The 57,184-nt window shown below is 45.6% G+C and overlaps 1 protein-coding gene across 3 annotated transcripts; it reads left to right on the top strand.

Moving 5' to 3' along the window:
- Window positions 1-5,556: 5,556 nt before the first annotated feature.
- CLIC1 (chloride intracellular channel 1) lies at window positions 5,557-45,452 on the top strand. 3 transcript variants are annotated; one of them, XM_073548980.1, is made up of 6 exons: window positions 5,557-5,661; window positions 28,264-28,373; window positions 31,960-32,085; window positions 39,096-39,202; window positions 42,343-42,524; window positions 43,367-45,452. In XM_073548980.1, exons 2-6 carry the CDS (start codon window positions 28,318-28,320, stop codon window positions 43,526-43,528), a joined length of 633 nt encoding a protein of 210 aa, XP_073405081.1. In that variant the 5' UTR covers window positions 5,557-5,661; window positions 28,264-28,317; the 3' UTR covers window positions 43,529-45,452. The 3 variants fall into 3 exon arrangements, with proteins under 3 accessions (XP_073405081.1, XP_073405079.1, XP_073405080.1); XM_073548978.1 differs by lacking the exon at window positions 5,557-5,661 and adding an exon at window positions 7,927-8,237; XM_073548979.1 differs by lacking the exon at window positions 5,557-5,661 and adding an exon at window positions 8,427-8,447.
- The last annotated feature ends 11,732 nt before the right edge of the window (window positions 45,453-57,184 follow it).

Raw genomic sequence — 57,184 nt, 5'->3', positions numbered from 1 at the left:
AAAATTTCGTAAGACACCGGCCTTCTCCCATCTGATACTTTCTAGCCTTTTTTCCAACCTTTGACCGCTTGTAATACCAAAAATGTTTTTGTTAAATCTCGTAAACCCCTAAATTTAAAGCCAAAAGCCAGCCCGGACATAAAATTATTAACTTTTGGAACCGACCAACCTGATTCCCAACTGTGACCCACCAGCATCAATAACTTACTTTCCTCATCCAACTCGTCGTTCAAGGAAGCCTTCCATTCTTCCCAGACGCTCCAAGATTTTCTATAGTGAGACCAGGTACCCACTGACAAAGATCTGGATAATAATTCCCTTACCGCATCAACGGGAGGTTCCATAATTCCGATGCACAACTCAGCCCTCCTACCGCGGCCTGCGGTGCCAATTCCCGAAAACGGACCCACTGCGAAGTAAAGAGAGCTTCCAGAATAGGGCACGAAACACCAGGATTAACGTCCGCCACAACCCAAAGATTATTGCTCAAACCTAACCACACCAGATGCTGTAACAACTTTACCACATCGCCATCAGCAGAAGATAATGAGTTAAGGACCCTAACCGACCTCGTCGACTCGCACCAAAAACAAATTTTTTTGTTTGGAATTCTGAACCCCCACAACGACAGTTCAACAACTATGGGGAATATCTCCCGAACCACCAAATTCGCAGACAAACCTTTTTCTTTCCAGGTTTGAGGCCAAAGCTCCACAAGCCATTCTCCACGGAAAAACAAGCAAAAACCGTTACTATCCGCTAGGCCCACCAAAAGGCCTAATTCTTCAGCCGACAAAACTGGCGCAGTCCACATGGATCTACCATTATAAGAATCCAAAAAGAGACACCAAACTTTCAAATCATCACGAAGTTCTTTTTTTAGTCTGATAAAGTGTCCCAGGGAACTAATCCCGACCGTCGCCAAAGATAACCTACGGCAAAAAGCCCGTCCCATAGGCATAATACAGCAGGCGACGTTCAATTTTCCTAATAGGGATTGAACTTCCCGCAATGTCACTTTCTTCAAACAGCTGACCCGATGGACTTCTGACCGCAAATCCGACACTTTATCCTCAGGTAAGCTACACTCCATCTTCAGGGAATCAATCTCAATACCAAGGAAACTCAAGGAGGTAACTGGGCCCACTGTCTTGTCTGGTGCGAACGGAACCCCGAAACGTCTAGCTATACTCTCCATAGTACGCAACAACAGCGAGCAGTCCGTACTGTGAGCTGAGTCGATGAATAAGAAATCATCTAAGTAATGCACACACGATTTCAAACCCGAGACCTCCTGAACAGTCCATTCCAAATAAGTTCTAAATTCCTCGAAATAAGCACAGGACAACGAACACCCCATGGGCAAACAACGATCTACGTAAAAACCTCCATCCCAAAAACAAACAAGCAAATGCATGCTATCCGGATGAACTGGCAACAATCGAAAAGCCGACTCAATGTCAGTTTTAGCCAATAGCGCACCCTTTCCGCACAAACGAACCCAATCCAAGGCCGAATCAAAAGATGTATATATCACCGAGCATAACTGAGGGTCAATCCCGTCATTCACAGAAGAACCTTTCGGGAAGGAAAGGTGGTGAATGAGCCTGAACTTGTTAGGTTCCTTTTTTGGAACCACCCCTAACGGGGAAACTCTCAAGTTATACAACGGAACTGAATCAAATGGGCCTGCCATTCTACCCAAAGAAACTTCCTTGGCTAACTTTTCTGACACAACCTCCGGAAACTGCAATGCCGATTTCAAATTTTTTGTAGAAAATCTCGTCTTAACATCAACAAAAGGGATTTTAAAACCGTCTCTAAAACCATCCCGTATTAATGAAGCTGCCGCTTTGTCGGTGTATTTATTTAGAAAGCGCTCCATCTCTTCCAACCGTACCGGAGTCACTCCTTTTTTCAACGTTATCTGACCCCCTGTTCCTCCCAAGCTTAAAACACTTTGATGATCCGTGACCGCCTCCACAAGAGGAACACTCGTGCCTGAATTTACATTTTGCTCGGAATCTACAAGTGCTGTCATTAAAGGAAAAACACAGTCCCTTTTGCATTGACACCGAGTGTCCCGACTGTCCTGAACCCCCGATGCCCCCCTGAAACCACTGAGAACTTTGACCCACTCTAGGTGGGGCCATCACCCTCATCCATAAAGCTATGTCCTTGTGCTCCCAGCGAATGCTGGGCCGCACTGCCTTCCTTTGACAAAACTGTTCGTCGTACCTCAACCAACCCTGCCCTCCATAAACCCTATATGCTTCACCAATTGCATCCATGTAACAAAAAAGGCCCGAACAATTATCCAGAGCTTTTTCCCCAATTATGCTAGCTAATATAGCAAAAGCTTGCAGCCAATTGGAAAAGGTTCTTGGGATTAAACGGAACCTCCTCCTCTCCTCATCCTCTTTCTTGCTGTCATCCCTCCTTACCCTATCTAGGTTAAAACGTTCTAAGGGAAGCAAGGAAAATATCTCCACATATTCCCCTTTCCATATTTTTTCCCCTCACTTCATGCTTCAGGTGCGATCCTAGGGGGCCCTCAAAACAGACATACACTTCCCCCTTGGCTGCGTCATCGATCTTACTTGTCTCCTCCTTATCCTTCTCCCCACCCTCCGCCGGAAGGGCTCCTGTATTCTGGGTCCCTCTTTCCTCTATAGCCGCCCCCACATTATTCGTCAAACCGACTGAACTCACTGAAACCGAGCCCGGCAGAGGAACTACTTGCCCTTGCCCCGTATCCCCACTACTCCCAAGCCATGCTACCGTAGGTGAAACCCCACCCCGCGAATCCCACTGGCGAACTAAATCGCACAGACCACGCAGAAAGGATCCTACGCCCCTACTAAAAATCGCCCGAAGACCCAACATTACTTTCAAGAGAAGACATATAAGGAAAAACAATAGGATCGTGAACAGTCTCACCTGGCTGCCTGGGTGCTGTGTGCCCAGCAGCCGAAGGTCCGGGGGCCAGATGCGGTGCCACTCCATGTTCCGCGGTGTTCGCTGCTAGGCCAGCCGACTGCTGCCCGACATCCCGGTGTCTTTCCGCAGAGTTCTGTCCGCTGAGGCCCCCTCCCATATTCCCCACAAACACACCCGGCTGAATTTCACTGCCCTGGGATACCCCCAAACTGCCTGAACCTACAGATCCCACCCCTAGGCCAGCTGGATGCTGCCCACATGAAAAAACTCCTCTTGGGCCCCCCCTGCCTGTCATAATCCTGCAGCCCCATCCCCCTTGAGCACACCGGGTGCTGCCTGCTATTCTGTGCTCCTACATAACCCCCGTACATACAACCCTCCCCCCCGGGGCCATACCCGTGCTGCCCGCAGCTCCCCTGAAGCGCCGCTGACAGGGGCGGGTGGGCGGAGCCAGCACTCTCCCGACTGCCGCACTGAAGCGCCGGTGTACCCGGCCTCTGTTCCCCCCTGGTCTTCTGCTCTCCCACGCTGAGCAGGTGCTGCTCCGGGCTGCAGCCCTGCCGCCTCCATGCCGCGCGATCCGGCTGTCTGCACTCCCCGCTGATGGGCGGGGCTATTGCTCCCATCCTCCCTGCCGTTTCCCCGCTGAGAGGCCTGAGAAGCAGGCCTCCGCTGAGTCGCCTCCCCCTGCCGACGCCGAACGGGGCCCTTTCCCGGGCGGGCTCCCACCGTACCTCTGCCCGGATCCTGAGTCCCTGCTGCTGAAGATGCAGAGGGGGAGGCCGATACCCCCCCTGATGCAGGCCCCGCCGCGTAGCAGGATTCCTCCCAGCTCTCTGTGGGCGAGCTTCTGGCCTGCAGCTCGCCGTCTGCGCCGGAGGGTCCCTGGAGGGGCTCCTAATGCGGCGCCGGGCCTGAGGGGTGTGCTCCAGACAGAGGCGCTCCGGAGGTCTTGCTCTCCGAGGCCGGCGTCCCTCGGGTTGGGGTTGAGGGGACCCCGCCACCCCCTGAAGCAGGCCCTGAACGGAAACCTGCGGCGTCCCTCAGTCTCTGAAGAACGGACTCTATCTCCATGAAGCAGGTACCTTACAGATTCCTACTGTTCCTGAGGGGTACCTAAAATGGTTTCCCCTATAAGATGGCTCCCCCTATTTATACCCATGTCCCCTGACCCCTCCCCCCCTTTACTAACCCTCCACTCTAATAAACCCGTCCCCACTCAGCACTATTCACTAATTAACCCCTTACACCACGCTACCCACTATCCACAACTATAGCTTCTTCACTCCCTCTCAACTTTGTCATGATGGCCTCCCTTTCATGGCCTTTGGTCTAGTACGGCCTCTCTGGACATGAAACACCTGTAAACCTGCACAGGAATAGTTAGTGACCCGTCGGAGAGACTTCAGACTTTGTCTGGTCATTGTAGCCCACAGAACATTGATTTTTACTGATAAATGTACCACGCTGTGCGTGTAGATGAGGACAATATGGAAAATATCCATGCATTTCATGGGGAATAACACGGTTACCGCTAAATGCAGCATTATTAAGAAGAACAAATATTGCTGTTTTAGTTTTTTTGCGTCATTTTTCCTGGGATAAACGCTGCAGACAATCAATTGGGAGTTGTATGACATGCTACAAACCAGTGGCGGTCCAGCAGCCTGCATCAGTGATATTCAGGTCTGTGGCTACCTCGGTGATATATGGTCTGTGCCTGCCATTAGTGATAGGTATGGGCACTGCCTGACAGGAACTACCGCGTAACCACCATGTAGGCCTCACACTCCATGGCTTCACTAGGCCCCACATTGTGACAACCATTACACGCAGCTGGTACACTGTGTATTGTTACTAACATTTAGACGGCCTCCTTCATGAGGTAAAAGAATCCTTTCTGCTGAATCAGGTCTGTGCATTCCCTCAGAAACTTAACCTTCTGGGGCTTGTAGTTCCACAAGAGCCCTGGAGCTGTCTCTGTATGAGGTAAATAGTCTCCAGGCCTAAATTCCAGCAGGGAGGAAGCGTATGGTGCCCCCTCCCAGCACCCACACATGTCAGGGCTATTTTTTTCTAATATCCGTCCTAATACTTCACCCCTCCCCGTCTTCCTTCCTCCCGCTTCTTGTACGGACTTGAACACACTCTGAAGCGAACGATGGCTGATTATTTTCTTTAAAAAAAGTCACTAGTGCTCAGTAGTAGTAGAGAATCCCTGAATGTAAGTGTCAACGGGATCCATGTAGTCCAGTAAATGTATGTGTTATGAGGTTCTGCAGTAGCAGAGGTGTGTATTATGAGGTTCTGCAGCAGCTGAGGTGTGTATTATGAGGTTCTGCAGCAGCTGAGGTGTGTATTATGAGGCCCTGCAGCAGCTGATATATATATTATAAGGTTATGCAGCAGCTGAGGTGTGTATTATGAGGCCCTGCAGCAGCTGAGGTGTGTATTATGAGGTTCTGCAGTAGCAGAGGTGTGTATTATGAGGTTATGCAGCAGCTGAGGTGTGTATTATGAGGTTATGCAGCAGCTGAGGTGTGTATTATGAGGTTCTGCAGCAGCTGAGGTGTGTATTATGAGGCCCTGCAGCAGCTGATATATATATTATAAGGTTCTGCAGTAGCAGAGGTGTGTATTATGAGGTTCTGCAGCGGCTGAGGTGTATTATGAGGTTCTGCAGCAGCCTACATGCGTACTTGAGGTTCTCCAGCAGCTGAGGTGTGTATTTTGAGTTTCTGCAGCAGCTAAGGTGTATGTTATGAGGTTCTGCAGCAGCTCAGGTGTGTATTTTGAGGTTCCGAAGCAGCTGCTGAGGTGTATATTGTATTATGACATTCTGCAGCAGCTGAAGGGTGTATTTTGAGGCTCTGCAGCAGCTGAGAGGTGTATCATGAGGTTCTGCAGGAACCTACATGTGTATTTTGAGGTTATGCAGCAGGTAGGTGCGTATTTTGAAGGTCTGCTGCAGTTTAGCTGTGTATTATCAGGTTCTACAGCAGCTGAGATATGTATTATAAGGTTCTGCAGCAGCTGAAATGTGTATTATGAGGTTCTGCTGCAGCTGAGGTGAGTATTATGAGGTTCTACACCAGCTGAGGAGTGTATTATGAGGTTCTGCAGCAGTTGAAGAGTGTATTATGAGACTTTGCAACCGCTGAGGTGTGTTATGCGGTTCTGCAACTGACTACATGCAAATTATGAGGTTCTTTAGCAGCTGAGATGTGTTTGATGAGGTTCTGCAGCAGCTGAGGTGTATATGGTGAGGTTCTGCAGCAGCTGAGGTGTAATATGATGTTCTGCAGCAGCTGAGGAGTGTTATGAGGTTCTGCAGCAGGCTACATGCAAATTTTGAGATTCTGCAGCAGCTGTGTGTTTTAGGATGTTCTGCTGCAGCTGAGGTTTGTATGATAAGGTTCTGCAGCAGTTGACGTGTGTATTATGAGGTTCTGTAGCACCTGAGGTGTATTTTGATGTTCTGCAGCTGAGGTGTCTATGATGAGGTTCTGCAGCAGCTGAGATGTGCATGGTGAGGTTCTGCAACAGCTGAGGTGTATTATGATGAGCTATATAACAACTATAGAGGACCTGTAGCATACATATCCTAAAAGACAACCCCTGTATGTGCTGCTGCTCCCATCCTGGAGTCATGCCTGCACCCTAATTACTATGCGACTCGGCTCCTAATTCCTTGGCATGTGATCTGACAGATGGGATTCTCCCCCTCCATTATTTCAGTAGTAAATTCTGCCAGTTTCCTCCTCACACAAGAAGCCACCATTCCTAAGCTTCGCCAATATTCACAAAACTGCAGCCTGCTGTAATGGGACGGATTTCCATGACTGTGGGAATGAGGTCAGAACACTGGAGGATGATGCAGAGTGAATCGTGTGACCTAATGTTTCACTCTCCATTGACTTCTATGGGAGAGAACGGTACTGCAGGACGCGGCATCTAGGTGAAACCAGAAGCCTCCTGAGATGCATTAGGATCCCATAGAAGTCTATGGGAGAGCTGAAAGGCATGAAAAGAAAATTGCAGGACCGCGGTAATTTGTGGTAGAGCGGTTTGTTGTACGGTTTTGATACAAAAATTCTTTACTATGGCTTGAAAAAATGCATTAAAAAACACACCTTGTGTACCTAGGGGAATGTTCAGTCAATGTAACTGTGCTAATTTTTATTTATTTTTTTTTTACACAACTTTCCAAAATTGTACAAAAAAATGATTTTTTTTTGCCTTGATTTAAAATAAAAAATGCAAAAAAGCATTTTTTTTTCATATAAATACATTTTTGTTTCCTTACGGCTAGGGTTTTTCTCTCATCCGAGAAATTCGAGCAGATTATACTGATCTAACTCCGATCAGAGTGTGATCCGATTTTCTCAGATATGAAGAATAAAAAAAAAAATCTCCATCTCCTCCGTTCTGTTAGTGACTACACTCGGATGTCATCTGAGTGCAGTCCAATGTTTTCCACGCGCCCATAGACTTAAAATGGCTGTGTGTGATCTGATTATCGGAGGCAAATCGTGTACGCTGCAATCTTTTACCGTGGACCACTCGGTCCAAGGAAACAAAATCAGACATGCACGGCCCCACGGGTGTCTGACTGCTGCAACACGTACAGAGATTGACTAACAAACAGGCAATCCCTGCATGTGTTGCGATTGTTGAATACTCGCGAGACGTGGACGCGAACATATTTTTCGAGCACGCTGTAGACGCTCGGTTAGCACCCTCAGATAACACCTTATCCCAGCACGCTCGCTCATCACTAGTTAATATTTCGACAAAATGTTTAACAAAACACATAAAGAGCTTCTGACCGTGCAAAACATACAAACTCCTAATACTGTAAAACGCACACGACCGGATGCAACATGCGATTAATCTGCAGCGCAAAAAGTTGTAACTGTTGTACATAAAGTGAGTGCGAAGCCCCCAGCCCAAACCCTGCGCCTCCTCTCCTGGGTGAGTCCTGAGCTGCCTAAACTCCCAGCCACCACCCCATTTCTCTGCTCTCCTCCAATCCGCAGAGTCCACCACCACCCCCATCTCTGTGCTGTCTCTTCCTGCCTGAACCTCAGAGCCAGCCCTCCTGCAGCCACTTCCCACCCCACCCCTCTCTAAAGCACCAGCCAGCACCCATTCACATTGCACTCTCTGCCTCTCTCACTGCTGCTGCAAAAAAACATCCCAAAACTTTTCTTTATTTGTGGACAAATCCGAAAGCAGAAATCTAAGAAGATTTGGCCAAGATGTCAGAGCAGGCTGATGTGGAGCTCTTTGTGAAGGTGAGGACAGCAAAAATGTTCTGGTTTCATTGTATCTGATGAGACTTCAGGGCTCCTCATTGTTTTGCAACAGGTGGTAAGTCGAGGACAACTGGGCGACGATCACTGTGATTAGGGCTACAAATATGTCAAAACCCCAACTTTTCGAGGCAACTCTATCCCCCATCTCGTCGTTCCTGGGCGTCCAGTTTTCTCCAGGAAAGCTGAATGGTATCTTACTGTAATGGTGGCAACATTTACCGGGCTCTCAGGTTTTTAGAAGAAGGCGATTCTTCGACTTTATCCAAAAATTTTTCTTATAGGGCACAAATGTGATCTTTGAAAATTACAGATACATTGTAGATCCAGTGTGGGAGTGACGATCCCTACAAGATGCTATCATGGGGCCATTAACATCGGCAGCTTCTTAGTGTTGGGCGCCAGGTGGTCTTCCGTTTTTTGTTTGCTATTTTTGGTGGGGGGCTTATAAGCCGACATGCTGATTACTGCCGTATAGGGCCACCCCAAATCTGAGCTCGTGCCCCGGCCCTCCAAACCGTGTGCTAGGTGTCCCTTATTTCGCACCCCAAAAAATGCCGTAGAAAACGGGCACCTGCTGCGACGTTCTATCCTTGTGGCTCACACGTCGCTTCTTAATCTTTTGACCCAAACTTTGCGCCGAAAGTACTCTCTCACTCAAAAACTAAGGCTGGGTTCACATGATGCATATTTAGTGCACTTCAAATTGGTAGCATTTTCACAATGTCAGCAAAGTGGATGAGTATTGGCTCAATCTCTGCTATGCCCCCTTTTTTTTTTCGTCCGGGTGTCCATTTCTGTTGTGGAAACGCACCTTTTTGGTTCAGATTTTTAACCATGAGCATCCTAGATCTGCTGACCCGCCATTGTTTCATACGGGCGCCCAAGTTGTAAGGGGGCCACTACCACCCCCCAAATCAGCGACAGAACTATTGTCAGGCAAAGGGCCCCTAAACTGTTCTGGCACAGGGGTCCTCTTCTGTCTGTGTCCACCACTAGTTTCATTGAAGGGTTTTTTTGTTTTTTTTTCTGGTGCATTTTCTGCAAAAAAAAAAATTAATACCTGCAGATTTCTGTTTAGAAATCAGTGCATAAAATCTGCACCAAAGAGGCAACGTGTGAACCTAGCCTACATTTGCAGCCCTATCTCTGCATGCATGTACCTCCCTTCCCCTTGAGTTGGGGGGGGGGAATGCAGGTGTTGTGGCTGAAACTTTTTTTTTTTTTTCCCTTAATGTTTTCAGTATTCTAAAATAAAACCGTGTCTTTTTTATGGGGGGGATAGATATGGTTTCAGCCACTACAATGGAATATTACTTGGTGCTGAGGGGTACCAAAAATCCCTGTATATAACATATATAACTCTTGTGCGCATCTATAACTCCAGTAAAATGCAAACTGCCATGCAAATGTTTTTTTTTTTCTATGTATATATTTCCAAAAACGGGTAGTAAAGAAAGTCCGTATATGGCACATTTTGTCTGTGCGGATCCAGTGCGCAGTGATTATAAGAGCTCTGTGGAGGAACAGGTTCAGGTTGTTAGTAGAGGGGGATGGGAGATGGTGGTAAATAATGAAAAGGCTGAGTGCACCCTTTTTTTATTTTTTCTGTCCTGTACGGACCCAGCAGGTCAGGTCGAATGGTCTCGTACACTAAGCTCCTGGCATGGCTGGATTTCGGGGTGTATGGTCATGTTTCGTCTAACACTTTCATGAAATTTGCAGCAAAAGACAATATAGCTGTTCAGAAAGGGAATAAATATTGGACTTATCTGCTTATGTTTTGCTGAAAAAAAAAAAAACCCTTTTGCGCATAACAGCGCCACTCTTGTCCGTAGGCAGTGCTCAGTATTGCAGATCATTCCCATTTAACTATAAGCGGCTGAGCTACTGTTTTTGTTTTTGAACCCACTGATATGGTGAGGGGGAAAAATGGCTGACACTGGTAGACACAGTCCAAATGAATCCCGGTAGTTGTTGAAGACCTACTGTCTATTCTTTGGGGGTAGACTGACAGTGTCTTGAAGGGACCAGAGGAGCTCGCCATAATCGCTTGTTGATTCTCTAAAATTCTGACTTCTTTGGAGATAGAAGGTAGCCATGTGGATGGGGTCATGGTTGTCAAGGCCAATATGGCAGATGTTATGAGATCTCCACTGTGAAAGGAGCTTCTGTAATGGCAGGAGTGAGAGGAGTCTATGATCACGGCTGATGGTCATTAAGAGGGGCTATGTTCCAAGTGTTGCAATTTGGTCGTGTGGCTAGTATGCTCCTGGATAGGAGAATTTCCCTAAGGGTACGTGCACACGCTGCAGATTGGGGTGTGGATTTGGCCGCGCAGATCTTGTAAAATCCGCAGGTAAATCTGCAGGTCAAAAGACCTGCGGTTTTACCTGCGGATTAGCCAGCGGTTTTGCCCTGCAGTTTTTCATCTCCACAATGGAGGAGATGGCAAACTGCAGCGGAATCCGCAGAAAGAATTGACATGTCAACTCTTTCTGCGGTTTTGAAACCGCGAGGAAAAATCCGCACCGTCTGCACTGCGGTTTTTAATATCCATAGGATATTATGGTACTGTACACCACAGCAAAAACTGCTGCGGATCCGCAGTGGCCAAATCCACTGCAGAATCCGCAGCGTGTGCACACACCCTAAGGCCTTCCTCAACAGCACTTGAAGGCCAAATCTGCTACCTCTGCCACTTTCCTACCATCCCAGTAGTAATCTGGTGCGAATCTGTGGTTCATGCAAGGCCACATGTCATGAGAGTCCGACCCCTTATTACTCAGCCAAGAATCCGACCTTGTATGACCCACTTCCAATTGATCATCTTACTATAGAATGTTTTAGAAGAAAGTTTTTATGGTTTAGACGATCCAGGAATGGACAGATTTCTCCAAATGGAAGCAAGATGTTGCTTACCTACAGCATCTTCTGAATTTGTGTTCTCCAACTGGTCCCAAGCTACAATTCCTAATATACTGGGAGTTATAGTCTTGCAAAATTCAGCGGCCACAGTTTAAGACAACACGTTGGCTAAGCCTGTTTCACACTTCCATATTTTTTTTTTTTTGTTCAGTTGCAATCCGTGAAAGATGTGAAAAACGGATCCGTTTCCGTTGTGACACCAACGTATGCCACCGGATCCGTTTTTTCTAAAAGTGGCAGATTTTGACTGACGTCAAAAAACGGAAATGTGAAACAGGCCTTATCTGGCATTTTTATCTCATGCCTCCTGATAAGGTGCTGGGGCATTAAGGGCACCCATACATATTAGATAACGATCAGGCAAACCTGTAAGTTTCGACAGGATCAGCCGACTATCTGCTGTGTGTATGGTCTCCTTGTTGGCATATCAGTGGCTGATCCTTTTTGTCTTTTGGGGGATATAAGTTACAGAGGAGTCCGGCAGTGACTTTCTCCTTTCTCCCTGCTGGAAAACACAATGCCACGCACCCATGTACATGGTGGTGGCCGGTCTCATGTCTGACCAGCTTTACTCTTTATCCTGTCTGGATGTTGCTAGTCGCTCATCCGTAGAAGAAAATTTTCATGGTAAGCCGACTGCATGTATGGCCTGTATAGCCCAGGGATGATGGATGTCACTTTGACTATTGGGGTGGTGGAAGAGACAGGAACTTCTCCACTCTTGGTTGCATTAGCTTCTCGAGGCCCAGTGTTGGATGATTTCTTTTGGAAGCTATGGAAGAAATCTCATTTTCCAAAAATAGACAAGTAATGACCAAACAAGAGGACATGCTTGGAGTTGTAGTTTCCCAACACTCGTAGAGCCTCGTCTCTGTGGCTGAAGGGCAGAATTGCACATGCAATATCCGAGCGACACAGTGAGATGCAGAGTTTGCGGAGAGGGGGTGAAGGCCACTGCTTGATTCTGTGTTCCTCTCTGCCAACGGAGGTCCCGGCCATATAAGGCTCCTTTCAAACTTGTGTTTTGCTAAAAAAAAAATTAACTTTGCAACTTATTTAAGTACATTGGACAACCCGCGATGAAATGTGTGCAGCAATTCTCACTCATGAGGGTATTATTAAATAAAACATGTTTGTTACCTCCAAAGGGAGAGAAAGAGTAATCATTTTTATTTAAGACATAATTAGTGCACATAAAAAAGCAACTTTATCATATCTGATCAGAGAAATCTGCTTTTTTTTCCTCCTAGACTGATCCCTCCCTCATAATTAATGAGCAAAATCTGTATTCATTGAAGACATTTTCTCAATGATGACAGTTGGTGCTTTTAAAATTCTATGGAGATGGGAGGAGCTAGAGGCCGACATGACATTCTACCAAGGAACTGTGATCTGTAATCTCAGTAATGGGGAAATTTCTATTTAGTGAAGACAAATTTTACTCAGGAATTGAGAGTTTTGAGAATGAATGATCAAGTCTGGGAAGAGAAACAAGCACATTTCCCTAATCAGGTATTAGAAAGTTTATTTTCGCATGTACTATCGATTTCTGGAATAAAAAAAATAAATCAAAGGATGAATTGCTCTTTAACTTGCCCTGCAATGATTAAGAACAAAAGAAAGCTGAGAATATTGATTGAGCAGCGGTGAAGTGGTAAATCGCTGAGCCGCTTATCTCGTGTTCTTATGTTAAAGAACAGAAAGCTGCATCTGAGCAGATCGTCTTATACACGGGGGGCCTCGAAGATCGATCTTCTAGACATTAACTAAAGAAGTCATTATAAATGGCCGATTAAAGGGAAATTCCATTTCAAGGTACTTTTACATGTTGATGTAATTGGATTGACCTAAAAATATGAAAATGAGGACAATTTTCTTTAAAAAAAAAAAAAATTCTTCTAAATCTAATCATGCTCCTAAAACATTTCTTGATATTTTGCAGCAGAGAATCACTTTCAGACTTATCCTTATGGGAAACAGTCAGCAATGATGGTAGTGATTTAGTTTTTTGGTTTCCACTTCTCTTTTGAAAACTACAACTCCCAGCATGTCATGCCATCCTACGGACATGAGGCGGTTCTGCTTCGCTCACCGTGCATGGGTTTTGGGCTCTTGTCGTCTCCCCCCCCCCCCAACCCCCAACAGTACCGCGCTCCGTGCACATAGAACCTGCAGTATTGTATTGGGAAAACTCCCCTTCAGCAAATACTAACTTACAAGCCCTACAGCCGGGACAGACATCACAGGAGCCTGTCTGACCGCTCCAGGAGCCGGTTTGGTTGTGGGTTCTTTTTTTTTTTTTTTTTTTTAATTTTCTTTACCATCCAGTAAGCACTAAACATTCTAAAAAGTTTAACCTCTCCCTAGCCCTGCCTGGTTAACTGCATAAAAGAAAAATATATAATTCTTTTCTCTGGAAATGAAGGAGATTGTTCTTGAATGACACATAGTTTATAAGTGAGGGGAGTAATGGTGCAAGACCGTTCTGGAGGGGGATGAGATAATGGGGCCACTTCCTGTGAGAACAGCTGCCCGAATCCTACAGGAAGTGTGATCTATCTATAAACATCCTGTGCTCGCATACCAAGGCCATGGTCTGTACTCTGGCTTCGGCCCCCTGTGCCCCTCCTGCTATGGCTGCATACAGTGATTTTAGTCTCTGCTGATGGTCATAGACCTTATTTGTTATAGTTGCTATTTCTGTTTCATGAAAATAATCACAAACTTAAAATACCTGATTTGATTCTACATAGATCCACACTTCTTTGTTATATTCGTAGTTGTTGCTCCTGCAGCCTCCACTAGGAGCAGCATTCTGCAGTCAGACTGGAGTTGTTTCTTTTGTGAGCTCCCCCTAGTGGTGGCTGCAAGCGGACAGAAATGTAACATCTAGCTCTATGGAGAATGGAAGCAAGAGATTTGGAGATCTATAGCAGAAAAAGGGACCTTCAACATATGTCTTGAACGGAAGATTGGAGCTGCTATAATAATTATTTTCAGAAGCTCTGCTCCGTTGTTGCTTTCCTTGAAGCCTCACTTCTTTGTTTTCCCAACATCACCTCTAATGAAAACCACTGTACAAGCGCTATTCTCCCAGTTGTCTGGTACCTACTCACGGAAGAGGAAACTAGCGCATGCACAGTGGGTTTTTACAGAGGTCGCAGGCAGACGTCTCGTTACCTTTGCCCTATTTGTGGCCACGTAAGTGGTGTGCTTTTTGAGTAATCAAATAAGAAATGCCAACCAGGGGGCTTGCGCACCTATAGGTTTGCTTAATTGCGGGGTCGGTAGCCTTTCAATTTGGGAAGGAATAGCAGCCTGAGCCTCTGACATCCTAAGGCCTTGTTCAGACAAGCATATAACCAGTCTGTGTATGTCACGGGCCCACCTGGTTGACCATGCTGCTAAATTTATAGACCACGCCCTAGAACACACTGCTGATTTTTTTCCATGTAGAAGGATGGTCTGCCTGGAAAAAAAAAAAGCATCATCCCCTGCTTTGGTCCATTTTAAGAACCAAAATCATGCATGCAACAATTGGGTATCTCCAGCATCCTGTCCGAAATGCGGCGTTGCAAACGGAGACCTTCTCCAGCCCAATTTCCAATAAGGCCGTCTCTTTGGCAGCCATGTTCTCCAACAGACAATGCAAAGGAGCTGGAGACACTGATCATACACTTATGATGCCATTAGATGCCAGCCATACTGCACGTGGGTCCCATATAGTGTTGTGGACATCATATACATGGGGCTGGTTAGGTACGACTAACGTTTTGCACCAGTACCATACAGCAATAGCCCTGGTCCTAGGTGTTTGTTAAAATACTTTACTATTTACTAGTATCTTTGTGTGATACTAGCCTTGAAGAGGCCTTCCAATAGTACCATAGAGGAATGTTCATAATGAGTTTTTTGGGGGAGGTTTTAGGCACAGATTGCGTGCCAAAAAGGTTTCTGTGTGTTAATCACATTATTAAAATGCTCCTATTTGACACTTTTTTTGGATGCCTTGATTGTCCTCCTCAAGAGTTGTACTCCAAATTGGTGAAACCTCTAATCTGGGTTGTCTCATTAATGCAATATTGGGGAATAGCATGATACAAGGGGTTGTCCGTTGGGGATCACCTGCAAGAGCTACTGTCTTAACGTGGCTCTTTCACTGTTGTGATCAAGTCATCTACGTATGGACAAATTTTCCTCTGAATGACAGTCATGTAATCCTGCGTTTTCTGGCTAACTAGTGGCTTCCCATTCCAAAATCGTGTGATTGTCAGGGGCCCTAGCAACTGGGTGGTGGCAATCGGCTGATCATGTTGATGACTCCTACAAACTTGCTCCACAAAAACCGGTACTGATATAAGGTATGACTGACCCTGCGTACTTAGAGACTAGCTTAAAGGCGGAAACAAAAACTATCAAAAGTCCAAAATGTTATGGAATTAGAAAATGTTTAATAAATACTTCAAATATAAGGGAGGGAAAGTCACCCACCACGCATGTGTTGGAAAACAGACACTGAGGAAAAAATTGCACAAAAATAGCACATGGGTACAGACCATAATCAATACAAATATGAGAAACACATAAAATAACTGTAGTGAAAACTATCACAAGATTGCATGTCCTCAGTACATCATAACAGCCCACAAGGTGGGCTGCATATAGTCATATTACCCAACATATAGTATACTTGGAAGTGCACATAGGCCCCCCACAACCCGATTAATAAATAGTAGAGGTGTATACCTGAAATAGAGGTGAGAGCAGGGGCTAAGTCCTCAAGCGTCACCCCGACGCGCGTTTCGGCTGTAAAAGCCCCTTGAGAAAGGCCTTTACATCCGAAACACGCGTCGGGGTGACGCTTGAGGACTTGGCCCCTGCTCTCACCTCTATTTCAGGTATACACCTCTAATATTTATTAATCGGGTTGTGGGGGGCCTATGCGCACTTCCAAGTATACTATATGTTGGGTAATATGACTATATGCAGCCCACCTTGTGGGCTGTTATGATGTACTGAGGACATGCAATCTTGTGATAGTTTTCACTACAGTTATTTTATCACAAGATTGCATGTCCTCAGTACATCATAACAGCCCACAAGGTGGGCTGCATATAGTCATATTACCCAACATATAGTATACTTGGAAGTGCGCATAGGCCCCCCACAACCCGATTAATAAATATTAGAGGTGTATACCTGAAATAGAGGTGAGAGCAGGGGCCAAGTCCTCAAGCGTCACCCCGACGCGTGTTTCGGATGTAAAGGCCTTTCTCAAGGGGCTTTTACAGCCGAAACGCGCGTCGGGGTGACGCTTGAGGACTTAGCCCCTGCTCTCACCTCTATTTCAGGTATACACCTCTACTATTTATTAATCGGGTTGTGGGGGGCCTATGTGCACTTCCAAGTATACTATATGTTGGGTAATATGACTATATGCAGCCCACCTTGTGGGCTGTTATGATGTACTGAGGACATGCAATCTTGTGATAGTTTTCACTACAATTATTTTATGTGTTGCTCATATTTGTATTGATTATGGTCTGTACCCATGTGCTATTTTTGTGCAATTTTTTCCTCAGTGTCTGTTTTCCAACACATGCGTGGTAGGTGACTTTCCCTCCCTTATATTTGAAGTATTTATTAAACATTTTCTAATTCCATAACATTTTGGACTTTTGATCGTTTTTGTTTCTGCCTTTATGTTTATCTATTTGCGATTAGTCCCATAATGGTCCATGTTCATCAGTGCCATAGGCATAATTGAATAAGCATTTTGTGGGTATATATTTTGGATTTGATGTACTTCACGAGATATTTACAATTAGAGACTAGCTTGTGTAGTCGAAGCTGAATATTGAAATAGTCTGGAAATTCTATCTTGAATCATCATGAAGGATATGACACACTAGAAAAATAGAGCCAGGATTTAGCTGTAATCTTTAAGGGATATTTCACAATCTCAGATCGGTGGTAGTCTGTCCATTGGAATCTCAACCTGCCAGACTTGGTTCCACTGTCTTAGTGGCTTCCGCAACTCCGCTATGTCCGGACAGACTCCCGAGTCTTCAACCTGAACTCCACAGCCTCGTATGTGAACTTGAGGCTGTTTAGTTTTGGCTCGGAAGGCTCGCGGCTGGTCTGGATATTGTAGTCCATTCTCAGTCCGAGAATGTAAAATATGTGAATGAAAGTTAGGATATTTTAATTCTCAGGGTCAGGATATTGGAAGTACAGAATACAGGCTGCCAAATACAGTCTGCATTCTGCGATCTATGTAATACGTACAGTCACCTAATTGATGGATGTCTGGACCACTTTCTCCCCTCTAATCCTTTTATCTCAGAATGCCCTAAGTGACCCCAGGTTTACTGACATGGTACTGAGAAACTCCTGAATGTGTCATTATTACAATTCGGATTTTTTTTACCTTGAAAGATGTACCAGTCTGGCACAAAACACGTTGGTTAATCTTCATTTCATACCACCAAAGATTCTTCATTTCCGAAAGAGCAGCCCAGGTACCATAATCTCTCCACTAAAGTGAATTATGACAGTTCAGACTGACTCTTGACCTTTCTGTGACTTTATCTTGCACTTTCCTTTCTTGATAAAGAAGCGGCATCCCCTTGTCATAAATGCCTCAGTAATGACTGTACCTCCATTCATGGGTAGTTCCTTCCCTGTATTTAATCCCATGTTCAAAGTATTACTTGCTCAAACAAAAGGGGCTTACTCACTCTTCCATCATTTCTGCCTTGAGCTGCTGTAACCTCTTAGATGGGTCAAATATTTGTTTTCCAAAAGGGGATGTTCTCCAGCACCAAAGGAAAACGGTTAAAACTTAGCCTTTACTCATATAGGACAAAAAAGAGAATGTACTTACCCGCTTCAGGTAGAAATCATTAATCATAGCTGATTTTGAGGGTTTTTTTTACTAATAACTTTGTAATATGTTGTCGTAAGCAAACCCCATAAGGTGGAGTATAGAGTTCCACAGCTTAAGACCCTAAAATGTATGGGCACCTTTACCTCATGAACATCAGTTTATGCCGGTGGCAGCTATCACATTACTTTAACAGGAAACTCATGTGATTCATACTGCCCGGACCACAGGCAGCCTGAATCGGAGACTTTCAGATTTACAAAAATTCACGTCTTTCTCAACGTTTCAGAGAAAACCGTGGAAGGGTATGTGCACACGCTGCGGATTCTGCTGTGGATCCGCAGCGGATTTGGCCCTGCAGGTCCACAGCAGATTCTGCTGCGTTGTACAGTACCTTTATTTCCTATGGGGGAAAAAAAAAAAAAATCGCTGTGCATATGCTGTGGATTTTTCCGCGCAGGTTACAATCCGCAGCATGTCAATTCTTTGTACGGTTTCACACCTTATCGTTATGAGGTGTGAAACCGCAGGCTAATCCGCGGATAAACCGCAGGACTTTTGTCCTGCAGATTTTCCAACAAAATCCGCACAACCTAAAAACTACGTGTGCACTTACCCGAAGACAGGAGCCAGTTGCTTCCCCGTAGACTTCTCCCCACCTAACTAGATTGATAGACTTCTCCCTGTGTGTGTATATTAGGGTGACCGCAAAAAATCGATGTCGGAATTTTGTCCGTCTGGACCCCACAAAACGATTCCCCTTTCCAGATATTGAAATAGCCAAAATTTGAGCTCGATCAAACGACGTTAACCCATGCCGCTCGTCGCTCAAAGTTTGAAAAAATCCAAATTGAGGTATTTTAAGATTTAGGTATTTTGCATAGTCTGTTAGACTATAAAGAATGTGACAACAACATTGCAGAAATAGCCCTGACCAAATTTTCGAACCATATGTGGTATTTGAATGCAGAGTTGGTGGGATTATCGTTTTTTGATCCCACCATTACAGACAATGAAAAGTTGTTAATGGCTAATAAATTGCTCAGTAGCACAGATGAACCATCAGAGCACGCTAGGGTTGTAAAGCCAAAAGTTAGGAAAGAAAAATTAAAAGAGGTAGGAAGTAACCGACTTTAACGACCTTCTGACAAAAGATGAAGAACAAAAGCAATATGTCCTGCAAGTAAGCAAATGCCGAGCATTATATTCTGACGTTTCAAAAACTACTTTAACAAAAGCTCTAGAATAGATTAGATAACTATGTAAAATTATCAACTCATGTAGGTTAGCGTGCTCTGATGGTTCATCTGTGCTACTGAGCAATTTATTAGCCATTAACAACTTTTCATTGTCTGTAATGGTGGGATCAAAAAACGATAATCCCACCAACTCTGCATTCAAATACCACAAATGGTTCGAAAATTTGGTCAGGGCTATTTCTGCAATGTTGTTGTCACATTCTTTATAGTCTAACAGACTATGCAAAATACCTAAATCTTAAAATACCTCAATTTGGATTTTTTCAAACTTTGAGCGACGAGCGGCACGGGTTAACGTCGTTTGATCGAGCTCAAATTTTGGCTATTTCAATATCTGGAAAGGGGAATCGTTTTGTGGGGTCCAGACGAACAAGATTCTGACATTTTTTTTCCCCCCCCCATATGAGATCCGGTCACCCTAGTGTATATATAGAAACCAGTCAATGATGCAGTGTACAACGAGGGACCATGTAACTGATTCATGCTGCCCAAAAATGTGACCAAGAAGACAAGTTCTCGAGACCAGTTCTTGCCTCCCAACCTCTGCAAGATTGACAATTCTCTCCCTTTTTGTGTATAGCGAAAGGCCTGTCAATCAAACCAGGTGGGGAGAAGTCTGCATTTACAGACCATTGTTCTTGACTGTTTTCTTTGAAACACAGCAGCTTTTCAGTGTAAATTTCAAGAGTGTGTCCTGTCTAGTTGTGAACCCTGGGGGATCTGGGTTCAGTAGGTCACAACGTTTAACTGAAGGTAAGGCCTCTTTGGAGCCAGTTTGACTCTTACTTTGATTTTGGAGTGTATTTACTGTCATTTGGTGCTGAATGAGTTAAGGACTCTTGTCACCAGTCCCTTGCACTATATAAACCAAATCCTAGCTTCATCCCTTGCCGGTTATAGATCTTCTATACTGACCACTTTGAAGGAGTCAGTGTGGATAAGCTGAGGTGTTCATTCCTGTTGCAGCAGCGAAGTTTCCCACTGGAGAAGTTGAAGAGTGTATTTGTTGTGCCTTTTCCCACCTGTTTGTCTTACCTTCCTCGTGTTGTCATATTGGATTAGTGTGACTAGTGTCTCACTGACCTAAACGTTAGTCAGGGTGAGTTGTTGGCCAGTGATCGCACACCGGGGGCACTGTCTAGGGACGATAGCAAAGTGCAGGGATCTGACTGAGGTGACCCCTCTTCCTATTGCCAGGGCCTTTCTAGTACATATGTCCTGGTGTTCCCTTTGTGTTGCGCCGCATGCTGGGCATCCTTTTGCCACCGTCATGACAGTAAAACATGGATGTTTGTAATGTCGGACCTTGTCTCTCATTCATGCTGCCCAGGTTTGTGGCAGCAGGAAATGTCTGACCAGTTCCTTTTTTATGTGGTTCTTCACCCTGGATAATTCCAACTTGTTAAAAGTGTTTCTTTATAATTTGATTACAAAGTGATCAGCAGTGATCTGTGGGAAAATCTGAAAGAAATTGGTTGCTGCATCACCAGACAGGTTCTCCAGGGCAGGAGACACTCTCTGTAGCCAATCTTCACTGACTGAGAGATGAGAATCTAGAGGTCCAACCTCTTTTTCAAAATTCACTTAGGTTATGGGGAAATGGTTTTCTAGACCAGACACCCCCCCCCCCCCCCATAATACCAGCATTTTCAGTAACCGCTACTATTTGGTGATCTCTAATAACGACTTTTTTTATTTTTTTTTCTTTTTTTTTTTTTTCAGTTGGTATGTGGAAACTCCATTTGACTCATGTTCGGTGGATTTGGCCACTGCTGGTGCCTTTTATTATAATGGGGGGGAATCTTTGCAGAAAATGAGGTTTTGGGAAGTGTGTGTAAAATTCATCCGGTGTCTTCGTTCACAGATGATATTTTTCCAATGTCTGATGTTTTTGCATCCAACCATGTGTAAACACCCGCATAAGTCGGTAAAATATCATAAGGGTTGATGGTTTCCCGAGTAGAGCTACCTGGAAAGTTACAGCTTGTCGCACAGCAATTTTGTCAAATTTGACATCCAAAGGTTGGACAAGATTGTCAGCTGTTTGGCTGAATCAACAAGCAAATCGTTGCAGTAAAGTGTTCTGTGTGACAAGATCGGGGTCCGTAATGTGACGCACGCAGTCTTCTGTGGACCCATAGTGTTCTTTGAGGAATGCCATTGTGGCGCCCCTGAGGCTCAGTCGCCACAGAGGTACTGCACCTTCTCCTAAGGTGTGGTGCCCCACCATCCAGGTAAGTTGGAGGCTCCTGACCACGCTCCAACACTCGCACTCCACACAATAGAGTAGTTCAGCAAAATCACATTGTGGCTCCTTGCTTAGAGAGAAGCAGAGCACCTTTGGTGGTTCCCTGCTCGGAACACTAACTGTGCTGGGAGGTGGGTGGAGTTGATGATACATAAAAGAGGGGGAAGGTTTAGGATTACGGGTCAGTCTGACAGGAGGTCAGTGAGAGGAAGCCACTCGGAGAGGAGTGGGGGATCCCTGGAAGAGGGATGGAGGAAGGAGTGCTGCAGCAGATCTGAGTGATCCGGGTCTGCTGGCACGGGAAAGGAAAGAAGGAGAAAGAGACTGAACTGAAGCCTGAACTTCCATCAGAGAGAGAGAGATTAGTATGGAACGAAGGAAAAAAGGGAACACAGAGGACGTGGGTTAGAAGAGAACCCTGCCTAGAAGTTCTAAGCGCAAGGCCGGGGCCCGGTCCCCGAGGTTGTATGGACACTAATGGTTGTGCAGCAGACACCGGTGGAGTAGTGGGCTGTAAATGCACTACTCCCTTCTAAGACTTGGGGGCACAACAGCAACACTGATAGAGAGCCGGGACTCAGGAGTAAGGAGTCCCCGAAGCAGGCTACAGCTGTCTGCCGTACAAGTAGCGTTCTTGGGAACATCTGATAGGAGGAACTCCAGTGTAACTCAGTACTAGGAGATCTTCACACTTAATGGCGCTATAGAGGAGACGTTCAGAAAAGGCACATAAGTTGGCGGAGTGTGGAAGGGAGCATTCCATTTTGCCTGGGGGTTGGCTGAGTCCCTGACCCGGAGGAAACGGTACAGAAGCGGGCACTACAGACTGTGAGTAAAGCTTTAGAACTACATGCCCTGGTGTCCTCCATTCCTTCCTGCGTCCGTCCGTCTGGCACTGCTACATCCCCTGCGCCAAACACTACACCATCTAAGTGTCTCCACATCTACACTGCCCTGGGACAACAGCCCTGCCTGTGGAGGGCTATAACATCATTGCTGCACCACACCATCAGTCCCGGAGGATCTGTCTGCAGCGTCGGCTTAACACCTCCCTTGCCGAACACAAGTGGCGTCGCGAAGTATTCCATTAACTACATTCTACCATACACATCTTCCTATTACTTGGGCGCCCAGGGCCACGATTCGGATCTCCGCCGCTGTGACACATCCCACTGATACCGGCCCGGTGCCGAGTACCCCACAGCCCTGGGAGGGCGACCCACCATATTTCGGATGTTGACTATTGGAAAAGCAGAACCGCTTCTTGTAGAGGCACCACATGGTGGCAATGGGGCCACTGTGATTTATCCGAATATCTACAGGGGCTTAAATGGATCAGATCTTGGAATGTGTAATCTGGAAAGCCTTTTGCAAACCATTTTTGCCGGTGCCCGTTTATCTGAAGAGTCCTGCTTGGTTCCCATTTATCCGGGGGAGTCCTGCATATAGACTAGGAAGGGGGGGGGGGGCGGCAATCATGGAGACTGGGTAATGGTGTCAGTCCGGGTGATCTCTTTTGAGGACACTTCAAGGAGGCCATGGTGTACATGTATATAAGATGGTTGTGGGAATTTTTTTTTTTTTTTTTTTTCTCTTCCTTTTGTCAGCTTTTGAGAACTGGAGCTCTCCACTTGTGACCTGCGGTGTGTCTGGTATAGGTAAAGGCCCCGGGGCAATATAACGCTCCCTGTGTTGACACAGTAACAGGCCGTCGCCTTCTGCCGTGCTCGAATGTTTACTGAACATCATCTTCGGTTACTCAGAATATTGTCACGTTAGGGCAGGGCCGTTCATCTGCTCCAACCTGAGCCGAGCTTATTTTTAATTTCCAATATTGTCCTTGTTTTTATTCCTGGATATGTGACTATGGCTGCAAATTTTATCCAATTTTTGGAATTTAAAACCTTTCAGTGTGGAGCCATTGTGGTCAGAGTAATGCTCTACAGCCTGTACCTACTTGGTGGATGTCTTCACTTGCTGACCCTCAACCCACCTCAATCGCCTCTTCTTGCATATCAGAAGATATTTAAGCCATGCTCGCACATAGCAGTCATGCTCCGATGATTGCACTTTTTTGGCTGCAACGTGCGAACAGAGCCTTAAGGAAAATCCACATCCAGTAGAACATGCACATGGTCATATTATGGGTCCGTAATATGGCTCCTCTCAAAATCTGAGCCCCTGTCGTGTACCCTTTTGTGCATCTTAACTTTCATGTGGTGGCGTAATGAGTTTCTAATGGATTAAATATAGAAATAATTGTCATGATCCTTGATATTTGGCGGTATTGTCCTCAGCGGTATTGGGGACGCATTGTACATTGACGGTTGCATACAGTGGTGTCAGTGGGTCTATAATGGAACTGTACAAATATTGGGTGGCTGGTAAGTTCTCATATTTGATGTGAAATTGAGGCCAGAATTTGCATATTTTAGCAAGTTGATTATGCAGTAGGCAAGTGGGATGGGGGCATCTACAGCATTTTCGTATGACCGAGCATCCTGAAGGGTTTTCCCAGAAATTGCATCTCATTTGCCTTTATCATTTGCTTGGTATTATTTATCCCATTAATTTGCCGCATTTTGGCACTAATAAAATAATGATCGGCTCATGTTCAGTCCCACTTGGATCCAGCCACGTTTCCAGGACATCCTTTTGACCTCCCAGAATCTTCCACAATTAGGTTTTATTATACTATGATGTGGCGCAGGTCTTCCTGTCTGCAGTCCATTTCCGTACCTGTTTGTCTATTTCTTGAGCATAACACAAGGATTTTGGATTTTACTATTCTTCTCCACCCCCTCCCCTTTGCGCCATTGGCCATCCATCGTTATGTACTGTTGGCCAGATGTAGAAGTCGTTGATCAGTTCCACATGTATTGAGAAAAAATAAATCTGTCTTGTTAGTCTGTAGAAATAATATTACTAGAAAACTTAGTATGTCCTCAAATTGGCAATGATGGATTATTAAGTTCTATCCCCATTACACAATAGAGTAGGCTGAGATTTGCCTCCATTCCCCTGTCCCTCAACAGATTATCTGGGGAGATAAAGATGGGTGGTTGGAATTGGATCTCCCAATCCTTTTCTCTTTTTTTTTTTAACTTAGAGATAAGGATTCAGGGAGCTGCTCTCTTGGAGAACATTGGAGTACTTTTCATGGCCTACGGTAAAGCGTCACTTCATGAAAGCATTGATGGTAGTTTGTTGGATTCCCATGTCTTACCACTCTGAGGTTTTGGCAGACATTAGCAAACATGCTGTTCTCAAGAACCATCAGACAGTTTACTGTTCCCTTTTAAAAGGGGTTATCCGGGAATAGAAGAAAAAATTTGAGAGAAAATGTCAGTATGATAGAAAAAAAAAAAATGGTCACCGTCTTGTTACACTGGCAAAGACCTGTTCCAGTATGCTAATGGAACAGATGCCTGTGAGCACGTGCAGTAGGAAGCTCCGCTGCCGTGACCTGGAGATGACAGCATGTGGTATAGGTTAAGATATTTCGAGGTCATGGCAGTGGAGCTTCCTACTGCACATGCTCAGAGGCATCTATGTCGCCCGCCGCCGCTCTTCGTCGTCGCCCGCCGCCGCTCTTCGTCGTCGCCCGCCGCCGCTCTTCGTCGTCGCCCGCCGCCGCTCTTCGTCGTCGCCCGCCGCCGCTCTTCGTCGTCGCCCGCCGCCGCTCTTCGTCGTCGCCCGCCGCCGCTCTTCGTCGTCGCCCGCCGCCGCTCTTCGTCGTCGCCCGCCGCCGCTCTTCGTCGTCGCCCGCCGCCGCTCTTCGTCGTCGCCCGCCGCCGCTCTTCGTCGTCGCCCGCCGCCGCTCTTCTTCGTCGCCCGCCGCCGCTCTTCTTCGTCGCCCGCCGCCGCTCTTCTTCGTCGCCCGCCGCCGCTCTTCTTCGTCGCCCGCCGCCGCTCTTCTTCGTCGCCCGCCGCCGCTCTTCTTCGTCGCCCGCCGCCGCTCTTCTTCGTCGCCCGCCGCCGCTCTTCTTCGTCGCCCGCCGCCGCTCTTCTTCGTCGCCCGCCGCCGCTCTTCTTCGTCGCCCGCCGCCGCTCTTCTTCGCCGCCCGCCGCCGCTCTTCTTCGCCGCCGCTCTTCTTCGTCGCCGCTCTTCTTCGTCGCCGCTCTTCTTCGTCGCCGCTCTTCTTCGTCGCCGCTCTTCTTCGCCGCCGCTCTTCTTCGCCGCCCGCCGCCGCCGCTCTTCTTCGTCGCCCGCCGCCGCCGCTCTTCTTCGTCGCCCGCCGCCGCCGCTCTTCTTCGTCGCCCGCCGCCGCCGCTCTTCTTCGTCGCCCGCCGCCGCCGCTCTTCTTCGTCGCCCGCCGCCGCTCTTCTCTCAGATGAAGACACCGTTGTTGACCTTGGCAGACAATGAGAAGTTTACTTTGATGCATCTAGCTTTGATTTGCTAAATTTTAAGATTCGCTCTCCACTGTGAGCCTTGTGACCCTACCCTAACTGAGGAGCATATCAGGGACATGAGATCCTTATCAGAAGTGAAGGTCTTATTTACTTTCCTCTCCATGCAAGGAGGTGCCTTTGGCCAGGAATCCAGCTTTTGACAGGAAGGGTGTAATCTTCTGGGAGGGGGAGCTCGCACTTATAAGTAATCCAGCCCCTTATTAGAACAACTTTCAGCACTGACTTGCCCTTTCTTATGGGAGGAACCAGGCGATTTGGTGGGACACCACCCTATTTCAGATTTACTCAGTGACCTCATCTCTTTGAAGGGTCTGGGTGTGGCGTGTGTACTTTCTTGCTCACAGCTATTTCTGTACGTAGATTACTTATTTTTGTCTATTAAACAGTTAATGAGACCTTTTTCAGTTTCTTTGCCCTGGAGCAAATGGCTCTGCATTCTCCAAAAAAGCACATAGTCAGTAAAATATATTACACTGCAGATGTCCAATGCCACTTCTGCAGCGTGGACTACTCCTTTCCCTCACAGTGGTCACACCTCCATAATTATGAATGGTACATGAGGTTCCTTTCATTGTTGTGTTTTTTGTTTTTTTTTCTGGTTTGGGACTTCCAACTATTCCCTGACATATGCCGTGATGGGTGGAAAAGGCATCAGGCATAATGAATTCCATCTCCCAATCCTTTTATTCTTAGGGAACAATAACGGCCGCTATGGGAGTCTGGCAGCGTCTTACTCCCCTCTCTCCATTGAGAATACATGTACGCTCTGATAAATCGAGTGAGCATTTGTTGGGAGGGAATCGGGAACAATTAGTTATCATCCACCTGACAACTATAAAAATTAGATGGGCTTCTTTACTGCTGTATTACTGGATTAACATCATTAACTCTATTTTATCCTTGTTGCTCAGATCTGTATAGTGTCGGATGAAATCCCGACACAGGCTTGGTCCCATTAGGTCACACTTGCATAGTGAGTTACTGAACCTAATCTAGTAATTTAACATGGGTGTGGCCCACTGAAAATAGCTTCATTCCTCTCCAGGAGATTATTGACCGGACACGTCAAAAAATATTTCTACAGCGCAATTAAACAGATTTTTATATGCATTTTTTTTCTTAAAGGAATTCTCTAGACTTAAGATATTGATGAGTGATGTATTCAGTATCGGAACGACAGAGGTCAGACACCCGGGCCCCCCCTGCATGATCAGTAGTTTGTGCCGATCGGAGCAGAATACAGCAGCGCTGTACATTGTATAGTGACCGCTTCCAGGTGCTGCAGATCACGTGTTTTTTCTTTTGCAAGTAAAACTATTTAACTTCAAAATTGTCCCACTATTACAAATCTATATGAGAACTGGCGGGCACTGTAAGTTTTAAGTAGACAGACCATTATCGTGCACCCCACCTTGTTCTCGTTAATCTGCTTGTTCCATGGCTGCCACCTTTCTTAAGCCCCCGTTACACACTGCGATATCGCTAGCAATATCACTGTAAAGTCACCGATTTTGTGACGTTGCAGCGATATCGCTGCATGTGATGCTTACCTCCGACCGGCTCCCCCGCTGGTTATCGCTGATCGCGCGAGAAGCTCCTGGACCATTCCTCGTTGGCCACTTCCTGCGGCGCTTCCTGCTGTGACTATGAGCGACGCGTGGAGGCGGGCGGGAGGACGTGGCGTCTGACAGGTAAGTAGCGATCCCCGTCCCCAGCGATGTCGCTAGTGAGATCTGCCTGTGTGGCAGCTCACTAGCGACCACCTAGCGATGCACCAGCGATCCTGTTTGCCTGCAGTATATACAGTGACTTCGCACCCACCGTGATCAAACCTTTCTTCATCTTTGGCTTTCTCTAGTTCTTTTCTGCACCCTCTCCTGCCCAAAACTTACAGCTCCAAACTACTGAATTAACGCCTTTCCATCTCTGTTTCAGGTTTGTAAGACTTGGGTGTGACCCTTTAAAACTCAGGAATTCACTAGGATGGACATGCCAAGTAATGGAGACAGGACTGGGTCTCACCTACTCCTCCACATCTCCCTTACCCTCCTCTATGGACACCTCCTTTCTCAGTGTCACATTCCTCACTTTTCATTACTTCTTATTATTTGCTCTTTCTGGCTCGGTTCCTCTGTTTTTCCTCCTCCCTTTCTGCTTTCTCTGTTACTCTCTTGCACAACAGGGTTATTGTTAATGTGTAACATAGAGCAGATATCTTCATGTTTCCACTTCTTCTAAATTCCAAATTTCTTTTCTTTTTTCCCCCTCTAGGCGGGCTCTGATGGACAGACCATTGGAAATTGTCCGTTTTGCCAGCGTCTCTTCATGGTCCTCTGGTTGAAAGGAGTCACGTTCAATGTCACCACTGTCGATCTGAAAAAGTGAGGAATTGTTGGTATCTAATCAAGAACTTTTAGGGACCTAAGTGGGCACAACCCTTCACCCTTTTACTGTCCTGGCCAGACCTTCTGATCCAGTTGTGTGGAGCGGAAATGGTTGGCTGATGGAGCTGAGCTGCTCTGGTATGACGTCCTCATTCCCATCCAGATGAGGGTAGTCCTCATGTCGGCATCCTCAGCAGCTCTTACACTTATTACACTCTGCGACGTCATGACATAGCATTGGCTTGTAAGCGTTAGACGCCGGCCACAGATGTAAAGGCTGCCCAGATCCAGACATTGTGTAACACCAGACTGGACACCGGCTAAGGTCCCAACTCTATTGCCCGAAATAGAGGTCACAAGAAGTAGAGGCGCGGCCACTGAAAACTAAGGGAATCGCTGACATGGATGTGCCCTGTTCCGATGAACCAGTTGAAATTGCAATATGGCACCAATATGGGTTCAAGTGGCCTTCAAGTTGCACATGTGGGATGGGAGCTCCCCACAGTTTGTCTGAAGGCGGAGAAAGCGACGCCAGCGCTCAGTGGGTGCCAGGCATCACGTGTCATTCCACCGCATCACAGATCCGGGACGGCGCCGGCACGGGAGGGAAATATAGGCTTTATTATTTTGAGGGACGAACATTTGTTTAAGAAGGGTTTGTCTTAGTAGTGGACAACCCATTCATCAAGCCCCTCTGCTGTACCCCTGTGCCTCCTGCTGTGTCTCCTGGCCTTCAACCTAATTTTTCTGGAAAAAAAAAAGTGGCATGCACAGTGTTCCCGTCAAGATCTGCCGGCCAGCAAAAGCAGGGAGTTTTTCTATTGGTTCCATTTGATCACTGTGAGAGACCCTATCACTGATCAAAAGCCGATAATTAATGTTATCCCACCACCCCTTGTGTCATCCCCTTAGATTTTTTTTTTTTTTAAAATGTTATAATTTTTGTTTCTTTAATTCTTTGCCGTTGGGGTTAGGGTTTTTTTCAAAAGTAAAAAAAATGACAATATGATGACTAGTGTTGAGCGCAAGTGCTCGCTAATCAAGTTTTGCATCGGGGTGTTTGGGTATTCGCCAAATACCACAGGTACTCGCCATGTTCGAGTCTCTGCCCCGCATATTTTGCTGTTAGGCCGGGTGCCCATGATCCGAAACTAGCAGCGTTTTGGACGCAGTGTATGTTCGCTGCATCTAAAGCGCTGCCGTCTATTGAATGCAGGTAAGTCCGCATGTGCTCACTGAACTGTGTAGGTTTACCGTGTCCAATACATTCTATTGATGTAATTTTTCTCCGCAAGAGAAATTAACATGCTGCAGTCTGGAAAGACACTCCGCATGTCCGTCTCTGTGGGTGAGCCACCGGCATTTCTGGACTCATATTGGACATGGGATTTCTAGAAATCCCATCCACTATGCTGTCACTTTTGGCCGCTGCGGGTTTGACGCTGCATAAATATGCAACGTCAATCCCGCAGCAATTGCTGATCGTGGGCACGTACCCTTAGACAGCTAAACATGCAGGGATTGACTTACACTGGCAGTCCCCACATAGTGTTTTTTGGTGTGAACATGCAGGGCAGGAACTTAAGCACGTCGCTCCAGCACCCGCAATACTTAATGTGTACCCGATGCAAAGTGGAGTAGCGAGCGCGTTCGCTCAACACGAATGATGAAATGTTCAATATAACAGTAGAAATAAGGGCAGTGCACAGAGTAAATCCCTCAGATGTGCTGCCGTGGGTCACCCCTGTCTCTGCCCTTGTCACCATTAGACGGTGGCTCCATCAGCCAAAGCCATTCATTCAGTCATTGGAAACCTTTTGGCCCTGCTGCTATTTTCCTTTCCACGCCCAGTTTGCAAAATTGGTGAAGTTTAGTTGTGAAAAGTTAAAGGGCGTTAACACTTTTGCAACCACGTATGCCTTGCCTCCAATGCATCCTGAAACAAGCTTTTAAAAAAGGTTTTTTTTCATTTTTATTCAGACTATTGTTTTACATATTCAGCTCTTATACAGTCCTGTATGTCACCTTGGTTACAGACGACAAACAAAACCTTCTGTAGTCAGGTTACACTCCTGTATCTTCCCCCTCTACAGATAGTAGGAGAAAGGATGGAGAAAAGGGAGCTAATGGGTGGGTACAGGATAAAACTGGAGACACATAGGCCTACATAAGGGCTGTATACCGAAAACAATAAAAGTTATTTTTGGGTATGTACAGTTTTGCAACCAAAGTCTCTTAATAAAAATGTATATAAGCTTTAGAGGCCAGCAGTCGCACACCCTTAGGTGGCCGTAGGTCCTTCATCCACATCACACCAATATTTAAGATCCTAGTATTCTAAATGGAAGGTGCGTGGTTTCACAAGTGTTTGTCTTTTTTTTTTTTTTTTTCTTTTCTGGGGTCTAGGAGTCTCATGGGCAGCAGTCCTGTGTTCCCTGAGAGAGAGATCCTCACTGTCACAGGGATCATGCCATGTGTATATAGAGTCGTGGGAAGTTTCACAGGCGGCACCTCTGTGTATGGGAGAATAGGGGAAGGTCTTGCAGGCGGCACCTCTGTGTATGGGAGAATAGGGGAAGGTCTTGCAGGCGGCACCTCTGTGTATGGGAGAATAGGGGAAGGTCTCGCAGGCGGCACCTCTGTGTATGGGAGAATAGGGGAAGGTCTCGCAGGCGGCACCTCTGTGTATGGGAGAATAGGGGAAGGTCTCGCAGGCGGCACCTCTGTGTATGGGAGAATAGGGGAAGGTCTCGCAGGCGGCACCTCTGTGTATGGGAGAATAGGGGAAGGTCTCGCAGGCGGCACCTCTGTGTATGGGAGAATTGGGGAAGGTCTCGCAGGCGGCACCTCTGTGTATGGGAGAATAGGGGAAGGTCTCGCAGGCGGCACCTCTGTGTATGGGAGAATAGGGGAAGGTCTCGCAGGCGGCACCTCTGTGTATGGGAGAATAGGGGAAGGTCTCGCAGGCGGCACCTCTGTGTATGGGAGAATAGGGGAAGGTCTCGCAGGCGGCACCTCTGTGTATGGGGGAAGGTCTTGGAGATGGGGTCCTCCCTCTATATATAGGTCTCACAGGTGCTATAATCTATTAAAGAATGGGAAAGGTCTCGCACGTGGCCCATCTATCTGTGGGAGAATGGGGAGGCGCCTTTCCATTTTTGCATAGTAAATGGAGAGATGACTTATATGGATTTCATCATCCAGATCTGTTACAGAACCCTCACTTATCCATAGTCCCTATTTTGCCGGGACAGTTCAAGAAACGGACTGCAAAATAATGTCCAAATCTGTGTGAGTAAAAAGTATATTGTTAAATATGCAACAAGAGAAAACTCGGGCAGCCCCTTTTCCAGCTAAATGGGGGCCCAAAGGTTGGACCCTCCCCTCATCTCTCCGCCAATACGGTATATTGTGTGTCTCCTTCGTTTTGTAAATGTAACTTTCACAACCTGTTCTATAAATTATACTTTAACGCTCAGAGATCCGGTTTTACAGGTTTTGTGGCCTGTACGAAGTATGCAGTGGAATAATTGCACTCGTACTACACTCCGTATAATTCTAATTTGCCCTTTTTATTTCTTAGGAGACCAGAATCCCTAAAGCATATCGCACCCGGAGCTCTGCCGCCTTTCCTGTTGTTCCAAGGAGATGTCCGAACAGACACCAATAAGATAGAAGAATTCCTGGAGGAGACCCTGGCCCCACCAAAGTATGTATATGGGTTACAAGTGGTTAAATATTCTTTTAGACAGTGTTCATACTTCTGTCCCATTAACCTCTAGCGTTGGGTGATTGCCACCATATTGTGGACTGAATCCTTGTGGTGAATTTTAAGTCATATGGCCTAAATTATTTTCTTGCCAACCAACCCAGTGTAAAAAAGGAGATGCCTACCAAGAAATCTTGGCAAAGAATGGACAGAGTGAGCGGATATGGGGTGTGGCAAGGCTATGAAAGCGCTAACCTGCTCCACAACACTCCACCTCTACCAGATGCCAACTTGTGAAAGTTGTTGACGTCCGTGAAAGCTCACCTTCATATTCAGCAATAGGATTAGTACAGTATAAGTAATGTATGTACACAGTGACTGCACCAGCAGAATAGTGAGTGCAGCTCTGGGGTATAATACAGGATGTATCTCAGGATCAGTACAGGATCAGTAATGTATGTACACAGTGACTGCACCAGCAGAATAGTGAGTGCAGCTCTGGAGTATAATACAGGATGTAACTTAGGATCAGTAATGCAATGTATGTACACAGTGACTGCACCAGCAGAATAATGAGAGCAGCTCTGGGGTATAATACAGGATGTAACTCAGGATCAGTAATGTATGTACACAGTGACTGCACCAGCAGAGTAGTGAGTGCAGCTCTGGGGTATAATGCAGGGTGTAACTCAGGATCAGTAATGTATGTCCACAGTGACTGCACCAGCAGAATAGTGAGTGCAGCTCTGGAGTATAATACAGGATGTAACTTAGGATCAGTAATGCAATGTATGTACACAGTGACTGCACCAGCAGAGTAGTGAGTGCAGCTCTGGGGTATAATACAGGATGTAACTCAGGATCAGTAATGTATGTACACAGTGACTGCACCAGCAGAGTAGTGAGTGCAGCTCTGGGGTATAATGCAGGGTGTAACTCAGGATCAGTAATGTATGTCCACAGTGACTGCACCAGCAGAATAGTGAGTGCAGCTCTGGAGTATAATACAGGATGTAACTCAGGATCAGTAATGTATGTACATAGTGACTTCAGCAGAATAATGAGACCATCTCTGCAGCATAATACGAGATGTTTTATCCAGGATCAAGGTGTCTCTTCTTCCTGTGGCTAGGGTTGGATTACACAGGTCTGCGACTAAAAAGCTGTTTGATTATTTTCATCTAATTTCCATGTATTTTGGTGTGCTGAAAACGACAAAAATATTGAAAAAAAATCCTGGACGTCAGGATTTGCCACAAAATGCAAAATTCTCTTCAAATTTAGTAAATTTTTCTCTTTTTTTTTTTATCATCTTAGGGTTTTGAAAGTCAAAATTAATATTAATTAATTCACATCAATGCATTGAAGATATACAATGCCAAAAAAATATAACTTTCAAAGAAAAGAAGTTGCAGAGAGCTAATGAAACCAGCATCAACATGTTGCAAGCTGAACGAGCGGGCTCTGACATGCACGGGCTTGTTTCAATTGTTTTATCTTGGTTCTGGCCTGTTCACACTTTTTATCTCCGTTTGTGTTAGCTCGTCATATTCAACAGTGTTTCCCAAAATTAGCATTATGGCTCAGCGGAAGTGTATTAATTCGCCTGACAGTTTCTGTCAGGGCTGTGGAGTCGGTAAGCCACAGTTGCGACTCCAACTCCGACTCCTGGATTTTATCAGGCTCCGACTCCGGCTCCGACTCCTTCATAAATGGCCAATTCATAACAACAAATTTACTGTTGTAAAATATTAAACATCGTGCTTATTCAGTTTCTCACCATCATATAAGTAATCAGACCACTTAGAGCAAAAACTACATTTATTAGAATACAATTAGAATATAGCAAATAACTTTTATAAACTTTTCTAAACTGTAAGTAAATATGCAATAAACACTTTTATGCAGTTAATAATAAGAAATCTATAAATTTGTCCTCAGAAAAAGTATTGCCTCTGTCAGATCCTCCTTCATGGATGCCCTCAAATCTGATCTAATTATTTTGAGAGCAGAGAACAACCTCTCTACACTAACTTGTGTTGGTGGCAAAGCAGTAACCACTCGGGCAACATCTCTGACAATGTCAGGATACAGAGGAATCGCTTGTTGCACTGTTATTTTTGATGAACGGTCAAATTTCTCAATTTCTTTTAGTGCACATGAAAAATTCTGCTGAAATGTACTGACTGTGTTCCTTGATGGGGATGACTCTTCTTCTATGCGGGAACGCTTTGCACGGTCCTTGTGATCCAAATATTTTTCGAAATTAAATTCTTCATCAGTTGATGATGAGGGTGAAGATGTGGCAGGACGACCAAATTCTTCTTGTTCCTCCTGACTGTTCTGCAACCCTTTCATCCTTACTGCTATTTCAAACAGAGCTTCTTTTCCTTTACTTAGCTGTTGATCATCTAGAAGAATCCGATGCATTGGGTCTACATAAACAGCTGCCAAAAGAATGTTATTTTGTAATAGTAGCTCCTCTCTCCGTTTCATTGATGTAGCAATGCCACTTGCAATTAACCCTCCTCTTTGGGACAGGCAAAACATCAGGTTCTTCCACTCCTTTAAGAAAATACCTGGAGTTAAGTCCTCTGCTTGTAATTTTTTAGTCACTGTAAATGGGTGCTCTAGCAATTTTTCCAGCTCAGTCACCTGATTCCACTGACTTTCATTTAGCGTCAGTTGAGGGTTAGCCATGTCTACAAGAAAGGTTTTCAGTTCAACCAAGCGCTGAATCATTAAGTAAGTACTGCCCCATCGTGTGGCTTGATCAATAATTGCCCCTTTTCCAGCACGTCTCTTCAAAATTGAGTCAACTTTAGGGGTTCTGGCAACAGTAGCCAATTTTCTCACCTTGCCAATTAGTGCAGCAGCATGTCCTTCTTGCAAGACTGTCTCTTATAGCCAGCTGTAGCGTATGCACAACACAGCGCATGTGATGAATGAAAGAACATATTGACACAGTTTCAACAAGATCATCTAAACTATCATGTTGCTGTTCATCTGAAGCAACTTCAGTTTGCTCCTCAGTTACAATACTGTGTTCCTCTATTTCAAACATTTCTGTGTCTGTGGACCCAGAATGTTCTTCTAGCTGCTGGTCACCATCATTACTCTCATTCATTAGCTTAATAGTACTTATCATATTTGAAGCATTGTCAGTTACGACAGAAAGAACTTGCTCTTTTTTAAGTTCGTAGTCTTGCAGAACCTTTTCCACCAAGACCTGGAGAAACTCACTGGTGTGATGAGCTTTGGTGTCTTTTACTGCCAATGTCTTGGTAACTATTTCATTTTTGTCACAAACAAATCGGACATTGATGGCAAAATAGTTCACTCTGTGACGTGTGCAGGCATCCATTTTAAGAAACAGAAAGCGTCCCTTGAGAGTTTTTTTAAGTTCTTCCTTTTGTTTAAAAGCTTCTTCGATTACTAATTTTCTAATACTCTCTCTCTCCAGAGAAACGCCAAGCTTGCGGGACATTTCCCCATTCAGACACATAAAAGCTGGTCGTGAAAATAATGAAATAGGCACGCTATCCTTTACAACAAGCTCTATGATCTGTTTTTTTAAATGTATCTACTGTCATTGTCACAGTAACTTTGTCACTGACAAAATATCTTGCAACTGATGGCTGCAAAGTTCTCTGCTCCTTTGTTTGGCTGGAAGAGCTGGGCACTGGTTCATTGGTTTGGATGCAGTCTTTCTCATCCACTGCTTTCAGTACTTCTGGATGAAAGCGCTGTAAATGTCTCTTTTAGATTAGAAGCTCTGGTAGGAGCATTTTTATCTTTGCCTGAATATGCACTCATCTTGGCTTCACAGCATTTGTTTTCGTCTGGATCATTTGTCATACACTGACAGACATAATGTTTTCTATCTTGAGTGATGGTGAAATGTTCAAATACAGCTGATTTAATGTGATGCTTCTTTGACGTTCTCAGGTTTTTAATTCTGCATTCACAATCCAAATGACAATTGTTTTTCCTAAAAACAATTGTACAAAATTATTGCCAGGTCGTACAACTGATATAGTGGTCAGTAATACTGTTATTATTCCTCATGTACTCACAGTTAACTGATGCAAAGTTTGTTGAAAGGATAATACTTCTTACAGTCTTCCTCTTCTGAGTAGCAGGCAGCTGTGAGATGCTAGGAAGACGCACACCTAGTATGATCTAGTCTAGAGGAGGAGCTTTACTACTAAGAATTTGCAACACATTTTCACTTTCAGTTTCATACATTGTAAGTAGGGGGGTTGGGGCAGCATGAGGTTAACCAAGTATAAGCTAGATAAGGGCAGTGGAGAACAGTGACACACAAGAAGTAAGAAATGTCTCTATCTCCAGCAGAACTGCTTATCACTGTTGTTCATAGTTTGATAGAACATATATATTTGAGTAACATTTATAAAATTCATATGAAAGTTCAATTATGAAATATTAATACATTTTTTTTAAAGCTGGAGTCGGTACATTTCTACCGACTCCGGCTCCGACTCCAACCAAAACTAACTCCGACTCCACGACTCCGACTCCACAGCCCTGGTTTCTGTAACATTTGTGGTGAATATACAGTGCTGAAGCAACAGCTGAGTATTACACACTTTATGAAAAAAAGTATACTTCGTATATTTCGAACTAAAGCTTGGAGATCAACATAAAGCTTGGGCGCATCATAAAGTGTACAAACGGTGTGTTGAGGACCTCCGAAATTGCTTCAAGGGTAAGAAAAAAGCTTTCCGTTATGGGATTCCTATGGTATGGCAAGAGCAAAAGAACCATAGTGACGATTGTTACTTTAGTTCATGCGATGTGAAAGGGTATAATTCAAAATGGAAGCATTCCATTTCATACCCCAATATTCACTCAGCAATTCGTCCCATCCCCCATGGCACAGATATACCAGTACCTAAGGCCCCTGCTACCTTGGAAGAGATAACTAGCTCCGATGAAGGTGGAGTCATACCTGAACCAAATGATGAATCAAGTTCTTACTTTGAAGATGATACAAGACCAAAATTGTTTTCCCAGGAGGAGATGAATGATTTGGTAAGAGACTTGAATCTTCCCAAAGATGCTGCTGAGTTACTCGGATCAAGGCTCAAAAGCAAGAATTTTTTTTGTTGCCAGGAGTGTCTTTTTCATGGTTCAAATATCGTGAAGACGAGTTCGTTAAGTTGGTTTATTGCATTGATGTCGAAGGTTTGATGGGTCAATTCAAAATACAATATGATTCAGCGCAATGGCGTCTTTTTATAGATTCTTCAAAAAGAAGTCTCAAAGCAGTTTTACTCCACAACGGCTGTTTTTATGCTTCCATCCCTGTAGGTCATTCCGTACACCTCAAGGAAACCTACGAGAACTTGGAATTGGTTCTTTGTAAACTTAAATAAGAAGACCATGGTTGGCAAGTGTGCGGGGATTTGAAAGTCTTGTGCATGCTGCTCGGGCAACAAGCTGGGTATACCAAATACCTTTGTTTTCTGTGTCTATGGGACAGTCGAGAACGACAAAATCACTGGACCAAGAAGAATTGGCAGCCGAGGGTGCTCACAGTTGGTGAAAAAATGTCCTCCGAGAAACTTTGGTTCCTCTCCATAAAGTTCTTCTACCACCTCTCCACATCAAATTGGGATTGATGAAGCAATTTGTAAAATCACTTCCAAAAGATGGAGAATGCTTCAAATACTTGGTCACGAAGTTTCCAGGCCTCTCGGCGGCAAAATTGAAGGAAGGTGTGTTCGTCGGACCAGACATTAGAAGGCTTATAGCTGATCAAGAGTTTATCAATACCATGACGCATCCTCAAAAAGAAGGGTGGATTGCAATTAAAGAGGTCTTAGAGAAATTTTAGGCAATAACAAAGACCCTGACTACAAAAAAATCGTCGGACGAATGCAGAAAGCATTTCAAGCTTTAGGTTGCCTGAGTTTGAAAGTGCATTCCCTCCATTACCACCTTGACAACTTTCCTGAAAATTTGGGAGCTGTGAGTGAAGAGCAAGGTGAACGATTCCACCAGGACATTAAAGAGATGGAAAGACGATACCAGGGAAGATGGAGCATTACAATGATGGCAGACTACTGTTGGACGCTTCAGAGAGACAATACAGATGCTACTCACAAGCGTAAATGTACCAAGAGAAGCCTCACAGGGAAGAAAAATCGATTTTAGTGTGTGTTAGTGAGCTCATTGCAGTTAAAAAAATGATTTTCATGAAACATTTGTAATAAAAAATTAATTTTATGAGTCTGTTTCACTTATTTTGAGGTATTGTCTTATTTAACATGGTTACTTAAATTGTCAGATAACGTGATGTCCTATGACAAAACGGAGGTCATTTTCGGATTCAGCGCACTCAAAAACATAAAGATTACGTGGAATAACCAAAACAGCTCTTGAGAAAATTTTTTTTGCAGACCTGTGTTATTTATAAAGATGGGTACAGTTATACACAGTGGTGTAGATACAGGGTGTGTGAATGTTTGCCCAATAGCTTCTCCTAAGTAATCACGAGCCTGCGCACAGCAATAAACTTCTCCTTCGGCTCTTGCTGCTGTACTGTGGTGGTGGTAGGCATAAGACTGGCTCCCTCTTCCTAAGCTTTAGCTAAGGGCAGCGATCCTTGTGTGTCACAAACTGCACAATGTACTTTTTTTTTTTTTTTTTTTTTTTTGATGAATTTGAGAACAAAAGAAAAAATTTAGTTTTTGCAAAGTAGCTCCGCAAAGTCCAGAAGGAGCATCGCTAAGGTGGGGCTGGTAAGGCGTGCACCCTTGGTGCTAGGAGTCAGGGGGTCACCAACAAATTGGGTATAGTGCTGCCCTGGAAGGTCTCCTAAATCTTGTACAGAACTAGTGAGGAAACTTTGGCCATTACTAACAGATTTTGAATCCGGTTGAGTGGACAGGACATAATGGAGTACAGAAGAAAACTAGGGCATGGTTACTCAGCCGTGAGGCTTGGAATTCCTTCATCTGACCTACTGTACTTCTCTTCATCAGGTACCCAAAGTTGGCTGCCAAAAACCCAGAATCGAACACAGCTGGACTTGATGTCTTTGCCAAATTCTCCGCCTACATCAAGAATCCCAACCCCTGTCTGAACCAAAGTAAGTGCAAAACGCCTGAAAACCCGGGGACTGGTAGTCTGCACCCAGAAGCATGAAACTTGGGAGCAAATCCAAAAAGGAGGGTGCACAAACCATAGCAGCAGCTCCTTCCCTGGAGAGGGGAATGGGGTTCAGTTGGATGCGTCCCTTATTTGTGTGGATCCAATCTCCATACATTATGCAATCATGGGAATAAAGCACACTAACATGAAGGTGCTATCAGTGTGTCAAGAGTGGGAGTAGAGGGTTGCATTCACAATCCAACACAATGGACAGCACTTTGAACACATTTTATAAGTGGTCATAAACTTGTAAATAACTCAGGAAAGAATAAAGTTACATTAAAACCACCATTGTTTTTCTTGTGAAATTCTCAATAAGTTTTATGTCAAATGATCCTCCTCCCATTGGAAAAAATAAAGTTTGATCAAAAATGGCCGACTTCAAAATGGTCACCACCCGTCTTGAAAAGTTTCCCCCCTCCCATATACTAATGTGCCACAAACAGGAAGTTGATATCACCAACCATTCCCATTTTATTTAGGTGTATCCATATAAATGGTCCACCCTGTGTATGTATGTGTGTGTATATATATCTGTCGTGCCTGTGTCTGTGATATATATTTATTTTTGTATCTTCTGTATACTACAAAATGTAAGATAAAGCCATTAGCAGAGTAAAACAGCCCTGAGCCCAGTTACTTCCAGCAGCACGGGCCATGAGCATTTATCTACCGATCTCCTGATCGCTGGGACCAGCAGACGCCACGTTGAAGGTTGTATGAGGGCTGCGATCAGTGAGATCCTGACAGGAAGGGCACGGTAAAATCCTGTGCCCGGCTGTTTCCCAATTTCTTATGGAGCCTCGTTCGATACAAGATCCATGATTAATGGTCTCCATCTATATTCAGAAGGGTATCTTTTCCTATAGCCCCCATCTCACCCTCTATGGCCTGATGCAATAGTAGTCCTCAACAGTCTGGGAAGGGGAAAGCTTCACTTTTTGGCTTGTACTCCAGAAGTCTGGAAGCCCCGTCACTATCGGTCACAACCACAGCTTCCTCCCTCCGCCAGTACTTGCTGACTGCACATGATTTCCGTGGTTTGTGTTGTGCATGAGGTCATATCTCGCTCCAGGGAGTTTCCTCTGTTGCAGAAGCAACAAGAGACACAAGTAACATAGTTATGAAGGCTGAAGGAAGATCTTATGTCCATCTAGTTCAGCCTATTTTTAGTGCAGCTGTTCTGCATTGTTGATCCTGGGGAAGGCAAAAAACCCACAGAGTAGAAGCCAATTTTCTCCATAGGGAAAAAAAATTCCTTCTCCTAAGCTGGGTCAACCATCTACCTATAGTATTCTGTTATTCGTAACCTTCTATACTGTTACTCACAAGAAAAGCATCCATTCCTTTCTTAAATTCTTTCAGTGAGTTGGCCATCACCACTTCCTCAGGAAGAGCATTCCAGAGCCTCACTGCTCTTACCGTGAAGAACCCTCTTCTATGCTGGTGCAGAAATTGTCTTTCCTCCAAACGAAGAGAATGCCCCCTTGTTCTTGTCACAGTCCTTGGTACAAACAGTTCATTGGAGAGATCTCTGTATTGCCCTCTGATATACTTGTGCATATATATTAAGTCTCCCCTAAGTCTTCTCTTTTCTAGAGTAAATAGACCTAATTTTGATAACCTTTCTGGGTATTGTAGTGAACCAACTCCATTTATCATTTTAGTAGCCCGCCTTTGAACCCTTTCAAGTTCAGTAATGTCTTTCTTGAGCACCGGCGTCCAAAATTGCACACAATACTCCCAAGTGTGGTCTGACGAGTGATTTGTACAGAGGGAGAATTGTTTTCATCTCGTGTCCCCAGACCTCTTCTAATGCATCCCATGACCCTATTTGCTTTGGTGGCAGCTGCCTGACACTGGGCACTCCAATTTAGCTTCTTATTGACTAAGATGCCTAAGTCTTTTTCCATGTCTGATTTCCCCAGCAGTTTCCCATTTAGTAAGTAATTGTAGCATCTGTTTCTCCTTCCCATGTGCATAACCTTACACTTATCTGTGTTAAACCTCATTTGCCATTTTTCAGCCCAATTCTCCAATTTACTCAAATCTGTCTGTAGTTGCAAACTGTCCTCCTTTGTGTTAACTACCTTACGTAGTTTTGTATCATCTGCACATACTGATATTTTACTGTGTAAGCCATCCACTAGATCATTAATAAATATATTAAATAGTAGGGGGCCCAATACAGAACCCTGTGGTACCCCACTAGTATCCCTGGCCCAATCTGAGTATGCACCATTAATAACCACTCTTTGTTTTCTATCACTAAGCCAGCTACCTACCCATCTACACACATTTTCCCCTAGCCCAAGCTTTCTCATCTTACTTACCAATCTTTTATGTGGGACAGTGTCAGATGCTTTAGAGAAGTCGAGATAAATTACATCCAATGATTCTCCTTGGTCCATTTGAGAGCTTACATCCTCATAGAAGCTGATCAGGTTAGTTTGACAGGAGCGATCCTTCATAAATCCATGTTGATATGGAGTTAAACATTTATTAACATTGAGATATTCCATAATGTATCCCTTAGAAACCCTTCAAAAATTTTACCCACAACAGATGTTAAGCTTACCGGCCTATAATTTCCAGGTTCCCTTTTACAACCCTTTTTGAATATTGGTACCACATTTGCTTGCCACTAATCAAAAGGAACAGACCCTGTTTCTATAGAGTCTTTAAATATAAGGAATAGAAGCCTGTCTATCACATTACTTAACTCCCTTAATACCTGAGGGTGAATGCCATCAGGGCCTGGTGATTTGTAAATTTTAATCTTACTAAGGCGGTTCTGCACTTCTTCCTGGGTTAGGCAGGTAATACTTAATGGGGAGTATGCAAGTCTTGACAAAAAGTCGGCAGAGCTGCAGTGTAAAGCATGAGGGACAAAGCAGCAACCTGAGCTTTAAATAAGAAGGGAGACTTTTCCAGACTCTTGTTACTGACTGTATAGTATGCTATGTGTCAGTAAGTGACTGACTGAGTGCTGAATTTGCTGTATACTCTATGCTCTTTCCGTATGTCTGCACTATCTGTATACGGTCCTGGTGTAACCCAGTCCTTCTACTCCCCCAGCTCTGGAGAAAGGCCTCCTGAAGGCTCTGCAGATTCTGGACAATTACCTGAACACTCCCCTCCCGGAAGAAATAGACGAGAACAGCGCTGAGGACGAGACCGTGTCTCACCGCAAGTTTCTGGATGGAGACGAGCTGACGCTATCGGACTGCAACCTCCTCCCTAAGCTGCACATAGTACAGGTGAGAGGTGCCCAGAGCCTTCCAGGATGATCTGTGATATGGACCTGGGGAAGCAGCGATGCAGGTTAAAGCATGGGGGAAGGGTGGTATGAGCTTTAGAATAGAGAGCTGGTGTGTCTCAGATTTTACTTTTTAACCTAGACTCCTACACAGCTAAAGTAAAGTTAATGACGAAAAGCGGGCAAAAATGGTAGGTAAGAAAACATCTATTAGCACAGACTGAAATACGAAGGTGCTCCTCCAACCTTCCTTGTATGCAATAGCAGAGAGAGAAAAATCAGCTCCATCCCCCCTCATCCATGTTTCGCCAGTTTATATGAAATATCTTTCTAATCCCGGAAATGGCACCTCTCAACCCTTCCCTACCTGCTGGGTTCTTAAAATGGCACCTCACCCGCCCTGCCTGCTGAGCCACTGAAATGGCACCTCTTGCCCCCTCCCTGCCTGCTGAGCCACTGAAATGGCGCTTCTCGCTCCCTCCCTGCCTGCTGGGCCCCTGAAATGGCATCTCTTCCCTGCCTCCTGGGCCCTTGAATTGGCACCCCTCTCCCTGACAGCTGAGGCACTGAAATAACACCCCTGGCCCCCTCCCTGCCTGCTGGGCCACTGAAATGGCACCTCTCGCCCCCACCCTGCCTGCTGAGCCCTGGAAATGGCACCTCTCGCCCCCACCCTTCCTGCTGGGTCCCTGAACTAGCCCCCACGTCCCCTATCTACGTGCAGCTTCCTGCAATATCACGTTTCACCACCTCCCAGCCTGCTGGCGCCTGATATGGTGCCTCTCGCCCCCTCTCTACCTGCAGCTTCCTGAAATATCACATCTCGCCCCTCTTTTTCTACAGGTGGTCTGTGAGAAGTATCGAGGCTTTAAGATCCCAGAAGAGTTCAGTGGAATCCAGCGCTACCTGACAAACGCCTACAAGCGGGAAGAATTTGTTAGCACATGCCCTGCCAAAGCTGAAATTGAACTGGCATACGCCCAGGTGGCCAGACCCCTCAACTAGCAAGACCGCTCTTCAAGAGGGAGAGGAACTCCTCCTATTTAATCTCTTTGTGATAAAAATAAAACAAAAAAATGGCTTATGTTCCTTTAAGGAGGACAGAGTTTTGATTTAGCCTGTCCAACTGCCACTTAATAAATCTAAAAACCTCCTCCTCTAGCTGGGGGCACTGTTATATGGCCCAGGAACAGTGTAGTTCCCATAGGCTGTCTCTGTGTGGCAGTGTAAAGGGTAAATTACCTGTGCCTTTTTTTATATTGTATAGAGAAAGGAGATGTTTCTGCTGTGCCTTAAAGAAGACCTGTCACCAAGTCAAGTGGGCAGATTTTGCTTCCTTTTTACTTCTGCTGCTCCAGTGTTTTGTTTTTTTTTTTTTATAATATGGCCTTTTTTAGTACAAATTTTGTATGGTCTTCAGAGATGGGTGTGACTCACAGGGTCCTCAGGGGCGTAGCCTACATAATTACTCTGAGCCATACCTCCTTAGTAAAGAGCCATAAAAAGTATCACTAAATAAGAACATGTCTCTGGAACCATATGGCAGATTTATAAAAAAAAAAAAAAATTGGTCACTTTTGGCCTAGTGACAGGTCCTCTTTAATTTTTATTTTTTATTTTTTTTTACAGTTTGTGGTCCAATATAATGGGTGATTTTTTTTTTGATTTTTTTTTTTTTTTTTTTTTTTTTTTTTTCTGATCAATGGCAATGTTTTAGTACTGTAGATCGGCTGAGACAATCAAAATATACAATTCTTGCTACCTCTTCCTGGAAGAGCTTCCTATAATACACAGTAGTCCATATAGGCAGAATTTTTTTTTTTTTTTTAATAAGGGCTATGGGATCACATACTGAGGCCACTCACATCTGCCACATGTGCCTGATAATACCCTCCGGCTGTAAATATGATGAGGGACCAATATTAAGTTGGGGACCCCAAATGTACATTTTCTGATTTAAAATTCTCCTTCCTGGCCGATTTGTTGTATTTTTCTCCAATTAAGCAATTAAAGGGGTTCTCCAGTTTTTGGTTTTTTCATATATACTTACTTAAAAGGGTTGTCTCATAAACAGAAATGGATGATTTTTGCATCCATGTGTTCGTTGGGGGAGCCCAAGGAGTGACATATTTATCACCTTTTCTACAGATGGGTCATAAATTATCTTTATGGGTCAACCCCTTTAATAGAGTGGATGTGGGGCATTTAAAGCCCCTCATTTATCAATCAGAGCAAAAGCGTGAAGGACTGAACATATGTAGTGACTGCCCGTTCATTTTAATAGGAATGGTGTAATACTTCATTTCTCCTGCGGTAGTGCTATAGGGAAACTGAACACTTACTGCCAGGTTCCAGCAGTGATCACCAGTGATCAATGGTGGTGCCGGCAGTTTAAAGCTCTGTGATTAGCTTACCAGAGGAACCTTGTAAGAATAAAGTTTCTACCTTTTTAGATAACGAGACCATTGAATATAACTGGTTTGCGGAGAGTATATCACTTACGATATTAAGAATTCCATGTAGTTCTGTAATAGTAATCACAGAAGGGTTTTATTATAGGTGGAGAACCTCTTTTTCACGGCACTTACCCTTAGTTATGTTTCTATGTGACTACACAGGGGCCCTCAAGGATCTGGGCACAAAACCTGCCATTTATAGACTTTATTTTTGTTGTATATTTCTAATAAGATGCCTTTTTGTTTTTTGATTAACACACGACAACCCCAACCTAGCCCTCTAATAGCAGACGCTGAACCTTAGTTTTGATTAGCCGATGACAATGTCGCCCCCTAGAGTTTAACTTTTTGTTTATTGTAATAGTTTGGCTAGGACTCATTCTCACTTTATAAACCCGACACAGAAGTTGTATATTATTAAAAAACAGCCTGAATATTCACAATTATATTAAAAACCAAACCTGAAAACCCTATCTTGGAGTGGAGTCTATGTATATGAGCTAAAGAAAAAATATTTTTTTTTTTTTGTTTCCAAAAGCAGTGCCACTTTCGTCTACAGGGTAAATCTGGAATTGCAGCTTGAATTGATTTACATGAATATGAGAATCTCTGCCTATGGGCAGGAGTGGTGCTGAACCTTACGCCTTGTTCAGTTGACATCTGAATGATGTCTTAGAGAATGTGACTCTCCCATATAAATTGGTAAAAGCAGCGTCTCTCTCTTCTGCTGGTCTGATATTGCTGCACACTACAGAATCTCTCCAGGCCTGATGTCAGATACGGCAGAAAAGGATTGTACCAATATCCCCTTCACCTTACTGGTGAAGGACTTTATGGAAACAGAGGGTGTGAATATTTGTGCAAAATGTTGCAAAAGTCATACAACTTACAGTGACATGCAAAAGTATTCACCCCCCTCCTTGGCACTTTTTGTGTTTTGCTACCTTGCAAACTGGAATGTCACTGTTTTTCTATAGGGTTTTTGCATCAATCATGTAAAGAACATGCCTTCAACGGTCAACATTTTGATGCTTGCTTCATAAGAAAAAGAAAACAAATAGGACAGAATAACCGAAAACTTTAGTGTGCATAACTATTCACCCCCCCCCCCCCCCAAAAACCAGTACTTCGTAGAGCCTCCTGTTGCAGAAATTTCAGCTGCAAGTTGCTTTGGATAAGTTTTCCCCATCTTGCCATTGGGATTTTTGCCCATTCGTCAAGGCTTAAAACTGCTCCAGCTCCTTCCAGTTTCCTCTGATGAACAGCAATCTTCAAGTCTAACCACAGATTCTCTATTGGATTAAGACCTGGGCTTTGACTAGGCCACTCAAAAACTTTTACATGTTTCCCCTTAAACCACCCAAGTGTTGCTTTAGCAGTATGCTTTGGGTCATTGTCTTGTTGGAAGGTGAACCTCCGTCCCAGTCTCAAATGACTGACAGACTGAAACAGGTTTTGCTCTAAAATATCCCTGTATTTTGCAACATTCATCTTCCCCCTTGGCACAAACCATTTTCCCTGTGCCTGCTGCCAAAAAACATCCCCACAGCATGATACTTCCATCACCATGTTTCACTGTAGGGATGGTGTTCTTGGGGTGATGAGCTGTGCTGGTTTGGTGTCTGACATAGTGTTTACCTTGGTGGACAAAAAGTTCAATTTTGATCTCCACTGACCACAGCACCTTCATCCACACATTTGGGGAGTTTTCCACATGTCTTTTGGCAAACTCAAAACGAGCCTTATAAATTTTTGTGTAAGTAAAGGCTTTTTTCTGCCCACTCTTCCATAAAGGCTACCTCTATGGAGTGTACAGCCGATTGTGGCCCTATGGACAGATACTCTAGTCTCTGCTTGGGAACTGTGCAGCTCCTCCAGGGTTACCTTTGGTCTCTGTGCTGCCTCTCTGACTAATGCCCTCCTTGCTTGGGTAGAAAGTTTTGGTGGGCCAAAGGTGTGAAACTTTTGCAAGTCGCTGTAAGTAAGTGTTAATATTCCGTGATTCTGGGAGACGTCTCGTATAATTTGTGAACGTATTGGGTATGAAGAAATGGGAGCATGTCTAGTCAAAGGACATGAGATAATAGGGAAATTATGGCTTTTGGGTGGAGTTACTCTCTGGCACAGGAGCCTTTTGAGGTTCTACATCACACGTGGAGGAATGGTTGTCTAGCAGAACCCTGTGAACATGCTGCTGCACGCGCCATATACCCATTAGGTCGGAGCATGTGTATACAAATATGCATGTATGTAATGTATAATACATAATGTACTGTATATTAGTCTGTATAAAATATATATACATACACACTTGCTGTAATGTACAAACATTACACACGTAGCAGAGTTGAGTTTGGTGTGTAAGGCTGCTATCGCATATATAGCTATACTAGCTATGAACCCGTTCTACGCCCGGGTGGCGAGCATTTTTATTGGTATATGGTCTCCCATCCCGGTATGTGCTGCCCCCCTCCTATCCTGGTGTCCATGGCACCCCTCATCACTATGCTGGTATGCATGGTCCCCTCATCCTCCAATCCTGGTATGCATGGCACCCCCTTATCCCTATCCTGGTATGCATGGTCCCCTCACCCCCCCAATCCTGGTATGCATGGTCCCCTCACCCCCCCAATCCTGGTATGCATGGTCCTCTCACCCCCCCAATCCTGGTATGCGTGATCCCCTCACTCCCCTTTCGTGGTATGCGTGGTCCCCTCACTCCCCTTTCGCGGTGTGCGTGGTCCCCTCACTCCCCTTTCGCGGTGTGCGTGGTCCCCTCACTCCCCTTTCGCGGTATGCGTGGTCCCCTCACTCCCCTTTCGCGGTGTGCGTGGTCCCCTCACTCCCCTTTCGCGGTGTGCGTGGTCCCCTCACTCCCCTTTCGCGGTGTGCGTGGTCCCCTCACTCCCCTTTCGCGGTGTGCGTGGTCCCCTCACTCCCCTTTCGCGGTGTGCGTGGTCCCCTCACTCCCCTTTCGCGGTGTGCGTGGTCCCCTCACTCCCCTTTCGCGGTGTGCGTGGTCCCCTCACTCCCCTTTCGCGGTGTGCGTGGTCCCCTCACTCCCCTTTCGCGGTGTGCGTGGTCCCCTCACTCCCCTTTCGCGGTGTGCGTGGTCCCCTCACTCCCCTTTCGCGGTGTGCGTGGTCCCCTCACTCCCCTTTCGCGGTGTGCGTGGTCCCCTCACTCCCCTTTCGCGGTGTGCGTGGTCCCCTCACTCCCCAATCCTGGTGTGCGTGGTCCCCTCACTCCCCTTTCTTGGTGTGCGTGGTCCCCTCACTCCCCTTTCGCGGTGTGCGTGGTCCCCTCACTCCCCTTTCGCGGTGTGCGTGGTCCCCTCACTCCCCTTTCGCGGTGTGCGTGGTCCCCTCACTCCCCTTTCGCGGTGTGCGTGGTCCCCTCACTCCCCTTTCGCGGTGTGCGTGGTCCCCTCACTCCCCTTTCGCGGTGTGCGTGGTCCCCTCACTCCCCTTTCGCGGTGTGCGTGGTCCCCTCACTCCCCTTTCGCGGTGTGCGTGGTCCCCTCACTCCCCTTTCGCGGTGTGCGTGGTCCCCTCACTCCCCTTTCGCGGTGTGCGTGGTCCCCTCACTCCCCTTTCGCGGTGTGCGTGGTCCCCTCACTCCCCTTTCGCGGTGTGCGTGGTCCCCTCACTCCCCTTTCGCGGTGTGCGTGGTCCTCTCACCCCCCAATCCTGGTGTGCGTGGTCCCCTCACTCCCCTTTCGCGGTGTGCGTGGTCCCCTCACTCCCCTTTCGCGGTGTGCGTGGTCCCCTCACTCCCCTTTCGCGGTGTGCGTGGTCCCCTCACTCCCCTTTCGCGGTGTGCGGTGTGCGTGGTCCCCTCACTCCCCTTTCGCGGTGTGCGTGGTCCCCTCACTCCCCTTTCGCGGTGTGCGTGGTCCCCTCACTCCCCTTTCGCGGTGTGCGTGGTCCCCTCACTCCCCTTTCGCGGTGTGCGTGGTCCCCTCACTCCCCTTTCGCGGTGTGCGTGGTCCCCTCACTCCCCTTTCGCGGTGTGCGTGGTCCCCTCACTCCCCTTTCGCGGTGTGCGTGGTCCCCTCACTCCCCTTTCGCGGTGTGCGTGGTCCCCTCACTCCCCTTTCGCGGTGTGCGTGGTCCCCTCACTCCCCTTTCGCGGTGTGCGTGGTCCCCTCACTCCCCTTTCGCGGTGTGCGTGGTCCCCTCACTCCCCTTTCGCGGTGTGCGTGGTCCCCTCACTCCCCTTTCGCGGTGTGCGTGGTCCCCTCACTCCCCTTTCGCGGTGTGCGTGGTCCCCTCACTCCCCTTTCGCGGTGTGCGTGGTCCCCTCACTCCCCTTTCGCGGTGTGCGTGGTCCCCTCACTCCCCTTTCGTGGTGTGCGTGGTCCCCTCACTCCCCTTTCGCGGTGTGCGTGGTCCCCTCACTCCCCTTTCGCGGTATGCGTGGTCCCCTCACTCCCCTTTCCTGGTATGCGTGGTCCCCTCACCCCCCTTTCCTGGTATGCGTGGTCCCCTCACCCCCCTTTCCTGGTATGCGTGGTCCCCTCACCCCCCTTTCCTGGTATGCGTGGTCCCCTCACCCTCCTTTCCTGGTATGCGTGGTCCCCTCACCCTCCTTTCCTGGTATGCGTGGTCCCCTCACCCTCCTTTCCTGGTATGCGTGGTCCCCTCACTCCCCTTTCTTGGTATGCATGGTCACCCTCACCACTATTAAACTACACACATGCAAAAAAAAAAAACATTTATACTCGCCCTTCTTTCCTGTGCTCCAGCGCTGTCACGTTCTGCTGAAGGCCGGGGGAGGAGTCTGGCGCTTTCCGACGCCATATTGCTGAAGACACTGCAAATGTGTCTTCAGTAAAATGGCGCCAGATCGCGCTATGCGCTTGCGCGATTCCGTCCGCAGTCCTGCCCCGGTCTCTGGCCGAAGAGAAGCGCCTCGGCAATGCTCCTTCTGGTCAGGTAAGTATGGCGCCCGAGATTGTGGTATGTACGCATACCGCCATCTACGGGCACCATACACACTCCTCACCGCTGGATGCCTCATTCTGTCTGGAGCCAGACTACGCAGGCATGTCGCGCTTGTGCAGTCTATAAAGGCTTCAGACAGAGTGACGCTTAGCCCGTTATGTTATAGATATAGCTTTTTCTTTGCCTAAGCATCTCTTTGCACCCCCTGGGGCACTTACAGGACTCACATTTCACTTTCCTCCCCTACATATCTCTTACCCTGGGGGTAGAACTGCTTTAACTTCTTGTTGTGACATTGTCCTAGCATCTACTGTTTGCTGCCACTAGCGGGAGCGCTTTTCTTATACCCCTTAGCTGTACACATCCATTTGCAGATGGCTCCCTCTAGTGACAGTGGTAGGGATTAAATAAATACCAGTAGTTATAAAAACTGACTGCCCAAATTTGAGAACTTTTTTCTGTGTAACATCCTGTTTATTGATCGTCAGCATACTGTCACATTTTCTATTGACTTATTCTCTGTATGGATCAGTAATATATAAATACATTATTGGGTGTATATATAATAGAATAGCGGGGGCAGGTCCCTGTTTGGATCCTCACATAAGTGTTATGACAGGAGTAGTATTAGTGCCGGTATCAGGGCGATCCTTAGGGCTGACCTGGACACCGGGCCGGAGTTGCAGAGGTCGGTGTCGCAGCAGATATTGTGATAGGTCATGTTGACTCCCAGCTTGCTCTGCTGACCACTGATCCCACACAGACTATTCACAGCACAGCTCATCTCATGCAGGATAATTGAAAAGTTTTCTGTGGGAGAAAAGAGAGCATCACTGTACAGAAGTTTCCCTATCGCTTCATTGGGGGACACAGGAAACCATGGGGTGTATGATGCTGCCACTAGGAGGCCGACAGTTTCCATGCTGCACTCCCCACACTTACCACAAGGGGGCGCTCTCCAGTTAGGTTTGGAAAAGAGGAGCCTGGCACCTGTGTCAGAAAGAAACCCTGAGCTGTAATGCCTCCAGTGACCACCAGGGTGCAGCACTTACTTGTTTTGCCGGAGGCCGTGGAGTACAGGCATCTTTCTTTGGGAAGACATTTCACTGGGAATTTAATACAGTCCATTGGGGAAAGGGTTGGAAACAGACAAGTGTAGCATCGCAGTCCGTCCCCTGTAGGGTTAAACGCAGCGTTACTCCTCGGTGTCACTCTCAGTTATGTCGCCTCTGGTGAGACGTTCATTGCATAATGGAGGGTAATCAGGTTTCTATTTTCAGAGTCGCTTCCAGAAAAGTGGAGTTAACCATTAACACCAAAAAGAGAATGTGTTGTCAGAAAACGACCTATGGTTTAAATCGGGTGTATAAAGTTAAATGTATTTTTTTAAGGTTTTTTTTGTTGTGTCTTTGTTGTTATATATAATTTCTCAAATCTTGAGATTTTTACACTGACCACCAGGCCTTATACTGTACAGATGACTTTGCAGCAGTCTCATCATCACAGATAGGAGTATAATGAAAGATAAGACCTCTATATAGAGTAGATGTCAAAGCTCACCTCCTCTCCTCCTGTCTAATGACTGATAACACCTCTATATACAGTAGATGACACAGGATCCACCATTCACAATAGGGGATGTCACAGCTCACCCTCCTCCTCCTCCTGTACAATGACTGATAACCCCTCTATACACAGTAGATAACACAGGATCCAGCATACACAATAGGTGATGTCACAGCTCACCTCCTCATCCTGTACAATAACTGAAAACAGTTCTATATACAGTAGATAACACTGGATCCACCATTCACAATAGGTAATGTCACAGCTCACCGCCTCCTCCTGTACAATGACTGAAAACAGTTCTATATACAGTAGATAACAGAGGATCCACCATACACAATAAGTGATGTCACAGCTCACCTCCTGTGTAATGACTGGTAACACCTCTATCTACAGTAGATAACACAGGATCCACCATACACAATAGGTGACGTCACAGCTCACCTCCTCCTGTATAATGACTGAAAACAGTTCTATATACAGTAGGTAACACAGGATCCACCATTTACAATAGATGATGTCACAACTCACCTCCTCCTCCTGTACAATGACTGATAACACCTCTATATACAGTAGATAACACAGGATCCACCATTCACAATAGATGATGTCACAACTCACCTCCTCCTGTATAATGCCTTATAACACCTCTATATACAGTAGATAACACAGGATCCACCATTCACAATAAGCGATGATACACGCAGGCATACAATAGTCCTATTAGTTCTAAGAGCATTGGACCGATGGAAATTTTAGTGGCACTACTTATTTTTAAAACAAATCTGTTACTTGCCGTAAATATGCATTTTTTGTTGCCTGGTGTCCTGAATCCAGCGATGTTTTCATATTGTTCCTGCCCCTCTCTGTTCCTGAGATTTGACCCCCTATTACATGAATATAAATGTAATATTTTTAGCCAACCAGGCGTAGTCCACTAGAAGACCTAGTTGAGGACCACTCCCACTTGCCTAGCAAAACTAGATTTATATACATGGAACAGGGCAGGCCATATAGTAAGGGTAGGGATCGATGATCCCTAGAGTTTGAGTTCATATCACCATCCTTATAAAATGTCCTCCCGTTCAGTATATACCATTATGTTCTTACCACTCTGTATGAGGAAGACCAAGGTCATAGCAACAATGACGATCTTCATGGTCGATCCCTTGCTTGTGAGCCGCCTGTATCCCATGTCCATCCCTTTATATCCGTTTCCTTTTCCTTTATTACCAACCTACTTCTTCCAATTAACGATAATTTAATTTATTTCACTCTGTTTTGCATCGAGCTGGTTCTAAGCCAGAATCATGGAGCATAGAGCTGATGAGGACCTGGTGATGTTTTGTAAAGGGAGTTTCCACCACTAATATTGAAAAGGTTGCCCAGGCGGGCATATGTAAACTGTTAACAGAGCCGGAACAGTACAACTCTGTTGGCGAGCGTTCCACTGAAGTGAATGGAAGATGAGCTGAAAGTTATATTGGATCTACCAGAAAGTCATCATCAGGAACTTGGGTTTGACCTTCAAGCTTCTTCAAAGTGAAATTCAGATGGGGCTGGGTCTTAAGGGCCCTATAATTAAGGGCCAACCACAGGGTCCTCTGGTGGATAAGTCCATCAACAATCATAGATATTCTTCAATCTTTATATTCTTCAACTCTGAACATTCTAGATCAGAGGCCTGATTAATTATTGCATTTGCGTTTCTTTTTTTTGCTTACTTTTGGGTGCTTGTTGCCCGTTCTATTTTTCTGCACCTTTTTTACACTCCAATATGAGTCCTTAATTGTCGTGGGATGTTTGAGACTTTCAGATATTTTGGACCGATTTCAAACTTTTTTTTTTTGCACACCATTCTCTCACCTCAGAGTAATTTTATCTATGCCTGAATTATTTTTTTTGTTGTGCAAATTTGGCATCATTTGAGCGGAACTTGCAACTTTTGATGCTAAAAAAAAGTCAAGATAAATGATGGCTTCTCTGCTATGTAGGGATGTTTTATGGAACATGCAAGGTAGAGCTGGTCCTTGAGGACCATGAGGGTCGAGTGTATGAGCTGGATATGTCAGAAACCTCTCTTGAAAGTTCTGTACCATCCCAACCATGGATGGTCATGTATGGACCAGGCACAGGAACATGGACCTTGCTCTTCTTCCTGCGTCTCACCACATCTTCCCCAAGATTAACACCGAGGAACTAACTTTTAGACAGATATATTAATAAGTCGGAGCATCTGCTCGGACATTTTACACTACTAAATTCCAATGAACCCCTTTAAGAATTTTCTGGCTTCAGTGAAGAGCATGACCTGATACCCCATGGAGATGGAGGACTAGGAGGGTGAGGGGCTTCATGACAGATGGCCTGTGATACTCTTGAAGGATAATAAGCCGCTGTGTTCAGGACGCTCATAGCTCCTCAGTGACTCACAATAACCGTGTGTGGACATCCTCGTGATTATCACAAGGGATAGGACCTCCCATTATAAGACGTGCGGAGGGGGCAGGGTTGGCATCTCACACTGACTCTGTGTCCGGTGACTCTGCTTCTTATCTATTCATTTTTTTCTTAAGAAACTGGGGAGATTTTTTTAGAAATTGGGCAATGAGGTGAATAGACGATGGCTCCTCAGGAACACTAAAAAATGAAGTCCCTTTCAGGAGCTGCTTGACACTAGCACTCTGTCTAGTGTATTTACCACTTTTTTTCTTTGCAGCAACTTTAGAGATCACATTCTTCTGAAAAAAAAAAGCTAAAATGGGTGTAAGAGCAAAATCCGAGGGTCACACAACAGCTGCCGGCTCTGCTTTCATACTGTGTATGTGTAAGATACCCAAGCGAGTTAGTCGTGGGCGAGCTCTGGTCCCCACTTGCTCTGACATCCTACAGAAAAGAGGTGTCTCAGTCCTGGTGTGCTGCTGTCTATGCGGTGGGTACTTCCCACCTACTTGTGGCCACTAGGGCTCTTCTGTGTCCAGGAATTATTCTTCTGGAACCAGGGCAGCAAACAGTCCAAGAGACACGTGGTTCATAAAAAACAAACTTTTACTTAGAGAATGGCAGTGTTAGGAACGGCGGAACACACTAAATAAAAATAATAATAAAGTGTGTTCGCCGCTCTGGGTCCACCGTGCAGTAGATGATATGACTGGCTGCTGCTAGGTAATGACAGAGGAGCAATATGGCGGTATAATGCGCACGAGTTCAACTTCACCCGGAGTGCGCAGAGCGGCCTCTGTTCACACACAGAGACACCGCAACAAAACATACAAAAATGCTGAGCCTGTTAGTGACACAGGCCTCAGGTAAATGCACACACGGTATCTGGTCACAGGAGCACGACCTAAGACAGAGGAGCTGCGTCCGTCTAGACTTACCGTGTGTGCGGCGTCGCTACTGCGAGCGCCAAGAAGGGCTGCAGCGCGGCGTAGGACACTGCCGCTCGACGACAAAGCTAGAAAGCAAGCGCAATGTCGGACGCTAGCGTAGAGGTGCGGTGTGCACAGTGGCCTAAGGCTTGCCACTGACTGGCGCAGACTGCTAAACTAATTCCCTATCCACATGCGTAATATCAGAGGGAAGGGGTTTCATAATAATGAGCCAGTCACCAGAAACATACATCCGTCACCATTCACACATAGCAAGTATAGTCTATACTAGCGCATGGCAGAACGGCCATGCGTGCTTTTTTATAGCCGTGTGGGACCTTCCAGATCTCTGAGATGGACCAATGAGATCTGGAACAGGACCTGGGCACATGACTCCCGATCTACAACGTCCTTGAGGCTGGCCACCAAAGCCGAGCCTGTTCACCACCATGAGGTTTTACATCCTCTATTAGTTAAAATGAGTCCACCTTAACTTGTCTGCAACTTCCACCTGACTCCTAAACCGCCACCAGAGAGGCCATTTGACACCTTAAATGGACTCGACCCCCATCAACCATGCCTAATAAAGCCATCAACCATTTCTACATGCTATGGAAAGACTGTGCCCACAAGTAAAAAAAATAATAAAATACAGTACCAGAACTCCGACAGATTAATTTTATCAATGCCATGCTACCAAGTTATGATCGATAATACGGTAATTACAGCAAAATAACAGTTGCTAAACATCCTGCAATGAGGATCCCATAATGGGGAATGTGGAAAGTAAACCATAATTAAGGTCGTAGCTACAATCTGAATACCTGTATAATGACATCTGTCATGCCTCAAAAAACTATTATACCGCATGCATTGTAGCCAGATCTAATAATTCTCTGATTTTAGTTCTAGAAACCCCCATAATTTACAGTAGCTGTGCAGTAAAATTTCTTAAACCCACTTACTATCACTACCGGAAAAGTGATGAACATATCAATAGAAAGATATTTTAAATAGGGAGTAATTAAAAACTATACACAATATAACATCAACATTATAACTGACCATAAAATAATGTTCAGAATATCTGGAAGTAGTCATTTAAATAAACCTAAAGCAGAAAAAGTCTACAAAGGCATTATTAATAACCCTGCCACACCATTGTTAATTGTTGTTCATGCACTTGATAACATTTACTGTTGTCCTCTCCAACTGGGTCAAAGGCATTGGGAATAGGCATATTGCCCTTTGTGTTAATGCACTTGATTACTTTACCCTTAGCTGCTCCCATTGACTCAAGGGCAACGGGAGTAGGCATACTGCCCTTTGTGTTAATGCACTTGATTATACCCTTAGCCGCTCCCATCGGCTCAAGGGCATCAGGAATAGCATATTGCCCTTCATGTTAATGCACTTGATTACTTAACCCTTAGTCACTCCCACTGACTCAAGGGCACACAGATTACATTGCTCTTCAATTTCATGCACTAGATAACTGCATTGTCCAGACGACAACCTTGAAAGAAACATGGTTTGGTCAATATAAACAGTCAAAAACCGTGCCTCGGCATTCTCAAGTCACATGAAAAAATAAGAGAGGGTCCTTGAAGCTATAGATTGTATTGAAAAGCATGCCTACTTTGTTCTCTTCTCCCCTCCAGCCGCTGTTCCTGGCTCAGAGGAGCCAATTTATTCTGTAGGCATGCAAAATATGATTGCCTTGACATCAGGGACTTTACCCTAAAGGTACTGTCACACTTAGCGATGTACCAGCGATCCCGACCAGCGATATGACGCGGTCAGGATCGCTGGTACATTGCTAAGTGGACGCTAGTGAGCTGCCACACAGGCAGATCTCACTAGCGACATCGCTGGGGTCGGGGGTCGCTACTTACCTGTCAGACGCGGCGATCCAGACGTCCTCCGCCCGTGTCCACACACCACTCGTCTCCACAGCAGGAAGCGCAGCAGGAAGCAGACGACGAGAAACGGTCCAGGACGTTCTCGCGCGATCAGCGATAACCAGCGGGGGAGCTGTCGGAGGTAAGTATCAGACATAGCGATATCGCTAGCAATATCGCTATAAAGTCACAAAAACCAGTGATGTTATAGCGATATTGCTAGCGATATCGCTTAGTGTGACAGGCCCTTAAAGGGTCCTATAAAATATAAATGCTTCTGGAGAACAGGGGGGCCATACCGTGATGGTTACCCCTCCACACCAGGGGGCCATACACGAGATGGTTACCCCTCAAACCCAGGGTGCCATAACTGAGATGGTTACCCTTCCAAACCCAGGGGGTCATACTGTGATGAACACCC

Source organism: Dendrobates tinctorius, unplaced genomic scaffold, assembly GCF_039654945.1.
Source record: "Dendrobates tinctorius isolate UK_male_01 unplaced genomic scaffold, ASM3965494v1 ptg000158l, whole genome shotgun sequence".
Classification (NCBI taxonomy): Eukaryota; Metazoa; Chordata; class Amphibia; order Anura; family Dendrobatidae; genus Dendrobates; species Dendrobates tinctorius.
Note: the sequence above shows the minus strand (reverse complement) of the source record. Positions and strands in the feature narration are given on the sequence as shown.

Bases quoted from the DNA above. Each gene is read 5' to 3' on its own strand.
- CLIC1 (XM_073548978.1), top strand. From the start codon at position 8,202: ATGTCAGAGCAGGCTGATGTGGAGCTCTTTGTGAAG. The intron at 8,238-28,263 runs GTGAGGACAGCA...TTCCCCCTCTAG, and splicing joins ATGTGGAGCTCTTTGTGAAG to GCGGGCTCTGATGGACAGAC. The intron at 32,086-39,095 runs GTATGTATATGG...TCTCTTCATCAG, and splicing joins GAGACCCTGGCCCCACCAAA to GTACCCAAAGTTGGCTGCCA.